The following is a 72,089-nucleotide window of genomic DNA, read 5'->3' on the forward strand; positions in this document are numbered from 1 at the left end:
AGGCTCTTTTTTGGCTCCATATGAAATTTAAAGTAGTTTTTCCAATTATGTGAAGAAAGTCAATGGTAGCTTGATTGGGATAGTACTGAATCTACAAATTACCTTGGGCAGTATGGCCATTTTGAGGATACTGATTCTTCCTATCCATGAGCATGGAATATTTTTCCATTTGTTTGTGTCTTCTCTTATTTCCTTGAGCGGTGGTTTGTAGTTCTCCTGGAAGAGGTGCTTCACATCCCTTGTAAGTCGTATTCCTAGGTATTTTATTCTCTTTGTAGCAATTGTGAATGGGAGTTCACTCATGATTTGGCTCTCTGTTTGTCTGTTATTGGTGTATAGGGATGCTTATGATTTTTGCACATTGATTTTGTATCCTGAGATTTTGCTGAAGTTGCTTATCAGCTTAAGGAGATTTTGGGCTGAGACGATGGGGTTTTCTAAATATACAATCATGTCATCGGCAACAAAGACAATTTGACTTCCTCTTTTCCTACTTGAATACCCTTTATTTCTTTCTCTTGCCTGATTGCCCTGGCCAGAACTTCCAACACTATGTTGAATAGGAGTGGTGAGAGAGGGCATCCTTGTCTTGCGCCGGTTTTCAAAGGGAATGCTTCCAGTTTTTGCCCATTCAGTATGATATTGGCTGTGGGTTTGTCCTAAATAGCTCTTATTATTTTGAGATATGTTCCATCAGTGCCTAGTTTATTAAGAGTTTTTAGCCTGAAGGGCTGCTTAATTTTGTCAAAGGCCTTTTCTGCATCTATTGAGATAATCATGTGGTTTTTGTCATTGGTTCTGTTTATGTGATGGATTACGTTTATTGATTTGTGTATGTTGAACCAGTCTTACATCCTAGGGATGAAGCCAACTTGATCGTGTCGGATAAGCTTTTTGATGTGCTGCTGGATTTTGTTTCTGTGTATTTTATTGAGGATTCTCGCATGATGTTCATCAGGGATATTGGCCTGAAATGTTCTGTTTTTGTTGTTGTTGTTGTTGTTGTTGTTGTTGTTGTTTTGTTTTGCTTTGTTTCTTTGTGATGTCTCTGTGAGGTTTCGGTATCAGGATGATGTTGGCCTCAGAAAATTAGTTAGGGAGGATTCCCTCTATTTCTATTGTTTGGAATAGTTTAAGAAGGAATGGTACCAGCTCCTCTTTGTACTTCTGGTAGAATTTGGCTGTGAATTTGTCTGGCCCTGGACTTTTTTTGATTGGTAGGCTATTAATTAAAAACAAAATCTTAAACACAAATAACAGAAGCCAGCACAGCACCGTCTTTATCAACTGCAGCCTGAATGCAGTGGTTCACCAGTTTTTCACGTCCCAAATCCCCTGAAACCTTTTACTGTACTATTCGCATCCATTTAATTTCACCCTCTTGCGGCCATGTGGTCTACCTCCTCTCCTGAAAAATACCATTCACCAAAGCAGAGTTTAAATCAAAGGACACAGAGTGTAATGCATTTGCCTAATACAATTACTTTCTAGGTCTGATGTAAGTTGTTTGAAACCCAGTTGTACCCAGTCACCTTTGGCCTAGTTAAAACTTTTCCTCTCCTTGTGATTGTTTGAGATAAAGCCTATTTGTTCCTCATCCCACGACCCAAAACTCTGCACAGCCCACAGCTGCTGACCATGATAAAACATAATGGTCAGCCCCGAGTCATGTAAATAAGCTCTTCCCCTTGCATGTGCAATCCACAACCCCCACAGGAAGACCCAAGGGATCACACCCACAGCTTAGTCCCACAGGTCCCCCACTTCTGTCTCTCACCCACCAACTATCACTTGAGTTCCCTGCCACCTGCAAACTTCCCGTTGGCCTCCTGCTGGCACCTCTAACCTCTCTGTACCTGTGAGGAATAAATTGTGTCTGTTTCGTGCATTCTGTTTGCACTTTCTCGTTGTGTCTCACCAGACCCACACACGCAATCCCCACATCAGGGTTCTCCTAAAAATGGCTGTCTTGGCTTAGGGCCACTCTCAAGAGAGACCTCAAGACCAAATTAGAAAGAAACTGTAAGAATCACAGCACTGGGGAACCTCAGAATTCTTTAAACCTGGAGCATCCTCAGGGAATCAGGAGAGCCTGGGTACATGCGGAGTATCCACTTTGCTCGGGTGATGCAAGAATCCAAGCAGGGAAGAGATGATGGGTCCTCCCAGCCCCCCAGTACACGGAAGACAGATGGAGAATCACAGGACCCCTCTTAGAACTGTGGTTCCTGGGTAGGGAACCTCAGGAGTGGGTTTTTGTTTGTTTGTTTGTTTGTTTTGTTCTGTTTTGTTTTTTAATGATACAGTTGCATCCTTGTGGCTAAAGGTCAAAATGAACCTGGGAATAAGGAGGTTTGACCCGCTCTGAGAATAAATTCATTTTTTGTTGAAAAGATGTTCCCTTGGTGCCGCTAAGGACCTCTGAATGTGTCCTCTGCCCCTCTGCGTGTTCAGTTCCAAGTAACCCTTCTTGCCATGTGCATTTGGGACAGGCACGGGCATGGAATCTGATATGCTCTTTTCCCTGTAAGTCTTAAAAAACATCTGCTGCTGTAATAACTAAGCCTGCAAGTTGCCAAAGCTAAATACAATACGAGGAAATAGAGCCCAGCATTTGCCCCAGATCTGCTTTCTCATTTCTGCAACAATGCCAGCCTTGTTTGATCAACATGGGAGAGCTGCCGTTGACTCACGCACCTGGCTCCTCCTTGTTTCTGCTTAGAAAGAGCTTCAAGGAAGTTGGCCAAATACCTTAAATCAGTGCCTTGCTGTTACGAACAGGAGAAGCAACAGTGGAGAGAAGAGGGTTCCGTATGTCACATAATCATAAATGTTGGAATAAAATTAATGCTTCTTTTCTCTCTCAGTGAAACTCTATTTACATTTGAGCCTAACTGAATATACGTCTATAGATGTGAAGTATTACACAGAAGAGATTTTTCTTTTTCCTTTTGTCTTCCGGGGAAGCGTGGCGGCATCAGTCCATAAAACGCAGTGATAGAGAAGGGAATCTGTTTATAATCGGTAAAGCTCAGGGAACAGGAATACAGCACAGATCCGTTCTAAGCCTGAGTAGTGAGAAAATGGAGACGCACAGAGCGAGCTTGCTTCTAATAGCTGGATTCTATCCACACTTAACTTTTTAAAGATGTTTTCCTTATTTATGAATTTTATAGGTGGGCCACATTGAAACTATAGAAACGACATGTACATCTAAAAGCGTTGTTAAGTATCGTCACCCTGTATCCATTATTGGTGAGCTGGGGGTTGGGCCTGTCACTTCGTAAGACTGTGTTTCCTCTCCCACTTCCAGCAGAGTCCCCACATTTCTATGAAAATGGACTTCAAAGGACTCGAGGCTGGTGTGGCCCACAAATTAATATGTTTCATGCCATACATTCGGTAAACTCACAATCGCATAATGGATATATTTAATTAGAATGTTATATCAACATGAGAACATAGCCATAAGGTTTCTACACATCTTACTGGCTTATGATGACTTAAGTCTTTTTTATAGGTGGTTTTTGTAGACACTCAGTAAGACATTCTAAAACGTGCCCAGTCCCACTGTCTCCACTGCACGGTGTCTGAGGAATGCGGAAGGTGCCCGTCGTTCAAGAGTACACAGTGCCAGGCGTCGATCTGTGGGCGGCCCAAAGACTTGGAGTATTCTCACAATGGGGAGAGGGAGAGAAGCAAACGATCGTGGGTTCTGGGGAAAGCAGGTGCAGCGGATGCCAGTAGCTGAAGACCAACTTGCCGAGCAGCCCAGGGGAGAGCTGCCCTGATACACCGCCCGCAGGAGCTCGGGCGTGTTTCCTTGTGATCACGTCTCGGGCGTGTCTGGGGGTGTTTCCTTGTGATCACGTCAGCCAGGGAACCAGGCTCTTCCTTGGACCTGCTTTCTATACCATGTGATGTCTCAAAACCAGAGCAAGACTGTCATGAGCCCTCTGGGGAACAGTGCCTGTGCTAACCACGCATTCGTGTTTCTAAGTGGCGGGCATAATGTTGAAAGCTCTCTGCGTTCATTCACTCCCTCCTGACCCTGTGCAATAGGACTTCTTAGTGGCTAACACTGACTGATGTTCTTTTAATCCCTTACTCTCACTTTCTTCTCCTAGAAGACTTCTTCAGTAAAGGTGTGACCAGATAACAAGTAGCAACAACCACATGTTTGAAAATGGAAAGCAACTCTGCATGAGGTAAATACATCCTATGTCAGTATCCAAGAGTTAATCCACCTTACTTAGGAACAGATGAAGGCTTACAGAGTAGAATAGACAGACATCCAGCTAACATTCCCAGAGGCAGTACCACATGCCTGGCACCGAGAAAAAATGGCCTTCCCTGCCTGGCCTCGTGGGGACATTCCCAAGACCGCTAGACGTACCACTCCGCACTGCAGTCCTGGATCCTCTCCTGGCCCCTGCGGCTAACAGGTGTGTTTCCTGACATCTCTGCAGATTTCCACCTCAGCTTCCACCTGGATACTTTGAGTCTCTCAACCTCTGGTCTCGGCTGCCCTCCTGGAGCCAGGTTCATCTCTCTTTCAGTCTCAGTAAACGTGAACAGTGCTCAAGGTGCCGGCTCAGTAGACCTCTCCTACCTACACCAGGAAAGCCCCCGTGGCAATCTGTCCGGGTGTCATTTTAAACTGGATACAAAAGGGCTACAGAGCCTTTGTCCCTGAGTTGGGAGGAGCCGCAGATCACCTTGTGTAGACTTTCATATGGTACAACAGCCACATCATAACAATGGTATGTTGCAAAAGTTATTAGACGGGTGAATGGATTCTTCCATCTCACAAAAGCAATAGTTGTTAAAGGTTTTCACCTTGTGCTAAGAATATCAAACAGGGATATAGTGGGCAGCCTCTGAGATGATTCCCAGTGATCCTTGGCCCCTGATATTCTCGCCGGGTGTAGTTTCCTCCCACATTGTACCAAAGGTGGTGACCAAAACACACAGCAGAAGAGATGCTATGTATATCTATCTAATTACATAATTTCCAAGATTATGTAATTAGAAAAGACTGTGACTTCTGTACTGGATTCTCTTTCTTTCTTTCCCTCCCCACTTGTTTGGAGGGAAGCCTGCTAATCTGCTGGGAGAGACCCATGTGGTGAGGAACTGAAATCTCCAGCCAACAGCCAGCAAGAATCCAAGGTCCTGCCAGCAAGCACGTGATTGAACTCAGAAGCCCAGTTGGGTCTTCGGATGTCACTGCAGCCTTGGCCAATGGCTTGATAGCAACTGCATGAGACACTTGAGCCAGAACCCCCCACTGAGATGCTCCCAACTTCCTGACCCGTGAAACTGGGAGATAACAAATGTTTGTTGTTTAAAACTGCTAAATTTAAGACAGCAATAATCTGTTATGTGGCAATAGATAACTAATACAATGAATTAATGTCAGCCTCCTAATTGTTTCAGGCAACTTATGACAATATCTTATCATTACTTAATGTTACTGTTAATAAAATTGTTCTTTCTCTCTTTATTTTATGTCTCATCTATCCAACCAGATTATTTGGACCTTCTGAGCAGACACGACTGCTTAACCCAAAATGAGATGGATACACAATGCAACAAGAATGCTGATAAATATTTGTCCATTGATTGCTTTGTAAAATCACATGTGAAACCACAGTGTCATCTGCAGAATGCCGAATGAGCCAGCATGACAGGGCCACACATGGCAGATGTCTGGGGGTGTTTCCCTGCCTCCTCCCTCTGACTCTGACCCACAGCACTCCCTTCCCCATCTCAGCCGTTTGTCATTGGTGAGCCCTAAGAAGCTTTAACCAGCCCCGGGCTGCAATGGGACATGCCCTTGACTTATTTGCAGAGGCTAAATTTAAGCTGGCGAGAGGCAGGACTTGTACAGGAGCTTCCGTGAAGATTCTTCTCATTTTCCCCAGAATTTTGGGGCAAGACTTTGAGACTCCTGGCTGCTGGGCAGCCATGAGTGGACCTAAGAGGGAAGTCAGTTGAGGAGACAGGGCAGCCAAAATGACAGCTTCTGAGGTGCTGGATTACACCTCATTTAAAGTCAGGACTGTCCATCTCAGCTCCTTCTGCCTATAAATGCTGATTTTCCTCTCTCTCTCTCTCTCTCTCTCTCTCTCTCACTGAATCCATTTCTGGCCAGGATTTTCTATAACTTGTTACTGAAGTGAACATAATTGATTTACATCACCTAAAGTGTTCTTGATGTGTGTAATGCTGTGTTATATATGAAATACCCATTCTAGAACTTTCTAAACCTTTTTACCTCAAGAAATTATGTGTGGGCTCAACATGATGGTGTCCTTTTACTCACTGATGATGAAGAAAATGACAGCAGTATTAAAGTTGTGTGTATTTTATTCATTACAGTAGAATCTTTAGCCAGGCAGAAAATAATAATGCATCCAAATGCAGGGTGATGGTTATTCAGCCTCTAGGCGGTACTCAGAGCTCATGAGATTTTCCGTATTTTCATTTTGTGGCCTCATCCCTCTAGAAATACAAGACAAGTAAAGTAAAATTTGGAGACTAGGCCAGAATCAGGGTAGAGGTAGGTTAAAACAGAGAGTTTCAGAAATAAAGATTTATCAAGATATCCCGTGCTGCTAACACACAACCACAGGTACTTTCCCAAAGGAACTGCAGGTCTGAGCCAGGCACAGAGCTGTCACATGAGACTTTGCCATTTTCCCTGGAAATACCTCTCTGTGCAGACAAGAGGGTGCAACACCTGAAGCTCAAGGGAGTGGAGCCAGAGCTAGAAGTTGGTGCTTCACCTTAAAAAAAATCACGTGAGTTTCTCATTGTCTCATATTATATTTAATTGGTATACACTTGGCATTAGAAATTTAAATCTTCTTGTCTTTTTTCTTAGTTGGCAAAATGCTAAGTGAAGAGAGCTAATGTCATATATCATGTCATTTAATTAGACATTTGTCTAAGAACACAAATATTTAAACCACCGTGTTCATAAAATTGCGTCCTTACCACTCCATTCACCTGTTGAAGGATATGTTGGGTTCTTCCAAGTGTTGGCAATTATGAATAAACCTGCTGTATGTGCAGGTTTTTGTGTGGATGTAAGTTCTCAACTCATTTGAAATCCCAAGGAGAGTGATTGCCAAATCGTATGTTATGAACTGAATTGGGTCCCCGCTCCCTGCCCAATTCGTCTGATGAAGTCATAACCCCTAAATGTGACTGTATTTGGAGATAGGGCCTTTAAGGAAGTAAGGTTAAATGAGGTCATTAGAGTGAGGCCCCAGGCCCATAGGATTGGTGTCCATACAAATAAGAAGAAACACCAGCTATCCCCCACTCCCAGACCCCCACCCACCCAGGCACACACAGAGGAAAGGCCACGTGAGGACACAGCAAGAAGGCACCGTCTGCAAGCTGAGGACAGAGGCCTCACCGGGAACCAGCCCTGCTGACACCCCCATCTTGGATTCCAGCCTTCAGAACTTGTAAGAACCTGTTTCTGTTGTTTAAGCCACTTAACCTGTGGTACATTTTTATGGCAGCTCAAGCAGACTAATCTAACACATGGGGTAAGACCATTTACTTACTGTAAATTCACACCAGCAATGAGAGTTCATACTATCTCATTGTCGTTTTGATTTGCAATTCCCTAATGTCATATGATGCTGACCATCTTTTCATATGCATACTTGCCATCTGTGTATATATAGGTATCTCTATATATGTATATATATGCCATCTATACATATACACATATATAGGTGTGTGTGTGTATATATGTGTGTGTGATGGTTTTTCAGATCTCTTTGGGTTGTTTCGCTTCTTTTGGTTGAGTTTTAAGAGTTATTTGTGTATTTTGGATACCAGCTCTTTAGCACATATGTCTTTTGCAGATATTTTCTCCTGGTCCGTGGCTTGTGGGCACTTTTAAAATGATTTTTCATTCCCTTCATACAGGTTTTTATAAAATTGAGATATAAATCACATATCATAAAATTCACCTTTATAAAATGTGTGATTTCAGAGGTTTTTAGTATATTCACGAAGCTGTGCAACCATCACCACAATCTAATTTCAGAACTTTTTGTTGTTGTTGTTGTTGAGACAGAGTCTCACTGTGTCGCCCAGGCTGGAGTGCAGTGGTCAGATCTCAGCTCACTGCAAGCTCCACTTCCCAGGTTCCCGCCATTCTCCTGCCTCAGCCTCCCGAGTAGCTGGGACTACAGGCGCCCGCCACCTCGCCCCGCTAATTATTTTGTATTTTTAGTACAGACGGGGTTTCACCGTGTTCGCCAGGATGGTCTCGATCTCCTGACCTCGTGATCCGCCCGCCTCGGCCTCCCAAAGTGCTGGGATTACAGGCGTGAGCCACCGCGCCCGGCCTAATTTCAGAACTTTTTTTATCACCCCCCAAACCAACCGCATGCCCAAGAACACTTGCTGCTATTGCACCTGCCCCTAAGCCGCGGACAACCCCCCAGTCACATGCTCCCTGACCTTGTGGATTTGCTTATTCTGGAGTTTACATGCTGGAATCGTGTAGTTTCTGCTCATCTGACTCACTGATTTCATGTCCCATTAGAACCATAGTTTTTAATCAAACAATTAGCTGCATCTTCAGTGAAAACAAATGGTTTTAGGCTATTTCCTTTTTTGACAAGAGTTAAAATTCCCCAGGCGCGGAGTAGCTCAGGTCCCTGCAGCTCGCCGCCAAGTCTGTGAGAAACTGTCCCCCTGTCAGTGGCGTTTTCGGGAGGAGGGGCGTGTTTCCTGCCTGGTGAACCTCTCATCGAGTTCCAGTCCAAATAAAGCTGAAAGAGTCTTCAGACGGGGAGGCTGGAGGGCGGGGGCTTCTGGTGAGAGCGACTCTGTCCATTTGTTGTTTCTAGCAGGGGGCTTGCCAATCAAGGGAGCGAGAAAGCCAGGCCTAGCCCTGCACAGACTAAACAGCCAAAGGGCTGAGGATGGGAATTTGCTTACACAGGGATTTGCTGCGTGGCTTAGAGGTCAGTGGCAGCGAGAAAAATTTAGTGGAGGGACTCACTCTATGACTCAACATGTGTTCACGAATGTAAAACCCTACGCTTGCGTGTGAAGCTGTAAGCAGGACCCCCAGGAGGGCAGACCCTTCGCTTCACTCCACTGGTAAAGGTGCCACCCCAGCCAAGCATCACACTGCGACGGGAAAGGGATCCCAGTTCAGACCCCAAGAGAGGATTCTCGGATCTCACGCAAGACAGCATTTGAGGCAAATCCGTAAAGTGAAAGCAAGTTTCTTAAGAGAATGAAGTATTAAGGGATGGCTACCCCATAGGGCGAATCTGTAAAATGAAAGCAAGTTTCTTAAGAGAATGAAGTGTTAAAGGATGGCTACCCCATAGGGCGAATCTATAAAATGAAAGCAAGTTTCTTAAGAGAATGAAGTGTTAAAGGATGGCTGCCCCATAGGCAGAGCAGTGGGAGGGTCTGCTCAGCTGCTTATACGGATCGTCACTTCTGGATTATACGCTAAACAAAGGGTGGATTATTCATGAGTTTTCCAGGAAAGGGAGGGGCAATTCCCAGAAATGAGAGCTCCTCCGTTTTCAGACCATACAGGGTGACTACCTGATGTTGCCATGGCATTTGCAAACTGTCGTGGTGCTGCTGGGAGTGTCTTTCACTAATAGCATGCGAACGCATTATAATTAACATATAATGAGTAATGAGGACAACCAGAGGTTACTGTGGGCACCATCTTGGGTTTGGTGGGTCTTGGCCGGCTTCTGTACTGCAGCTAGTTTTATCAGCAAGGTCTTTGTGACCTGTATCATGTGCCGACCTCCTATCTTATCCTGTGACTAAGAATGCCTGACCTCCTAAGAATGCAACCCAGTGTGTCTCAGCCTCGTTTCACACAGCCACTACTGAAGACGGAATCCCTCTGCTTCAAACGCCTCTGACAACACCACACGGGACACTGCACCTAGGTGTCCTGCAAAGCAACCAAACTAGATAGCATTCCCAACTGCTTGGGGCTATATCTTTTAAGTTAAAAGAAGGACACATACCACCGTATGTGTCAGAATTTGCCTATTCTTTTTGTCAGTTTGTTTTTAAGTCAAACTGATTACTAGCAGAACTGTTTGACTAGATTTTAGTTCTTATCAATGATCCAAAATTCATTTCTCCTAGAGCTGAAATAAATTGACACAGAAAATAGTCCAAAATCACCAAGTTATCCTATACATGTAAACACTGGGGTGGTAGACACTAAAAATCAGGACTTTGACTTTGGAAATTTTGAGATAAATGAGAAACTCCCATTAGTATGAGTTACTATCAGGAAAACTAATTAGAATACATAATTGTGCTTTTGCCAATACCTACAATCAAGGACAGTGATTCTTAAATAACCCTGGGACTTCCAAAGTATTATAAAACCAATATGCTACCATAAGAACCAACAGAGGCTTACAACAAGGAAAAATAAAAATTGGAGTTATATAGTAACTGTAATACATTTCAAAAGAAATGCCAGTAAAACATGTCATATGGGTTGGGGAGTTGGCCCATGAGTTGGGCATACTAGAATCTTCCCACGGCTGCCACTTACTTTCTCCCATAGACTCCACCTACCTGCCTGGGCAACATGGCAAGTCAATAAAACATCTTCCAGAGTGGTGCATTTGTTGCAATCCATAAGCCAACATCGACACATCATTGTTACCCAAAGTACATTGGATGTCACTCTTGGTGTTGTAATTTCTATGGATTTGGACGAATATATAATGAAGGTGTCCACAATTATATTAATGCGATCATACAGAACAGTTTCACCGCCCTGAAAATCTCCTGGGATCCTATTCACTCCTCCTTTCTACTCCCTCCCCAGCCCTGAGCAAACTACCAATCTTTTTACTCTCCCCATAGGTTTGCCTTTTCCAGAAAGTCACATGGCTGAAATCGTACGGTTTGGAGCATTTTCAGATTGGATTCTTTCACTTAGCAATGTGCTGATTCCTCCGTATCTTTTCATGACATGATAGTTAATGTTGATTTTAGTGCTGAATAATATTCCATTGTCTGGTTGTGCCACAGTTTATTAATCTGTTCACCTGCTGGAGGACATACTGACTGCTTCCACATTTTGAAAATTATGAAGAAAGGGCAGCTATAAACATCCATGTGTGGGTTTTTGCATGGACACAAGTTTTCAGCTCATGTGGGTAAACGACAAGGCACTGCTGGATCCAAACGACTGCTGGATCATATGGTCAGGGTACTTTCAGTTTTGTTAGAAACCACTAAACTGTTCTCCAGAGTGGTTGTACCATTTTGCATTCCCATGGGCCATAAGTGAGAGTTCCTCTTGCTCCACATCCTTGTCAACATTTGATATTGTCAGTGTTTTGGACTTTCTAACAGCTGTGTAGGTGTATCTCTTGTTGTTTTAAGTTAAAATTCCCTAATGACGTATGAAGCAGATCACCTTTTCATATACTTACTTGCCTTTTGTATATCTTCTTTGGTGAAGTTGCTGTTGAGATATTTTCCTATTTTTTTAATGGGAACTCTCCACACTTTCACTAAACTTTGCTGTAAAGTTAAAACAGCTGTTAAAAAAAAGCCTATTAAACATTTAAATAATTCTAAGAAGGACAAAAATTACATAATATAATAAAAGTTAACTGACTTTTCAACCAGACCAGTGCCTCACATCCAAATGAATATTGTGCCACCAATCCAGTACTGTGTCTTCAAACTGGAGAATTATGAAAACATCATGAATAACAATTTTTCAAGTTTCTATTTTTAGTAAACATTTGATTTACTTGTCAAAACATAATTTCCCCTGAAAGCCTTCTTGAACTCTTCTGAGCTGAGTGAGTGACTTTTCTCTCTGATCTGAGAGCATCCTGGGCATATGCATCACAGACGTTTCCCATGTGGAGCGATTGTGGGGGGTTCCTGTCTGGCTCTGCTAGATTCTCTCTGTCTCCCAGGGGCCTAGCAAAGAATCTAGTCAATAACTGCCTATTGGATTAATAACTGAGTAAATGCACTTACGTACATGCATAAATGCAGCTACAACTGTGACTATTGTAATCACATCTTTCCCTAATTAATCTAAAGAAGCCAAAGCTGCTTCACACATGACTGAAATGTGGTGCATATTTAGGAGGCAATCTCTTTTACTGAAGAGCTTAGCAGAACTATTCTACATTGAATTAATCAGAGAGAAATAAATGTAAGTCACAGTGAATACACCATAAAGTGTAATGTAATATGTTTAATAATTGCTTTCTTTAGTGTAAAAGTCATTTTAACGTATGTAGCATCAGCTGCCAAGCAGAGGCTCCGCAGGTCTTCACTAAAGCAATTTGTAATCAACTATTTGTGAAATTGTTCTCACAGGGTTAACAAGAATGACGTACTGTGTTCTGGACAGAAATGTAATTATAATTAAGCATCATCAGGCTGCACTTTGGTCCGCTTCGTTGCAGCTAAAGGTCACTCAATGCTGATCATTCACGTCCGCATTGTTCCTACATAGGAATCATATCTGACATTGAAATCATGAGGCTTTTGCTTAAGACTTTCTTAAGATGTTCTTCAGACCCTGAATTCCCGTGGGAATCGCTGATGCCAACCAGAGTGGAAGCCCCCATGAGGAACCAAATCGGCATGAGAATGCCATTTCTTCATCCCCTCATCCCATGACTTCACCCTGTTCTGTTTGACCAGTCAACAATTCCCCACACCTTGGTCCATTTCAAACTCCTTAAAATCCCTAGCCCCAAATTCCTTGGAGAAGTGGCCATCTCCTTGTTCAGCTGTCCTAGGATTATTAAACTCTTTCTCTGCTGCAGTCCCCATTGTCTCAGTGTATTGACTTTCCATGAAACTGGCCAATGATGTTTCCGCTTCTACGGAAGAAATTGAAAAAACAACAACAACAACAAATATATATATACACACACAAAAACCTTTTTGAAGCTTTTTTTGCTACCAATATGCTAAGCAAATTGTTTTTTGATAAATAATTCAAAGGCAAAATTTCAATTTGGTTCTGAAGAAATCATGAATTAAGGTAAATTAAATATTTGGTATTAATTAGCAAATATCAGAAAGAATGGGTTTGTAGAAAATAACTAGGGACAGAAACTAATTTGAATGACACAAATAATTCTCTAGTATATACTTTTGTGTGTTGATTTGTTTTACTTGTTCACTTTTGGTTTGCTTTATTTTGAAAAGAGACAAACACATTTACATAGCGTAGGTCTCTTAACTTTTTAAACAATATATAGCCTTCTTTGGAAAGAAAACTATTTTAACTGAGTTACCTATCTCTGAATTAATAAATTCAAATGGCAACAAACTAAATTTAGCTTGATTCGCTCTGAACAACTTTTTCCCCATATAATCACTACATTAAAAACCGTGTGTATCTGAACTAGTACAACCTAAAATAAAGTCCAATTTTAAAAAGTTGATTTTCCAAGTCCTAACATAAACCTCAATCAGATCTTACAATTTTAATGTCCATCATTTGGACTGTAATGTAACAGAACCCAGAGGCTCCGGATTCGATGACAGGTCATTTCATGACCAATAGTGTGCTCTTACGTGAGTCACTTGTCTTCGAGCTTTAGTTTCCTGACCTGCGAAATGTACATCATCAATGCCATCATGCATACTTCGGCTGGTGTAAGTAGACGTCTTTGTTTATTGCCTAATATCCAGTATAACACGGGGCTAAGTGCACTGTGTTTCCCAAACTAGCCTGACAATAAGAACTGCCCAGTGCACGTATTAAAAAATAAATAGAAGTTCCCAGGGCCCACCCCAGACCTATTAAATCAGAACTCCCAGCGGAAAGCCCTAGTCATCAGTCTAAGTAACAAGCATCCCAAGTGATTCTTCCGTTGCAAGTTCGGGAAACTGTGTTAAAGCATTTAAAAGAAGGTTATTTTTCTTTATAATGGTCATGAGCTGTTGAGGGAGTGAATACTGACCCTCAAGAAGATGCATAAAATGAATAGAATCTTACAGATCAGATTCTAAGTTTATCCCAGGAAAAGATCAGTGTCATTCTAACTCACTGATCAAACTACATTGCTTTAAAACAGTGATTTTCCTACAGTCGGATTTACTTAAGCACTGCAGCAGTAAAGCCAGCCAATCTAATCCTGGTGCTGTAACCAGGTAGCCTGGGGGCTTTTGCACCAGGAGAAAAGGCTCCTGAGACAGGAAGCCAAGGTCGTTTCGGCCCAAGGAGAGCTTATGGAGAGGACAGGACTGACACAAGGTAGTTCACCTGGGGCTAAGAGCAAAAGATCCTGGAAACCCCTTTTATCTCTGGTACGCGTCACCATGGAAACACCAAATCCCAAATCCCAAGCAACGGTAGGTGAACGCCCACCCAGTGGAGCTGCCATAGGCAGAATAGCTCATGCAGCAATTTGTAATCTTTTGTCCTTTCCTTCCTCTTAGCGCTTTGCACTTCCATGCCATTCTCTTGTCCAGAAACGCCCTTTCTTGGCTTTATTCGTAGAACTAATGCATCCTTCCAACTGCTACTCCAATGTCACCTCCTCCGGAAAGCTCTCCTGAGCTTTTCCCCACCCAGTGTGGGCCCCACCACAGCTTGAATTTCTCAGTGTGGCAATGCTCCCTTTCTCTTCCCATCACTTTTTCAAGGCCTGGGACTGTGTCTGTCCTTTTTGACTTTGTCTCCCCAGCACACAAATAAGCAGCCAGGGTGTAAAGGCAGGGAGGGGAGAACCAAAGGAGGGCCAAGCAAGGGGAGAGAGAGTACTGGGTGAGGCGCTATGAGCTAGCAATATTATTAGCAACTGGGGGAGTCCAGGTGGCGTTCACAAAACTTCCCTAAGTAGAGTCCATGCATGTGTTTCAGTGGGTTACGTCTCCGTGTTAAAAGCTTGCTCCAGCAATATTGATTGACCAAATATGAACTGGCTGGGCTTGGAGTGCAGGTTTTTACCTGAAGACATGTCCTAATAATATTGTTCGCTGACAAAGAAGTAAACAGTTACCATTTTGTAAAGCATTACTTCCCCTTTCATAAAATGGTTACTGGCTACCTCTTTGCCAGCGTGGAAAGTTACAGCTAGCAACTATAGCTGGTGATGTGGAATTCTTTCAGGTCATAGAAAACAGGAATTCATGTCTTTACAGTTTTAACAACGACTTAAGAAGGCACAGACAAGGAGCTGGTGGAGACGTTAGGCACAGAGAGGGTTTACAACCTAGTTTAATAGTTGAGGAGCCTAGACAAGTCATTGCTCAGGTCGTAGAGGTCAGTCCACACCGGGGTACAGGCAGAATCCTACAACGTGCCTGTCATTAGAAAACTGGGGTGAAACCAAAGTCCCAAGAATATGTGAGAATATTCACAAAATCAGCTCAAAAGGGAAGGACTTTTTAAAAACATTTTTGATTCGCCCAACTACAAGGGATCCTTGAAATGAAGCTGCAGTCGTCAAGCTTGACGTTTAAACAGGAAAGTTAAAAGACTTGTTTTAAGACATATAAACCACTAAAATAATCACTGAGACCAGGTCTAAACCTAGTCAATCGAATCTCAGAGATTAGTGTCTGTGGCCCGTCTGCGTGTGTCTAGTGGCCGCTGAGTGGTGGCCCTGGGCTCCTCGAATGCCAAGCATAGATTCGACTCATCTTGGTAACTCTTGTGTGTGTCTCTCTCTCCTCTTTTCTACAGTGCTTTTGTTTGGCCTTCCCACTATTCCTCCTGAATATTCCCATGGAATTTGGAATTGCTTTTCCTGTTTAGTAAATTTTCTAAATGCTGTTACGGGTCTTATTTGGTGCAATGAATTGGAAGTTCCCTACATTGTGTTATTTTCACCTGTTATCCCCACAGTCCATATCTCTATATGGATTTTATTTGTATTTACAACATTACTTAATGTAAGTTTTATTTCTCCTTACAATTTGACCTAGCGGTGGTGAAATGACAGTAAATACTGATATGGGGGGTTGTGGAGGCCCTCCATCACCCAGGCTACATGACACAGACCAGCATACAAGCTACAAGGAGATTTTCTCAGTTTGATCTTGCCCCCCCCCCCCAAAAAAAAGTCAGCTACGACCAATGATTTTCTTTTGAAGTCTTGCCTTACCAGTGGCTCACATTCAAATGTTTACTTGTCAGAAAATTTCCTCTGTGTGAGAGTCATCCTGGGATTTTGCAACAGATGAAAGATTTTGTAAATTTAGTAACATGCATAACCAAAAGCAACTGTAAAACCCTAAAATTAGGCCAGAATAGCCAGTGGAACATTCATCATGCATATGATATCCCTGCAAAATCCTTCAAATGAAACCTTATACCTAAAGATCTTGAGGTGATTAATAAATGGAGATTATTTCTGCTCTACAGTGTGGTCGGGAACAAAGCTTAGCCCCTTAGATAAGGGTTTTACTCAGACACCCAGGGCACAAATGTCTTTCAATAATAAAGTCTTCGAAGGAATGGGGGAGGTGGGAAATCTAGAATGAATTCCAAGTAAATCCCCATTAATATATTATCATGAAGACAAGTCAGTGAACTTTAAACTAATTCATTTTTTTAAAACGAGAACTATGGAGACCAATCTTTGTGGAGTCCCATGAGAACATAAGCCTCTCAAGTCCATCCAGAGTTATTCCTTCTCACTGCTGACAAACATCCAGAGCAGGTGTGTCATAGTGGCTGTCACCTTGCATAAGGCCTCACTTGCAGGGTTCCCTGTGTGATAAGAAAGATGGAAAATGAAAGGAAGGAAGGGAGGAAGGCAGGAAGAAGGAAGGAAGAAAGGAAAGAAGGAAGGAAGGAGGGAAGAAGGAAGGAAGAAAGGAAGGAAGGAAGGAAGGAAGGGAGGGAGGGAGGGAGGGAGGGAGGGAGGGAGGGAGGTGTATTAGTCTGTTCTCGTGCCTCTGTGAAGAAATGCCCAAGATGGAGTAATTTATAAAGAACGATGTTTAATTGACTCACCGTTTCAGAGGGCTGGGGAGGCCTCAAGTATCTTACAATCATGGCAGAAGGGGAAGCAAACACGTCCTTCTTCACATGGTGTCAGGAAGGAGAATTGCCGAGCAAAATGGGAAAAAAACATCAGATCTTGTGAGAATCACTATGACTCACTATCACGAGAACAGTGTGGGGGTAACCACCCCCATGATTCAATTACCTCCTACCTGTTCCCTCCCGTAACGTGGAGATTATGAGAACTACAATTTAAATGAGATTTGGGTAGGAACACAGCCAAACTATATCAGCAGGCTAAAAGACCAATTTGAATTCCAAATTTTCTGAGTTTAGATCTATTAAACTCTCAAGAGCTGTTGAGATCCTATCCCTATACAGTTTTGACAAATTCTAAATGTTTAGAAAAATTGTTTCCAGGTCTAGAGCATAAGTAATTGGGTTGAAAGCATCAAACTAAAACACAGGCTAAAAAAGGCATAAAACCCTCATGATTAGATATATTGGACTGAGGTTACTTAGGAACATTTTCATGTAAATGTGTGAAAAGAGAAGAGTTCATATTCAAATGATAATATATTTTCAAATTCGATTCCAACTCTTCCGTCTATCAGCCAACTGGTCTCCATTCATGAAATCAGTTCAAGAAATAACACTAAAAATTACTGGAAATGTACTGCATGGTAAGCATTGTGCTGATTACTTTGAATATGCTAAGTAATTTAATTTTCACAACAAACCTTATGAGGTCAGTCTTCTTCTTATCCTGATTTTATAAATGAGGTAACTGAAGCTCAAAGGTGTTAGGGAACTTATTCAAGGCATCCAACTAGAAAGGAGCAGAAACTTGAGTTGAACCCAGATAATGTGGTTCTAGAACTTATATTGTATCTTTTTTCCTAGTTTCTTATTTATTTATTTATTTTAAATTTAATTTTAAGTCCCAGGTTACACGTGCAGGACGTGCAAGTTTGTTACATAGGTAGATGTATGCCATCGTGGTTTCCTGCACCTATCAACCCATCACCTAGGTATTAAGCCAGCATCCATTAGCTATTTGTCCTGATGCTCTCCCTCCCCACACTTTGCCCCCAGCAGGCCCTAGTGTGTGTTGCCCCCTCCCTGTGTCCATGTGTTCTCAATGTTCAGCTCCCACTTATAAGTGAGAGCATGCAGTGTTTGGTTTTCTGTTCCTGTGTTGGTTTGCTGAGGATAAAGACTTCTAGCTCCATCCATGTCCCTGCAAAGGACATGATCTCCTTCCTTGTTTTTTATGGCTGTGTAGTATTCCATGATGTGTATGTACCACATTTCCTTTACCCAGTCTATCACTGATGGACATTTGGGTTGATTCTATGTCTTTGCTATTGTGAATAAGGCTGCAGTGAATATACGTGTCCATGTATCTTCATAATAGAATGATTTATATTCCTTTGGTTATATACCCAGTAATGGGATTGCTGGGCCAAATGGTATTTCTGATTCTAGGTCTTCGAGGAATTGCAACACTGCCTTCCACAATGGCTGAACTAATTTACACTCCCACCAACAATGTAAGAGTGTTCCTATTTCTCCACAGCTTTGCCAGCATCTGTTGTTTCTGGACTTTTTAATACTCACCATTCTGACTGGTGTAAGATAGTATCTTGTTGTGGTTTTGACTTGCATTTCTATAATAATCAGTGATGTTGAGGTTTTTTTTAATGTGTTTTTTGGCTGCATAAATGTCTTCTTTTGAGAAGTGCCTGTTCTTGTCTTTTCCCCCACTTTTTAATGGGATTGTTTGTGTTTTTCTTGTAAATTTGTTTAAGTTCCTTGTAGAGTCTGAATATTAGACCTTTGTTGGATAGATTGCAAAAACGTTCTGTCATTCTGTAGGTTATGAGTTTCTTTTGCTGTACAAAGGCTCTTTAGTTTAATTAGATTCCATTTGTAAATTTTTGCTTTTGTTGCAATTGCTTTTGACGTTAATTAATTTTTGTATAAGGTGTAAGAAAGTGGTCCAGTTTCAGTTTTCTGCATATGACTAGCCAGTCTTCCCAGCACCATTTATTAAATAGGGAACACTTTCCCCATTGCTTGTTTTTGTCAAGTTTGTTAAATATCAGATGGTTATATATGTTCAGTCTTATTTGTGAAATCTCTTTTCTATTCCACTGGTCTATGTGTCTGTTCTTGTACCAGTACCCTGCTGTTTTGGTTACTATAGCCTTGTAGTTTAGTTTGAAGTCAGGTAGTGTGATGCCTTCAGCTTTATAAAACTTATATTCTTAAATACTACTTATTTTGAGAAATTAAGTTACATTTTGCGAAATTATCACCATGGTACTGACTAAAATGGCATATATGAGCATGAACTAGAGGCTGCTTAGAGTCACCAGTATCCAGTGTCTCTGATTATACTTTCTCACCCACAGGCAGGAATGTGTAACCAGTTCAGGCCAAGAAGTTGTGAGTGGGAGTGATGTGTGCATCGAATTCTAGCATGAAACTTTCCACCATTCTCCTCCCCCGCTACAGTAGTTGAGGGGAAAACTTCATGCTAAAGTGAGGAAGCCACAGACAGAAGCCAGTGAGAACACCGATGTCTGAGAAGTGTCCCCCACACCTTCTCCCAGACCTACTTGCCCTACTCTTACAGTCCTGTTCTTTTCCAGTTCTTGACCAGCCTTTATCCAGTACACATGAATCAGCATAAATTTGAAACTCAAGTCAGTGGAAAACCAGACGTATCACCCCAAGTTTGTCCCACTCGACCAAATTCACAGTTTATTTTTGGGTTGATGGGTAGAGTCAGGATACAGTAGGTGTTGGCACTACTGCTTGCTGGTGTCGCACCAGGAAGACCTCTGCTGTGCATTTCCCTTTGCCTGTCCAGGTCCATGCCCACCTTCCTCTGTGTTCCAGGAGCCAGACCTTTATCCAGTGCATCAGACAGACAGACTCCCTTGCTCTCTGGCTGCCTGAAGGATTTGGCCAGCTGGAGGCAGCTATTGAAATGAGTCAATGATGGCCTCTGCAAATGGACTCCTGGATTGTTTATTTCTTCACTGCGGGCTGAGATCCATGACCTCAAAAGTCCACAGGTGTCAAATTCAAGTTGTTGCATATCCAATTATTTTAAAAATAGCCCAGCTGAGCAGATTTGGGGCTAGTTAGAGCCCAAGTGCTCTGTATACCCCATGACACCTCATCCTGCATCTGTTGGCCGTTATAAGATAGAGCCTCGTGGTCACAAGCTTCCCAAACCACTAAGGCCCTTCAGAGCTCTCCGACTTGAGCCCCCACTATCGTGATTCTGAGTGGCATCACCTGGACACGTAAGCCCCTTCTCTAATCCCCCTCTCCCCAGGAGTTCCCTTGCTCTTCTCCCCTTCTGGATGGTGTCCCTCCCATAAGCCACTGGCTAGTCTCCTGCTGTGAGGGATCTTTCATGTGACCCTATCCCAGTGCTGCCCAGTGAAGCTTGCTGGGTGTTACTGCCTCTTATGGTCAGGTCTTATTCTTTGGTCAGTTCCAAATCCCTTGAATCCCTTTCAGAGGCATCAGGAGAAAATTTGAGCTTGAGGGATGAGAGAAGTCAATGTATTCATCCTTTGAACTTCCTTTCTCCAAAATTACAACTTGGCCATCATGGTATACTTTTCCCAAATCCACAGATCTTTTGGAGGGAGGTAGCCTTCTCTGTCTAATGCAGACCTCCTCAGGTTCCCACAGCCGTCACCTTTTCTTGCTCTTTCAGGCCTAGCATGTTATCCGTTTCTCAGTGTTGTTAGCTCTGGGGTGCTCTTTCTTATTTCCCTTAACCCTGCCTACCCATATGTAAATACACACTATTTAGATGGTGTGTCTGTTTCATCCAAGACCGCACTTCATACCAAGGTCCTTACTTTTTCACAAGATACATCCATTAAGCAGGCCCACACTTTTCCCTATTCTGTTCATTTCATACAGGAAACTCCCAATGAGGCCACAAATTCAGCTTGAAGGAGAAGTTATGAAGCAGTAGGAAAAGGACCGTGGTGTCTGAATCCCTGTGCATGCATGCCACTGACCTGTGCCCCCTGGCACCTGCTTAGCTCCATCCCACACATACCGTTTTCTTTAATAATGGAATGCAATGTGGCACAACTTTATAATTCAATTAATTGTATAACACCCAGTTCACAATGGGCATCTACCATGTTGTCACTCGGTATCCCACGGTTAGACATCCCATCTCTGCAAGAGACAAGTAGCAAGCCAGGAGCTGCCCTCCGAGTAGAAAATAATTGTAACCACAAAAGGGCATAGCCTTCCTCTAAACCTCAGGCATCTGCTCTGCTGGTTTCCTATTGAGACTTGCCTGTCCTTCATAGCACAGCCTCACCTGCCACAGACACTCCCAGTGCCATTGTGCTTGCTGGTTTATTTGCTCAGAGATTAGAACAACTTGAAGAAGAGCTTAGTCATTACAGTCTTTTCTTATGCTGAGCTTACTCAGTAGGTTTACAGAGCAGCGTGCTCTAATGTGGTATGTGTTGCCTACAAAATTGAAAGAGATTTTTGCACATTGATTTTGTATCCTGAGACTTTGCTGAAGTTGCTTATCAGCTTAAGGAGATTTTGGGCTGGGGTTTTCTAAATATACAATCATGTCATCTGCAAACAGGGACAATTTGACTTCTTCTTTTCCTGACTGAATACCCTTTATTTCTTTCTCTTGCCTGATTGCTCTGGCCAGAACTTCCAAAACTATGTTGAATAGGAGTGGTGAGAGAGGGCATCCCTGTCTTGTGCCAGTTTTCAAAGGGAATGCTTCCAGTTTTTGCCCATTCAGTATGATATTGGCTGTGGGTTTGTCATAAATAGCTCTTATTGTTTTGAGATACGTTCCATCAATACTGAATTTATTGAGAGTTTTTAGCATGAAGGGCTGTTGAATTTTGTCAAAGGCCTTTTCTGCATCTATTGAGATAATCATGTGGTTTTTGTCTTTGGTTCTGTTTATATGCTGGATTACGTTTATTGATTTGCGTATGTTGAACCAGCCTTGCATCCCAGGGATGAGGCCCTCTTGATCATGGTGGATAAGCTTTTTGATGTGCTGCTGGATTTGGTTTGCCAGTATTTTATTGAGGATTTTTGCATCGATGTTCATCAGGGATATTGGTCTAAAATTCTCTTTTTTTGTTGTGTCTCTGCCAGGCTTTGGTATCAGGATGATGTTGGCCTCATAAAATGAGTTAGGGAGGATTCCCTCTTTTTCTATTAATTGGAATTGTTTCAGAAGGAATGGTACCAGCTCCTCCTTGTATCTCTGGTAGAATTTGACTGTGAATCCATCTGGTCCTGACTTTTTTTGGTTGGTAGGCTATTAATTATTGCCTCAATTTCAGAGCGTAACAGACACATGAAAAAATGCTCATCATCACTCGCCAGAGAAATGCAAATCAAAACCACAATGAGATACCATCTCACACCAGGTAGAATGGCAATCATTAACAAATCAGGAAACAACAGGTGCTGGAGAGGATGTGGAGAAATAGGAACACTTTACACTGTTGGTGGGACTGCAAACTAGTTCAACCATTGTAGGAAACAGTGTGGCGATTTCTCAAGGATCTAGAACTGGAAACACCATTTGACCCAGCCATCCCATTACTGGGTATATACCCAAATGATTATAAATCATGCTGCTATAAAGACAGATGCACATGTATGTTTATTGCAGCACTATTCACAATAGCAAAGACTTGGAACCAACCCAAATGTCCATCAATGACAGACTGGATTAAGAAAATGTGGCACATATACACCATGGAATACTATGCAGCCATAAAAAAGGATGAGTTCGTGTCCTTTGTAGGGACATGGATGCAGCTGGAAACCATCATTCTGAGCAAACTATTGCAAGGACAGAAAACCAAACCCCGCATGTTCTCACTCATAGGTGGGAATTGAACAATGAGAACACTTGGACACAGGAAGGGGAACATCACACACCAGGTCGTATTGTGGGATGAGGGGAGGGGGAGGGATAGCATTAGGAGAGATACCTAATGTAAATGACGAGTTAATGGGTGCAGCACACCAACATGGCACATGTATACATATGTAACAAACCTGCACGCTGTGCACATGTACCCTAGAACTTAAAGTATAATAATTAAAAAAAAATCTCACACACACACACACACACACAAAATTGAAAGAGAACCACTCAGCACTGTGCCTTTTTCTCCATGGTGGGCAGAAGAAGATTCAATGGTTTGTCGCTCACTTTACTTTTTGCCATTTTGCATTGGTTTTCTGTATGTCTCGTATCTTTTTTATTCTTTAATTCTTCCATGCTAGCTTCTTTGTGTTTGATTGATTTTCATAGTGTATGATTTTTATTTCTTATCATTTCCTTTTTAGTACATTTTTATTAATAGTTACTTTCTTAGTTGTTACTTTGGGTGTTACAATTAAGATCTTAAATTAGTAACAATGTAGTTTGAATTAATATCAATTTACAGACTCCGTACTATACAAAACCCTTTTATGCGGCTCCATTTCTCCCTTTTTAGATTGTCATCATCACAAATCACATCTTTATACTTTGTGTGCCCATTAACATAGATTTATAATTATTGTTTCATGCCTTTGTCTTTTAACTCATCAAGGAAAAAAAGAAGTTGTAAACCAAAAATACAGTAATACTGGTTTTAGTATTTACCTCTGTAGTTACCTTTACATTTGTATTTTATTTCTTCCTAGGCAGGTTATTGCCTCCGGTCTGAATCTGAAGGGTTCCCTTTAGCATTTCTTATAGGGTAAGCCTGTCAGGAATGAACTTCCTCAGGCTTTGTTCATCTGCGAATTCCTCAATCTGTCCTTCAGTCCTGAAGAATATTTTTGCTGATATGGAAAGCATTCAGCATTTTAAGTGTGTCATCCCCCTGCCGCTGGTCCCATGTTTCTGCTGTTTATATAACTGACGGTCCTTTGTATGTGCTGAGTCTATTTTCTTGCCGCTTTCAAGATTTGATTTTCGCTTTTGACTTTGACCATAAGGTGTCTTCTAGTGCATCTCTTTGAGTTTATTCTACCCGAAAAGAAGTTCATTGAGCTTCTTGAATGTAGAGGTTCATGTATTTTGTCAAACTGGGAAGTTTTAACTATTATCTCATCAAATATTCTCTCTGTCCCTTTCTCTCTCTCCTTGCCTCCGGGGCTTCCATTATGCCTTGGTTGATGCACTTGATGGTGTTGATTGAGTCTCTTAGGCCCTCTCATTTTTCTCCATTTCTTTCTCTTTTCTACTTCTCAGACTAGATTGTTTCATTTGACCTATTGACTCTTTTTTCTGTCAGCTAAAATCTGCTATTGGACCCCCTAATACATTTTTCACTTTAGCAATACTTTTCAATTCCAGAATTTACATTTGATTCATTTTCATAATTTCATTCTCTTCTTGTAATTTTTTACATATTGAGATATGATTCTTCTTGTGCCTTTCGTTCCTTGTCCATGGTGTTCTCTAGATCATTGAGCATATTTAAGATGGTAGACAGAGTTTTTATCTAGTAAATCCAATGTCTTTGCTTCCTTAGGGAGAGTTTCTGTTAATTTATAGTTTTTCCCTGTAAAGACATCATAATTTCTGGCTTCTGTGCATACTTCATAATATTTCTTATTGAAGTTGAGTATTTTTGAATTTTAAAATATCCATTGTCAAGTGATTTTTGAATGAATTTGTTGGAAATTTGATATTTTAATATTACAATATGAAAAAGGAGAAATAAAATAGAAAAGGAAGAAAAGGAAAGGAATGGAAGTGTTCCCAGGTATTTTCAGGTTGGCTCTGTGTTACGACACTCCCCTCAGCCAGGCCATTTACAACTCTGCCTTAGCCTTCGCTTCCTGTTTGTGGTTACCTAACGACCAGCCAAAGGTGAAAGTTTATGGTCTTCTCTGTTCCTTTCTGAGCATGTGTCCTTCCCTGAGTATGTCTGTGGCTTTTTAAGTCCCCCATACATGCAGTCTGTAAATTAATATCAATTCAAAACCTCTATTCATTTTCAAAACCTCTATTCCACCCCCAACAAATCCTATTTCCTAACTATTCCCACCCAGCTTTTTGCATGCCTATTGTTTGCCCAACTTTTGGCTTTTATTGTTTTTGAGAACCACGTAGCTGTTTCAGTCTGACAAGGTACAGATTAGGCTTAAAAAAGGAAGCCCTTGCCACAGTCCTCTGGAGGAAGCACAGTCAAATCAAAACAGGCAGACACATTCCTTGGGGAAAAGGCCCAATCTTCTCCCCTTGAATCAGGTAACCATGCTGGAAGTGCAGACTGCAGTCTTCACGAGGGCCACTGCAGCTGGGAAGGGGTTGTTGGGGTCAGAGTAAGTTAAAATGCCATGAAGCTCTCTTACCCTTTTTCAGGGGCCTTTCTCCTGGCTAAACATTTGCTTGGTTGGTGCAAATCTTTTTTTTTTTTCCCTAAGTGCCATGCGAGGGATAGCCCCTAGAGGTTCCTCTTCTTCCATTTTCACTGACATCATCTCTCACCAATCTTCTCTCCCACTTTAATAGAAATATCCCACGTGTTCCAGCCACTCTACTCCTAGAAACTTCACTCACGCCTAAGAACTTTCTCAGGGTTTTTTTCCATCCCTCCGTTTTACAAAAGCATCTAGGACACTTCATGTTTCTTGATTTCTACGCCCAGTAATCATACAGACAAATGTAATGCTCTATGGGAAATCAAGATAATTAATGAGACTTAAATGTAACAGAGAGCAGAACTGATAGAATCCTGATATGAGGCAGTGAGTGTGTACTGCTGCTCCATCCAAATGAAACTGTTCTGGGCCGGGCGTGGTGGCTCACGCCTGTAATCCCAGCACTTTGGGAGGCCGAGGTGAGCAGATCACAAGGTTAGGAGATGGAAACCATCCTGGCTAACATGGCGAAACCCCGTCTCTACTAAAAAAAATATATATATATATATTTATATATATATATAAATAGCTGGGTGTGGTAGCAGGCACCTGTAGTCCCAGCTACTCGGGAGGCTGAGGCAGGAGAATGGCATGAACCTGGGAGATGGAGCTTTCAGTGAGCTGAGTTCGCGCCACTGCACTCCAGTCTGGACGTCCAGCCTGGGCAACAGAGCGAGACTCTGTCAAAAAAAAAGAAAAAAAGTGATCTGTTTATCTTTACCTTTGCTCACTAAAGGATTATACATATCATTACAAAGAAATATTTCCTCTAGTAAAGACGCAACATCCAGAAAATTGTAGCTGTGGGCATTAAGTTTATGATAATCCAGAGTCATTCGGCAAGACCCATCTCATTTTGCATAAGGCTCACAGGTGAGTTCAGTGAAAATGCAATAAAAGTCATAAGAATCACTAGTCTGCATCTTTCACATCTTTTAAGGTGACATAAATCTCTGCAACTCCAGTAGTGAGCGTTGCTTTTGGTTTACTATTTTGGTGAGAGGTGACACTAACTGGGCAATTCTAGAGGCTTCCACTTGACCCTTTTTACTCCAAGAGCCATCACTGCATCGATCAGTAACCAGTGGTCTGCCAGTTAGAAAGGTAGCTGTTCTGTCTGTGCATTTTGGGACTGGAAATGACCAGGATTTGTGACCTGTGGTCATTCTGGATCCATTATAAGAAAGACTCAAGACTCGTTGCATCACCGGACTTTCATAAGGCCCCACTTTTAATTATAGAGGCATTTTTAGTTCCCTGGAATAGCAACAAATTCATAACTAGCATTAATAACCCCTGAAAACAGCTATTTTTGTTTCTCAGGAAACAGTCATGAAGGTTGAGGATAATCTGTGGATGGCTTAAAGAAAGTTTAACCACTTACATACGTGGAATAAATCCAGCGTCCTTACTTACGGAGAACTTCAAATAAGGAACTCTGGAGCTTTACCTGGATGAGAGAGAGCAAGTCCCCCACAGCAGTTTGAGTCAGGTTTCTGCCACCACCACACTTAGACATTCCCTGCTTACACAGGTCAAGAAGGAACTTAGTGTGCCTCTGATCACTTATTTAAGCATAGTCTGTGGATTCTGACATGTGATATTTTCGTTATCATTAATTTATTTAAAATTCTATAATTTCTATTTGTACTTCCCTTTGCCTAAGAGTTGTTTAATAGAATGCTTTCCATTTTTCATGTGGTAGGACATTTTTGTTTTGTTAATAATTTTTACTTTATTGCATTGTGCCTAGATAGTATAGTTTGAAATACTTCTTCTTTATGACATTATTGATGTTTTATTTGTGACCTAATATATGATCAAGTTTTATGAATAATGAGGTACCTGAGATAAAGTGAGGGTAATTATCACAGCATAAAATTGTGCACCCATAACATCTGTCTGAAAGACTATGCTGTTTGGATCTCGTTTCTCATTGTGTATTTTTGTTCACCTGTTCTCCCTCCTACTGAGAGTGGCATATTAAAATCCCCTCTTGTCAGGCTTTCCAGCTATGTCTCCTTTCATCTCCTGCTTTATGTGAATGTTTTCTTCCTTGTCTAACCTCTAATTCCATTTTCTTTTGGTTGTTGTTCGGTGCCTTAGGACTTAGGGAAACGGAGAGAGAGGAGGGATTCCAAAACTCACGCAGAGCTGTGGCCTAGGATAGGCAGGAGCTGGGAGCTGGGATCATATGTAAGGGGCACAGCCATTACGAACTAGTCGGGAAGTGGGATATGGGGGAAGACAGACCCAGCCCCTTCTCCAGCCTTCTGATTCCACGCCAATGAACCCATCGCCTGAACCCAACCTGAGGCCAGAGGGAGAGGGGACCAGCTAGATGCTGAAAGTAAAGGGGTCCAGAGCAGGGCAGAGCAGGGGGAGTGGACCTGGTGGGGCAAATGGAGAATAACAAGGTGAGGCTGTGAGTGTGTGCTGCTGGGGCACTGAGACGGCCTGATTCAGCATCGCACCCCAGTGTCCACAACGATTTTAGCTAACACGTCCCAAAAGTATCTGACTACAAAGCACTTTACAAATTATAACATAATTTTAAAGAAAATAAGAGCTCTTAAATTATAGTGCTGCTGAGATTAAAATAAACAGCAGAGAAAATATAATTTGAAATACAAAGTAATTGCTTCAAGATGTACTCAAAATTTTATTATTTTACATTACTTATATTTTATAACAAATGTAAGTATTACGTTATTTCTACTTTATTAAGAATTAACCATGTAAGAGTAAAGTGAGATTATTTCACTTTGAATTACTCCTAAAATATGTGGCATATGCAAATGCAAATATTCTTATGAGAAACATTACACAACTGCATTACCTTGGGCATGAGGTACTGAACCGGCTCCTCAGGTCAGGTGAAACAGCAAATGATCTGCATATTGTATTTTTGATGCGCTGTTTAACAAATATCTGGTTTTATACACACAGCGATGCAAAAAATTAAAGATTTTGTATGATTTGCATCAATTAAGTTATTCAGTTGTTGTTCTATCTTGAATATCTTCAAATGTTATGCAAGTTAGAGACTTTGGTTGTCCATCTTCTTTTGGAAATATTCAAAGCATGCTTACTTTCTCGTATGGACTTTTTCAGACACAGTCCGTGCACTTCAGGGCCCTCCTTTATATTGAAAGCTTCTCCCAGCAGCTTCAGATCCCGGATGAATGGCAGATTTTAACACGGTAAACGTTTAACCTGCAATGCTGAAGAATATGAATCCCGGATGAATGGCAGATTTTAACACGGTAAACGTTTAACCTGCAATGCTGAAGAATATGAATCCCGGATGAATGGCAGATTTTAACACGGTAAACGTTTAACCTGCAATGCTGAAGAATATGAACAGAACAGGGTGGAGAAAAATCAATTAAAATTTCTCTTAGGAAGAGTTGTGTTTTGTGTCTGTGCGTGTTACAAGGACTGCCTTGAGAAGTTCAGGGCATGATACAGAGAGAAATAGGCATTTGGAGCTTCTGGGAAAGAGGGGGTCGGCTCTCTGGGTTGGAGGGTATTCAAAGGAGATGCAGGAGGAGAAAGGAAGGAGAGTGATCCTAGGGAGATGGCAACTGGTTCTTCCCTGAAACACCCAGACCTTTATAAACCCTACAGAACTCAGGCATGGTTGGTGTGAAAGGATTTGGGGATAGAAACCCTAAAAAGGGATAGCTTTATCTACAGGGTGGGCCATTGCTGCTAGAGCCTCATAAGCCTCAGCAGACATCTGGGTTACAAAATTCAAGATCAAATACCTTCTGCTACCCAGAAACTCTAGGGAAGTCACAGCAGCAACTTTCACAGCTAGTTTCTAGGTGCTGCTGATGCACCAGGGGCACCAGGGCATGGAAGGAGCAGCATGCATTCCTCTGGCTTCTAGAAGGGATACTGCCACATTTTAGTAAGAAAAATCCCATAAATATATAGAGTTTTCCTAAGATAGATGGATGGATAGATAGATAGAAAATTGATACAGCGATGATGGAGAAATAGATTAGATAGATAGATAGATAGATAATTTTTGAAGAACAACTGTTACCTGGCATTATTGAGGAAGACATGGCTTCTTGGGAGGAATAGCTCTTAACACAGTCCTGCTGCTTCATCCTAAATGTCCAGCTTCCCATCAGGAATATTCCAGACATGGAAGAAGAGAGTTCTGGTAAAAGAATTGAAAGAATGATAAATATTAAGAAAAACAAAACATCGTGTTTCCTGCATGCTGAAGAAATCCACTTCAAAAAGGCAGCTATGATCCTGCATCATTGTTCTCACTTTTCCCAGCTGTGGAATTTTAAAAATGAAGCCTTAAAGAGTGAATAAAGAATAATTAGAAAACATGAGGACTTAACTGATCAAACACGCATTGTCCACTTGGAGTTGTCCAGACTATATGAGCAGACACTTGGAACCATTAAGTACTTCCTTTTGCCACTGGATTTATAAAGTAATTTATATTCGTATTGGGCAGTTCTATTCTCTTTAAGGCAATGCAAGTCAATATAATACAAAGTAGCATTCTTTTCTTGCTAACAGGCAACGTTATTCATGTACTTATTTGCTCAGAAATATATGGTTGGCACTTAAGAAGTTCAAGACTGGAAATGCTGGTGGTAAAATCACATGCAATTCAGCTTCATTGCAAATAAGCCACCCTGTTACAGCTGCATCCTGCTGGAAACGTGATTTTCAGTATTGCAGAAAATGCAAAAGTCTGGCAGCTTTACTTCCCTAAAAGTAAGGGAACTTCAAAAGTGGATTAAATTACCACGTTTGTCATTATGTGAGAAACTTCACCTTTACATTTACCTGCCATGTGATTTTTAGAAACAAACCAGGTGTATGGAACATGGCACCAAATAACAAACAGACTGGAGGGCCTTACACACTAGCATTACTTCTATTCCAAGATCCACAAAACTTTTCCTCTTTTATAACAGCACTCCCTTTCCTTGCTTTTATTTGCCTAGAAGTCAGCCCTCTACTAGTGTCATTCAAACCCGTTTGCTCTAGCCATTACTGCAAACGGCGGGTATCTTGCTCTGAAAATCTACGGGTAGTCTCCCTGTACTAAGTCCCCAGAGGGAAGCAAGCTGGTTACTCAGAGCTTCTGTGCTGTTTCGTGAGTGACAGATACTGCTTTCAGTTGGAGTATGTTATCTCATATTTGACACCCCAAGGTATGCACCGGCCTTGGACAGGACAGAGCATCAGCCCTTTGGAACATCCAGTTTGTAGGATTTTCTGTTTGTCAGTTGAATACACCTCCTAGTGACCTAAAAGAGCCCAACCATCCCCCATCAGAGGCTGAACAATTGCCAAGTTCACGTATGTTCTGCCTGGGAGCCAGCTGGGCCACGTAGTGCCTGTCCACTGAGGCATTCAACGTCTCGAACTGTGAGGACTCCAGCTCATCTCCAGACTCCTCAAAGCAATCTTAGTCTCTTTGCATCGTTTCCTGACCCTGCATATTTTAAGGAGGAGGCAAAGACTCGGAAGGGGCTTTCCTGCAGTGCCCCCAGGACAGAGTTCCCCTACCTGCATGATCATCATAATCAACGGGGAAACTTTCAAAATCATATTCCCACTACAACCCGGGCAGCAGGGTCCATCGTACTGGGTACAGAGACCCTGAGCCCAGCAGAAGGGATGCAATTGCCCTGAAGCTGTGGCTAAGGAACCACAGTGTTCAGACGGTAATAGTTCAGCTTGGGACATCCGGAGGTTAGTCTGGTGGAAATTCCAACACGTCTAAAATTCTGATAATTCTATGATGATGGCTATACATGCATAAGCATTCTTTTTCGGTATTGGATGAATAAAAATACGATGTGGTAAGCACAGAGTCCAGGATACAGGCAAAATTTTAGTCTGAAAAGAGAATTCATATGGCCTCTGCCTGGCCTTTATCAAGTCACCTTTTAAATTAATGTCTTAATTGAGTTACAAGTCCAATCCTAGGCAGGTCCAGTTAACTCCTTCTTAAGGAGCTGATAATGAATAATTGTCTGCCAACTTCAAGTGGTTTGTTCCTGGACAATGTCTAAGCCCTGGGCCCCTGGAAAGGCAGGATTCTGAGAACTAAGTGCTGCAGGGAACAGGGCCTGGCTGGGAAAAGGTGGCGTTCTGCTGATGGTGCTATTTGTGATGACCTATTGCTTTAGGTCTAGTTGAGGGAGAGCGGTGACTCACACATGCATAATCTGAATAATTTATACAACCCTTCTCAGGCTGTGTAAACACAAGTGATCACATTAACCTTTTCAACGTTAGAAATAGAAACACTTGCTACTTCCATATATAGATGGGGAAAATGAAGCAAAGAGAAAATGAGTAATTATCTCCAGGAATGAGGTGCACAGAGAATGACTAATTATCCTGAGGTTACAGAGAGGTTTGTCCTCTGATTTTAGAAAAAGATTCTCTTTGAATGTGACAGGAGAGCTTTGACAAGGGTGGGAAATGGGGGGATGTCACACGGCAGCCATGGGAGGTAAGAATATTTAAGTTACTGAATGTGGAGTCTGGGGACTGATAGAGGTGGCAAGTATATGATTTAAACAACCACATATTTGCTGTTATAGTGTCCTGTTATAGTGTCCAAACCCTGGCACGTCCACACCGTGGAACCCTACTCAGCAATGAAAGGGAATAATGTTCTGATATACACAGCACTTTGGAGGCATCTCAAGGGAAGCATCTTGCGTGGGGAAAAAACACCAAAAGGTGGCATATTGTACGATTCCACTTATATAACAGCTAATTTCACATGTCTGAATGAGAAAATTATGGAGATGGAGAACACATTAGTGGCTGCCAAGGACTAGGGAGGGTGGGATAGAAGTTGGTAGTGGCACATGGGATCCCTGTGGGGAGCTGCTCTCTGCCTTGCATCTGGACTATGGTGCCCACAGGATCTGCCCATGTGACGGACATAAACACACACACATACACACACACACACACGTAGAGCCTGGGAAATCTGAGTGAACCAATGTCATTTTCCTGGTTGTGATATTGAACTGTAGTTTTTCAAAATGTTACCACTTGTTTTTAAAAATACTTTATGTATTTAAAGACAAGATGTTAAAAGTGAGATGGAAAAGTCTATGAAAGAAAAGTAGATGGCCTAAAAATATCAAAGCTATCTAAAAAACACTTTACAATACCCCAAGCCTCACATTTAATACATTAGAAAGCTTGCTGTGAACTGAAATACACACACACAAGCACACACACACACACACACACACAAGCACACACACACACACACACACAGACTGTGTTTGAAGGCAGCAGGAAAAAGGTAGGTTTTAAAATGTAGGATTTATTCTTATTCAGGTATGGTGAGCCCAGCAGATCAGAAGATGACTAGATGGCTATCATTGAGAAGACAGTTTGTTATTCATAGTTCCAAAGGGGCGAGGGTAGCACACGTCACACGCCACATGCCACACGGGCTGCATGGGGAAGCCCAGGAGACAGAGGGAGTGAGGGGAAATTGGGGCAAGAGCCTTTATTGTGGTCTCAGCAGGAAGGAACAGAAGAGGCAGTGTAAGCAGCTTTAGGACTGGGCAGTATGTGTAATCTCAGTGGGCTCAGGCACACGGCTGTCTCTAGTTGCCTGTTACCTGGCCCCGGGATGATTAGGGCAGAGGGATAGTGGCCTCCTATAAAGGAGGTGACTGGAATGTGGACTCTGGGCTGGTTCGTTTGCAACTAAAAGGTGCACTCACTTTACTGTTTCTAGGAACTAGTGAACCCTGGGAGAGACCATCCCTTCCAGGGTCAGCAAGGCCCCGGATGTCAAAGCATCAGAATGAAAAGACATGCTTCATACGAAGCATTGTTGGCCCACACTGGTGAGAGCAGACCTCTTCTCATTGGTTAGCTTTCACACATGAACCAGGCAGGACAAAATGTTTGAATGAGAAACCTTCCTGAGGCTCCCAGTGAACATTTCTTCTTCTGCACTACAGAACTTACAGCTCGTAGCACCTGGTTTCTGTTAACGCTAAGATCTTACACACGTATTTCAATCTTTTATTTTAGACAGTCTTGCTCTGTCACCAGGCTGGAGTGCAGTGGCTTGATCTCGGCTCACTGCAGCCTCCACCTCCTGGGTTCAAGCGATTCTCCTGCCTCAGCTTCCCGAGTAGCTGGGACGATTATAGGGACGTGCCACCACGCCCAGCTAATTTTTGTATTTTTAGTAGAGACGAGGTTTCGCTATGTTGGTTACGATGGTCTCAATCTCTTGACCTAGTGATCCACCCGTCTCAACCTCCCAAAGCACTGGTATTACAGGTGTGAGCCACCACGCCCAGCCTAGATATTTAAGTCTGTGTGTGTGTGTGTGTGTGTGTGTGTGTGTGTGTGTGTGTGATCTTCCTGCTCAGCTAGTGTGTTTCATGGGCCCAAACTCTCTCCATTATTTTTATAAAGTGATTAGAACTGTACCAATCCCCACAATGATGTCTCACTAAGTAACTGTGGGATTATTGATGACCTACAGTCGTTAGGGTAGATCACTGAGTAACTGTGGGATTATTGATGACCTACAGTCATTAGGGCAGATCACTAAGTAACTGTGGGATTATCGATGACCTATAGTCGTTAGGGAAGATCACTGAGTAACTGTGGGATTATTGATGACCTACAGTCGTTAGGGTAGATCACTGAGTAACTGTGGGATTGTCGATGACCCACAGTCATTAGGGTAGATCACTAAGTAACTGTGGGATTGTCAATGACCTACAGTCATTAGGATAGATCACTAAGTGACTGTGGGATTATTTGGGATTATTGATGACCTACAGTTGTTAGGGAAGATCACTAAGTAACTGTGGGATTATTGATGACCTACAGTCGTTAGGGTAGATCACTAAGTAACTGTGGGATTATCGATGACCTACAGTCGTTAGGATAGATCACTAAGTGACTGTGGGATTATTTGGGATTATTGATGACCTACAGTTGTTAGGGAAGATCACTAAGTAACTGTGGGATTATTGATGACCTACAGTCGTTAGGGTAGATCACTAAGTAACTGTGGGATTATCGATGATCTATAGTCGTTAGGGAAGATCACTGAGTAACTGTGGGATTGTCGATGACCTACAGTCGTTAGGATAGATCACTAAGTAACTGTGGGATTGTCGATGACCTACAGTCGTTAGGGTAGATCACTGAGTAACTGTGGGATTATCGATGACCTACAGTCATTAGGGTAGATCACTGAGTAACTGTGGGATTATCGATGACCTACAGTCGTTAGGATAGATCACTAAGTAAATGTGGGATTATCGATGACCTACAGTCGTTAGGGTAGATCACTTAGTAACTGTGGGATTATCGATGACCTACAGTCATTAGGGTAGATCACTAAGTGACTGTGGGATTATCGATGACCTACAGTCATTAGGGTAGATCACTAAGTGACTGTGGGATTATTGATGACCTATGTTCGTTATGGTAGATCACTAAGTAACTGTGGGATTATTGATGACCTACAGTCGTTAGGATAGATCACTTGAAGGACTCTTCCTTTCCCTAGAAGTGGCAGTGAGTTCGCTCCAATCGACCAACACAAGTTCAAGCAATAATTGATTATCTTAGCAACTGGGAATAGGAGAGTAACTAGTGGGAGATTTATGCTCAGAGGAGAATGGCTCAAAGGTATGGACAAGAGACAAAATAGGGAGGGAAATGTTCTCTCCATCATCCATCCAAATTGCAGTCAAACTACGACAACATTGCTCCCTTTGCACACCAACATATCTGTCGTGTTCTACAAATACCCCTGCGGTAGCAAGTGCAGACTCTGGGGGTGCTGCTGGACACTCCCGCCTGGTCAGCACAGTGGCTCTGTGTGACCAGTGTGAACTGCGTCATTAAGACCTCAGGCCGCACGCATGCACAGAAATTACTGACCTGGTGGTTTAGGCTTAGTTTGTTCTGAGGATTGTTTCAAATCTTTACTATTCTGTAGGGATTTAGTCTTAGAAAATTTGGACACTCATTTACCTAAACAATGCCTGTATGAGGTATTCGCACATTTCCACAGGATTACTTCCCTTTAACAGCAAGACACGCTCATGGAACGTTTATTTACCCAATCCTGAGGAACACACCAGCACAGCCTCAAAAGATGGAGCCATCAGCATTTGCACTCTCTCCCAACACTGCCCGAGACAGCATCCAAAACCCCAGATCCGGTTCCCTCCAGGAAGCAGTGGCAGATGGAGGAAGCTCCCGCGTGGCCTCAGGTTTCCGTGTGGAGAATTCCCACTGCAGCTCGCGTTCTCAGCCTAGACTGGAAAGTGGTTCGCTTGGGCAGTTTTACAAATACGAATGCCTCCCCTTAAAAACCTCTGTGTAATTCCTTTAGGTGACCTGCACGTCAGGATTTGCCAGGCTTCTCAGCCGTTCTAATATCCAGCCAAGGCTGAGAACGGCAGCCTGCTCTCCACCTGCGGCCCTCACTCCTTCCTGCCTCGGGAGGGAAGCCGAATGGTCAGAGTGGTGACTTTGGGGAGGAGGAATGGAGCTGGCTCAGCTCGGTATTCCCCTCTGTTTTCAGACCTCTCTGCCTGGAGATCGGGGAAAGTGTTGACCACATGGCTGGTTGAGGAGGCCAGCGGTTGACCAGCAGCGCCTAGCCGTGGGTAGATACATTCACTATCAAGCCCATTTGGCCACAGATCAGTCTCTGTCCACTCCTTCAGTAACATTTCTGACATTTTAATTTCCACCTGGTGTCTCTGTGTCTTATTTCTCAGTTGGTTTCAAGCACAGGAAGGAAAATTATTTTTAAAAAGGGGCTTTTTCTTGGCCTTCCCCAAAAGTTCAATAGTTGTAGTCAAGTCAAGAAAAACATAGTCAATACCTTACTCTTGGCATTTTCCCTTTACAGGACTGAATGGCTACAGTAATAGCCACATTATCATATAATGCTTTCAAATAGGAATCTTAGGCCGTCTGATTTAAATAAATAGAAGTTAATTTTAGAAGCTGCCAGTTCTCCACCAGTTGAAATAGAGACAACTGGAGTAACGAAGTTACCTTTAAAGCCCCTATTTAAGCTTTTTAATTCCTACAAGTATAAAATATATTAGAATTTTTAAAACTAAGTGAAAGAAATTAAGTTATTGTGCCTAAAAATCCCCAGCTGAACCTGTTCCTATAATCCTTAAACACTGCAGGCTGCCGGCTCAAAGTCAACCGTGGCTGGTACCTGCATCTCACCCCAGCCCCTGCCTGTTTGCAAGAGATGAATCTTCATACAAAGCCGGAGACAGACAGCAAAATACACCTCTTTCAGACTCTTTCTTTTCTCACTGCAGAGGTTGCAGTGAGCCGAGATCACGCCACTGCACTCCAGCCTGGCAACACAGCAAGACTCCATCTTACAAACAAACAAACAAACAGCAACAGCAACAACAATGAAGATAGATAGGTAGAGAATAGGCTGATGGATAGACCCACTCCCTCTGTCGCCCAGGCTGGAGTGCAGTGGCGTGATCTTGGCTTACTGCGACCTTCACCTTCCCAGTTCAAGCTATTCTCTTGCCTCAGCCTCTGGAGTAGCTGGAACTACAGGCATGTGCCACCACGCCCAGCTAACTTTTTGTATCTTTAGTAGAGACAGGGTTTCACCATGTTGGCCAGGCGGGTCTCTAACTCCTGGCCTCAAGTGATCCACCCTCCCCGGCCCCCTAAAGTGCTGGGATTACAAGCGTGAGCCACTGCGCCTGGCCAAGTTTCTGCTTTTCATTTCACTTCATCAGAAATCACAATTCTCATCACCAATGAGTCACTAAGCCAAGTACCTTTCATTCAACAAAGCAGCCAAGAGCTCCAACACAGACCGACACGGACCAACACAGCAGCTCTCCAGGCTCCGGAAGGGCTACAAGTTGCTTGTTGAATAAAAGGTGATTGGCTTAGTGTGTCAAATTTAGGTGCGAGGAACAGAAACCTCATTCAGTGAGCTCAGATAAGTGGCAGTTTATTTTAGGTGCACAACTTCACATAACGTAAGGGGAACACGGAACTAAATCAGGATAGCCACAGGGATCTCAGATTTAGGAGTTCATGGATTTTAGGGGTTGAAGGCACCCAACAAATAAATCTGCTTGATAGTCTTTACGTAATGAAAAATTTCAACACATACCCAGGTTCAGAGCTAACCGGAAGAGATGCAGAGACAAAATGACTATTTTCATATTGGACAAAAGCTGGATCAGAGGCTACTGTTTGCATACTGTTTGCTAATATATTCATCATTACTCATTAAAGCATTTTACTTTTACCATTATAAATATACATTTACACCTCAGCGACTGTTACAAGTTCAACCCAGAGGGCGCATAAGGAGATTGCTTTACTTCAAGTTACCTGTCTGAATGGTACATATATATGAAAGTGAATATTCAGACAGTAACAATAAAGATGAATGGCTTGCCTTATTTTTAATACAGTCAAGCCTATTAGGTATGATGACCAGCTATATAATTGTTCACACAGGAGATCAGAAATGTCAGAAATGGCACTGAATAGGCACTGTCTATTTGGTGTTCCACCCAAACCAAACTTAAAGACAGATTTTATCTCAAGCTTGAGGCCTAAGCTCCCTAAATCAAAAGATAGACAAGGGCCAGGTGTGGTGGTTCATGCCTGTAATCCCAGCACTTTGGGAGGCCCAGGCAGGCAGATCACAAAGTCAAGAGATCAAGACTATCCTGGCCAACATGGTGAAACCCCATCTCTACTAAAAATACAAAAATTAGCTGGGTGTGGTGGCGTGTGCCTGTAGTCCCAGCTACTTGGGAGGCTGAGGCAAGAGAATCGCTTGAACCTGGGAGGCAGAGGTTGCAGTGAGCCGAGATCACGCCACTGCACTCCAGCCTGGCAACAGAGCAAGACTCTGTCTCACAAACAAACAAACAAACAACAACAGCAACAACAATGAAGACAGATAGGTAGAGAATAGGCTGACGGATAGACCCATAGATAAACACTTAGTAATGTAGAGCCTCTGAATTGTCTAGAGGCCTCCTCCTTCAGACCTCTGAAATTCAGTCATTTCATCATGGGCTGTAAATAGAAGGTATGTAGGGTCAAAGAAAAAAATATAAAATCCATCAAATTCTGGCTTACTGGTGTTCAGCACTTCTTGCAAAATATTGGAAGGCAAGATAATTAAATAAAAACTAAAATGAGAGATTTCATGGTCAATTATGGATTTCAGTGATTCTTATTTCCTTTCATTGTAATAAAAATGAAATTGGTTGTATAAGTGCACACCTGGGTTTGGTTATAAGATTTTAAATCTTCCCCACTTGGAAGTACTTCACAACAATCTTTTAAAAAATATTACTAATATGCTTTGCTTGAAACTCTTGGCATCCGTTCCTGGAGGATAAAAATTTAACAATTCTGGCTCATATGCTAAGAAGTAGCAGAGGACGTTCAGAGTGCCGCTGAGTAGTCTGGAGGACCCAAGAAGCACGAACTGAGAAGGTCTTCCTTATCTGCTGTCAATTCTAGATCGTGTCCAGGTTGCCACAGATTTAGGGGAGAGGAGAAATTCAATACAAACAGAAGAATTTCAATACAAACAATACAAACCATTGTTTTGATATATTTCAAATCACCTTAATAGGTGTTTTGAAATTCTTCCCGTAGGAGAAAATTGTGCTTTTTTATGCATCTCATCTTTTGGGTATCCTACCCCCTTAGGGCTTGAATCTTGACCCTAGCCTTAGATACTTGCCATCAACACCTGATCAAACAGGCTCTCACACCACCCAGACAGTGTATTCAAGTGCCGCCTTCCTCAGTTAAAGGTGAAAGTGGAATGAAAGGCATTTGGCAAGTGTCGTCCAATAGCCCAGCATGTGTGGTATACACATTCACACTTTTTCAGATTCAAAATCCATGACACACTCCAAGACCGTTTTATATTTAATGCTTATGTGAACAATCCTCAGATATACGGCGTATGCTTTAATCAAAATCACACGACGACTGCTTTCCAAAATAGCAATGAGATATCTGCAAGAAGTATTCCCATGTGGAATGGCTTAAAGTCATCATGAAGTTCCTCCCTTTCAAGAATTCAGGCCTTCATGGAGTGGAGACTTGGGAAGTTGGATAACATCAGAATATTTGCTGGAAGTAACACAACATCACCTGATACCTTCATATTGCATAGAGTAAGATTCACAAATTAGCCTACCAGTACTCTAAGGTTTTAAAGTCGCAGAGGCCATTGTTGAACTTCCTGGTAGCCAGAGAAAGTCTCTACCAATGTATGCTACACCCATGCTGCAGATTTCTTTATTAACCATCAATAAGCAAATGTATGCACAATAAAGATGAATGTTGGGTGATTTTATGTTCTCCAGCATGGACCAACACAATAAATTTGAAAGTTAGTCAATGCCCGACATGTAAAAGTCTAGAAGACCCAAAAAGCAGGAACTGAGAAGGTCTTCATTATCTGCTGTGCAATTCTAGATTGTGTCCAGGTTGCTACAGATTTAGGGGAGAGGAGGAGTTCAATACAAACAGAAGAATTTCAATACAAACAATACAAACCATTGTTTTGATATATTTCAAATCACCTTAATAGGTGTTTTGAAATTCTTCCCCTAGGAGAAAATTTTTTAAAAAAACATTTAAAACTCTTTCAACATAGAAAGAGTTACCTCATGCTTAAAACAAAAATGAAATGAAAATGAATTTCATTTTTCCAGAGTACTCAACAATGACTGATTATAGGGAAGAATGGCACGCTGAAAGTTGAATAGGCCCTAGAAGAATGCAATGATTTCTCTGCTTTGGGAATCGGCACATAAAAATTCTAAATAAATTTAGGCAATAACTACTATTACAATGGTGAAATTTTTGTATTTCTTTATCTTTTATATTTTCTTAAAAATTTGATGCATCAAAATCGTATTATATTTCCTGATGCATTTTTTGAGAAACATCTGTTGATTTGCTAATGGGAATAACATCAAACTATGGTAACATTCATCCACTCATTGCAAATACATATTGCTCCTTGACTCAAAGAGGATGGGGAGAAAAGTTGCTGCTTACTCTGGCTCTGATCTCATTTGTGAACGGTAACTGTGTGCAGTAATTCTGCAATCTCGAAAGATGTGATAGTTATACTTTGCACCCAATTATTTATGGTCCTCCTATTAGAGAATAATATATCCCTAGTGACTGTCATGTAACTTGTGATGCCTTCCTATGAGAGAAGGATGTCCCTGCAGCCTTCGATGCTTAGGCATGGCCCAGGAGTTGCTTTAGGCGACGCAGCATAGCATACATCTTACCCGAGGTCAACTCTAAGAACTGCTCTGTGATTCCCCTCTGCCTGTCTTTTCTTCTCTCATGAGAATGGTATGTTTCCAATGAAGCTGTTCCTCAAACTTACATTCTGGAGTGAAAACCTGCAGACTACATGTAATGTGAGTGAGAAATAAATCTTCGTTGTTTTAAGCCACTGAAATTTAGATATTATTGGTAACTGCGGAATAAACTAAAGACGCTGAAAATGGTAATCCGCTCTTATTCGAAGTTTTGCTTTTTGTTGCTTCAGTTACCCAAGATAAACAAAGAAGGGTAAGTACAGCAAAAGAAAGATATTTCGAGAGAGAGGGATGCAATATTCACACAACTTTTATTACAATGTACCAACCTAATTGTTCTACTTTATTTTTAGCTATTGTTGTTCATTGCTTACTGTACCTAATTTATAAACTAAACTTTATCATAGTATGTATGTACAGGAAAAAACATAGTCTACACAGGGTTTGATACTGTCGTTTGTCTCAGGCATTCACTGGGGGTCTTGGAATGTATCCCGCACGGATAAAGGGCGATGACTGGATACAAAGCAATGAGGTTGAAGATGAGGAGCCCACACCGTGAGGACAGAAGCTCAGAGGCAGAGGAAACGTGGCTCCCTGGTGACACTGCCAAGCTCCCATTCCAACCCTTGAACTACCTACCCCTAGAATTTGCAGCATATGAAACGATTGAATGTCATTAGTACGGAAGCCTTTCCCCTTCTTCCTTCACGTCTGCCACCCTGGCAGGGGAGTCTTGCCCCTGCTTCCCTGTGCTGGCCCCACCCTTCTTACCTTCTCGGGCCATTTCTCCATCAGTTGCCATCTCTCCCTGGACTGGTTCCTCCCCGCTTGCCTTGGAGTGTCATCAGGCACCATCTCTTCCCGAAAGGCTACACTGACTCGTCAACAGCTGCCCGATTCTCAGTCTGCATCTGGTTTCCTACAGAGGTGGGAAATCATCTACAGTATCCTATGCTTAACTTGTCTTAACACTTAGCCTACTTTGTCCTAATTGTCTGTCTTCTTGCTTGTGTTCAATATTACATATAGGTTTTAATCTGTTTTTTTCAAGATTACTTCATCAATACATGTTCAGAGAAAATTAAGAATATTTGGTGGAGAGTAAGCTCTGAACTGAAAGTATCTACCAAATTATCTAGAAAATGATAGGAGCTTAGTAAATGTTTTGCTCTGTTTTTCTGGAGTTTTTTGTTTGTTTGTTTATTTTTTGAGACGGAGTCTCACTCTGTCGCCAGGCTGGAGTGTAGTGGCGCGACCTCGGCTCACTGCAACCTCTGCCTCCCGGGTTCAAGCGATTCTCCTGCCTCAGCCTCCCAAGTAACTGGGACTACAGGCGCCCACCACCACACCCAGCTAATTTTTGTATTTTTAGTAGAGATGAGCTTTCTCCATGTTGGCCAAGATGGTCTTGATCTCCTGACCTGGTGATCTGCCCGCCTGGGCCTCCCAAAGTGCTGGGATTACAGGTGTGAGCCACGGCGCCCAGCCTAGGAGCTTAGGAAAAGTTTATTGCAAAATGCATGAATTCCTGAAGGACGAAGGGAAGGAAGTATCTAGTTCTAGTACAGGGAGGTTGTAGGATAGGAGAATAATGGAGGTTGAATTGAAATGAGAGGTCGTGGTCTGATCATAGACAGCAAAGAAAGTCCTAATAAGGTGTTTGTTCCTCCATCTTCAGGCAATGGGATACCATTCTAAGATTTTGAGCAAGGAAAATCGTGTTTCATCCTGCATCTTAGAAAGAGCGCTGATGACAATGAAGGACATGAACAGGGAAAGGAATTGGCTGAAGATTATGTTTCTATCATCAGGCTAAGGTATTCATTAAACTAGGCTGGTAGTATAGATTTTTAAAAAGAAGATATGATATAAGATACATTTAAGATACAGAATTGACATAGCTAAGGACGTCAGCTAGTTGTACAAAGACAGAGGGAAGAGTTGAAGATGAGGTAGGGGTTTCTTGCTTTGCCGGTGGTGGTGTTAATCAAGGCCAGAGAACAGAAGTCATCCTAAAGGAGAATGGCGTCACTCGCAGACGCACTGAGACCGAGGCTCGGGCAATGCTGGGGCTGGAAGTGCAGAGAGCTAGTAATTAGGAGATGGCAGTGAGTGCTCCCCTGAGGAGAAACTGGGGGAGCAGAAAGATAATCCACTCAAGGACACAAGGCTGGGCAGCGCCTGTGATTTCGAACAGCTCAGGCAGAGCCACCAACTGAAACACTTACAAGAAGTGGCCAGAAATGAAGAAGTGAGACCATGTGGCTTCACTGAACCCAAGGGCAAGAGAGCTTCAGGTAGGAAAGACAGCACTTCCAATGCTTCAAATAAAGGAAAACATTGACAGTGAGTCTCAGGACTCTCACACATATAGAATTATTTTAAAATTAATGTTCAGCACTCCTAGAATCAGATACGTGGATGCTGGGGTAATAGATAAGATGGGAAAAGTTAATTAATATAAAGTTATATTAATATAAGGTTATCTATAAGTAGAAGATCTTGACTTCTAGTAATAAATGTTTACATGAACTGGCTACATAACTTTACATAAATCACCTAATCGCTCTAGGGTCTCTGTTCATCATCTGAAAAATGAACTAAGTAGACGTGATAATCACCTGATCACCACCTCGGGCTCTCACAGTCTGTGTATGTCCCGTCAAACTAAAGTTCTCAGTGAATTCGTCCTTGTGACTTTAAAGCACCACATTTAACATGTGTGACTGTCCACTCTGACTCCTTCACAACTTTATTCCATAGAGCTGAAGAAGATGTTTTGGTATTAGTCACTAATTTTCTTACGAAAATTCCCAGCTCTCAAGCAACGGCCAAATCAAAGCTTAAAGTTTGAAAACCATAACAAGATACATCTGTGCTTTTAAAAACTGAGAGATGCTCATGAATGTCCTTTTAAAACCCCATTCCTAAATCACAAGTCTTTTTGCAAAGAAGGGTGTGGTGTGACATTTATTCACTACATTTAGATATTATTTCTTCCATACAAATAGCATTAATGTATCCAAAGGGCCCAATTATGGTAGGTAAATATTTCCATAAAGAACATCTGGCTTTTTGGTAAGAGCTTGGATGGTTTCACTGATAGTTATTCCACTTCTCTGAGATGCTTCATGCTCTGATGGGGCAAATACATCTATTCTTAGGCTGCTGGATGCTTTTCCCTTTCACCTAGAATGCAATTCTCTTTGCCTTGTTTTCTCTCATTCTTCTTCTGGTTCTGTTCCGGGCTTAGTGGCACTGCCAGACTTGAGAGGCAGCTGCTCACTCTCTCTCACTTGTCACACTTTCATCCATACATTTCCTTCATCTCTAAGTTTTATTTTATGCATGAATAAGTCCAAAACCATCATGTATCAATTAATGTCTGTTATTTCTAAGCCCTAGTTCTGCTCAACCCTTGTCTGTGGCTGTAGGCTGATTATGAATCTGGGTCTGGGCACCAAAAGGGCAGAGAGACCATATGTTGACATCCCCCTTACCCACTCTCAACAACAAACATGCCAGGTTGAGTATAAAAATCTTTAAGCCAATCTGTATCATGGGCACATCTGGGTTTGATGCAGGCTGAAAGTTGGGCCCGGGGTTTCTGCTCCATGTGTCTCCTGGTTCTGGGACACAGGCTGAAGGAGGTAGCACCAGTGGGACCTGTGGTTCTCTGTTGATCTCGAGAAGCTCAGCCCAGCAATGCAAGTGGTGGTAATGCCTCTGCTTGGACATGGCCAATGCCAGCCCACTCATGTTCCACTGGGTGGGGAGGAATCAATATTTGTTAACAATCATACATTCTATCACACCATTTACAATGGGAGTGGAGGAAACAAGACGGTCATCATATGCAGATGATATCATTCGTTTCACAGAAAAGCCAAAAGAACGTAAGTGAATACTAGCCAGATTCCTGGCTCTGAGATTGCTGTACAAAAAATCAACTACATTTCTGTACAACAACGACAATAACATTTTACAATAACCACCATCTTCATTAGCAGCAAAAACAACAAAAATGCACCAAGGTGTGGGAGTGATAATTCAAATCTATTAAACTTGTCATGACTCAAGTATGGACCAACAGAAGGGACAGCGTCTCAGTACTGGGAAGGACCCGTGCAGTGAAGGCCGTTATCCCTTTGGCTGCTGGATCATTGGGTGACACAAGAGAGCCTCAAGGAGGCGGCTTTGCGGGACACTCAGTAGCTCTGTGTAGTGGTTACCAGCATATTTTTAACTTAAAATCATCAATAGATAGTTTTCTAACAAAATCTACAGTTAATTTGTTTCCTTTCCTTTGCTAGAAAAATATACGTTGAAGACTGTTTAAGCTGTACAAGTGACCACTAAAAAATAACTTTCAAACATGTAAAGAAAAATTTTATATCTCCAAAATCCATGGAGAAGACTGACTGGTTTTGTCAATGTTTCTTTTAGAAAAGTCTCATTCTGAGGCTTACACTCTTCTAAAAGCAAACAGGTCAGCAAGGCGTTCCCTCCTCTTGCTCTCCAGATTCTTTCTCCGATTAAGAGAGAAAGAAAAAGTATCTTCCCAGTCCCTTCCTTCTGCAAGCTGTGCCCTTCCAAAATCTTAGGCAGTTTGTGTTGAATTGATAATGTGTTTGACTTTTGAACATCCTTTCTCCCGTACATAATCTAACTCAGTTTTGGTAATATTCTTCCTGTATTTCCACCTGGACTAATGAACGCATGGAAAAGTTTTGAGAGGGTCCTTCAGGGAAAGAGAAAGCAATGCGCCTTCTTAATATGAGCAGGGAGCCTTGTTGCCCAGTTGTGACTGGTGGCCTTGACGCCATGAGGGAAGCTAATCAGGGGAAAAGGTCGTGCGTGGATGGATGTGGCACAGAGCGGAACGTGTCATGGAGCACTCAGTGTGGGCAGACAGGAGGAGGTAAAGGGCTTCTTCTCATGCAGCTATGGGTCGCCAAGGAAAATCCGTCTCCAAGCCAACTTCTCCTAGAGCTGAGTGGCAGGACTGGGTTAATGCCCAGCCACGGCTGGCGAAGAGAAACTGGGTTGCCAGAATAGAGCAATCATAGCTTATGCCTTGGTGCCAGGCATGCTGCCTTCCCTGTAACACTTCACTTCTGTTAACAAACAAGGAGGAAGGCCAGCTGTGGGGTGGACGAACAGTCTCAGCCTCAGGAGACTGACCAGGCCCGGTTCTCTTAAGACTCCTCTCATCTGTCTTGGCATCATGGTGAGCGCCTCTCACCAACCCTCTCGCTGGGTCTCCAAGGATGCCTATACTAAAGTAAGCAAAAAGCTTAGTGAAAATAAAACACAAACTAGAGTTGGCTGAACCTGAGTGATTTAGCAATTCTTAGCTAGCAGCAGTTCAGCGCCATGCTGCCCAGAAGCTCTTCGTCTGCAGGCCATGCTCCTCCTTCCCCCGCAGAGGGCCGGCTGGAACACCTGGCATGCAGCAGCCCTTCCAGTGCGTGACGAATGTGAGGGCTAAGAATCACGATGGTATGAACCCTGGATCTCACACAAAGATACCTTGTCTGCAACACACTCACTAAAGAGCACTGAAGCATTTGGTCAGAAACGTGGAGGCACTGGTGGCTTTGGCCTACACAGTGCCCGGCACTGTAGTCTGTCCCTTCAGCAGTATTCTCAAGCCTCCAGTGTTTGCCATTCCTGAGCCATCTCAGCAGACCCTGAGAACAGCTCACAGGGTGTTTCTCTCACTGGCAGCATTAAACTTCCCATGAATTTCTCCAGATTCTGAACAGCAAGCTTCCTGTTCCAGTGGTGGCCACATCACTGCAGAAGTTAGCTCCATGTTAGAAGCACTGAATGTGGAATATGGACTGTTGAAAACAGAGTTTGTGATGTGTCAGCCTTGAGAAAAACTGCACAAAATTAAATTAAAAAAAAAAGTATGAGGTAAATGTGATGAAAACAAATAGAGCAAAAGAAACTCTCAACAGCTGATCAACACCTGGACATTTTTCTGGTGAAGTGTATCTTCAAAAGAAAGTAAAGAATCCTACGATGATTCAGGCATGAGTTAGCCTCGTGCAAGGGAGAAGATTCAGGTTGACTCTGCTTTTTCCATATCTACAGTCAGAGCCGGAAGACAACGAGGAGAAAGCTGTGCTGTGGTGCAGCGGGACGAGCGTGGAGCTCACCGAGTGTCCACCCAAGCCTAAGGTGCCATCTAACTGTAGCCACAGGAGCGAAGGCGAGTGCTGCAAGGGCCTCGACGTGGAGAACATAGTCATGTCACTAGCTAAGATTGGAAGCTGAAAACAAACCATGTGAAAGTGTAGAGTTGACCTAATTTCTCCATACTTCAAACTGGTTCTGTTGAATTATCAATAAACAGGGTTGAGAGGAAAGAAAGAGAGAGAGAGAGAGAGAAAGAAAGAAAGAAGAAAGGAAAGAAAGAGAAAGAAAGCAAAAAGAGGTAGAAGAAAAGGAGGGAAGAAGTTGGTCCATATCTACAGGCATGGAAGGACAACAATAAGAGATAGGTGATAGATAGATGATAGATAGATAGATAGATAGATAGATAGATAGATAGATAGATAGATAATAGATGATGGATGGATAGATACATAGATAATATATAGAAGATGGGGTGGATAGATGATAGATAAATAGACAGAAGACGTTAGGTGATAGATATGTAGCACTGGTACGTAGATGATAGAAGATGAATGCATAGATGACAGATGGATAGATAGATAATGGATAGATAGGTGGATAGATATGAAATTGTAAGTGAAAAAGGCAAAGTGCAGGGCAATAGGCATAGCATGACGTCATTTCTGTAAAACAAAATTAGACTTTCTGTGTGCACAGAAATGAGTCTGGAACGATATACAACAAATGGTTTCAAACTGCTAACAGTTGGTACCTCTAGAAATTGGAATTAGGCCAGTGTACAAAACATGTTCACGCTCAACTTTATATGCTCATGCCTTTATGTGTGTTTGAACTTTTTCAGCCCAAAGTTCCAAAAGTTAAGTGTCCTCCTGTAATAGCATGTGATGATACTGGTCCGTGTAAGGCTTATTTCTCACTTCATGGATGTATGGACCCATGATTGCCTTCTGTGTCCATTTGTCACCCCATTCACCTTTCCCTATAGCCAGCTTTTCTAATGTGTTTAGAATAGATGCATCCTTGTGCTGATTTTTTTTTTTTTTTTTTTAAGATAGAGTCTTGTTCTATTGCCAGGCTGGAGTGCAGTGGTGCAATTTCAGCTCACTGCAGTCTCTGCTCACTGCAATCTCCACCTCCCAGTTTCAAGTGATTCTCCTGCCTCAGCCTCTCAGGTAGCTGGGATTACAGGCATGCACCACCAAGCCTGGCTATTCTTTGTGTTTTTAGTATAGACGGGTTTTCACCATGTTGGCCAGGCTGGTCTCGATCTCCTGACCTCGTGATCCGCCCACCTTGGACTTCCAAAGTGCTGGGATTACAGACGTGAGCCACTGAACCGGCCGTGCTGATGTATTCTTAGTTTATGTAAATAGTACTGTGTTACACACTCCATTTCTGCCTTTCAAACTCAGCACTGTGCTTTCCTGCTGTCCACACTGCAATGCCTGCAGCTTGTGGATTACCTCTAACCGCCTGTGCGTTCCCTGCAGGTTACCCGTCCCCTCACCCAGGAATGGACGTCTGAGTCCCCACTCCCTACCTCCTCAAACAGTGTCACAAGAAGAAAAGCCTCACACCTGTTTCCGATGGAGGTAGGTGTGATTTCTTTGGTGTAGAAGCCCAGGAGCAGAACTGCTGTGTAAATGAGTACATGCATATTTAATTTAACTAGGCACTGGCAGACATTTCACATTTACAAGAAAATACTAAAAAGAGCATTAATATGTTTTTAAATTAAAGAAAACACTTTAAATTTCTGGCAAAAGAATAAAAGACTTGATTTATGGAAACTTTAAAAAAAATTAAGCTATCACTCATTCTTTACCACAAAACACTCTTGCCATATACTACAAAAATGAAACTGTTCTCTAGTGAATCACGATTTTATAAAGAGAGCGTATTTCTCTTTCTCAGGGCTTCCTGTTTCCTGGTGGGGAAGGTAGTGAGAATTTGAATTCAGGTTACACCCCATGTGACCCAGGAGAGCTCAGTTTTGATACCTGGGGCGCTACCTGAGGACGTCGACGGGGCCTAGAGGATGAGAGATTTATCCAGGTCATATGCAGCGGTGAAGAGTGCTGAATTAGAACATATTTGGCATCAGTATATGCACAGTTGTCTCAAATTGTTTTATAGTATAAAAGCTAAATACCAGACAGGCTGGTTCAAAACCGGACACCTGGCAGCTCCAAAAAATTCAATTTTCTTCCTTAAAAAAAAAAAGAAAAAGAAAAAGAAATCACATCTACGGGTATTGTATGTGCCACAGCTTCCAAGTTACATTATGGCAAGTTGTGGCACAAAGAATTGAAAAATAAAATAGAAAACAGATAATACCACCCTGGCTGAATGTCACTGTGAGAGGAACCTTATGAATGCTTAGACAGTGTTGAAAATCACAATTGTTTTACAATTTGTAACATAAACGTGCTGCATAACATCCTGTGAGAAGAAATTATTTCTGTAGTTCTATTTCATGAACTTATTCATAATTAAACTATTTCTGCTTCTGAATGGTTCTCCTAATCCTGGCTTCAAACTGTCGGGGTGTCTGTTCTTTTTGTTCTCTCTGAGCACAGATTCCGTCTCTGCCAAAGAGGACACCTCAGGCTGATGCCTAAAGAGGACAACTGACTCACCCTAATGCCTCAGTGCCTTCGTTTTTCCTAATGTCCTTTTCCATTAGGCTCCATGGGTGGAGCTTCTTTGTCTACTTCAGGCTCAAGACAAGCATGTTCCCCCAACTCTCACCACCTGGGCATGACGGGAGGTAGAACGTGTATGTGTGTACATGTGTCTGCCCACATTGATCTGCATGTGTACAGTCTACGTTTTCTTTCATTCATTCATTCGTTCATTCACTCATCGATTCGTTCTTTCCGTGGTTTAGGCTCCACTCACTTCACAAAACCTGGAAGGCAGAGTAAGAAGATAAAAGGATGCGGCCGGGCACGGTGACTCAGGCCTGTGATCCCAGCATTTTGAGAGGCCGAGGTGGGCAGATCACCTGGGGTCAGGAGCTTGAGACCAGTCTGGCCAACATGGTGAAACCCCATCTATACTAAAAGTACAAAAATTAGCCAGGCACAGTGGGAGCACCTGTAATCCCGGCTACTCGGGAGGCTGAGGCAGGAGAATCCCTTAAACCCGGGAGGCGGAGGTTGCGGTGAGCCAAGATCATGCCACTGCACTCCAGCCTGGACAACAAGAGTGAGATTCCATCTCAAAAAAAGAAAACAAAAGGATGCCACCAGCCATCGCCGCTCAGACTGCTTCATATGAAAGAAGAGCTTTACACAAACGCCTGTCCAACGAATCAGACACAACTTCAAGTTTTTATTTTGCCACCTCTGCATCATGATGATGGAATGCCAAGTCTCTTTTCTGTATGAACTGTTAGGAATCAGAGGTTAGAACTCAAATCTAAGCATATTCTTAATTCTTAACCCACAGAGCTTTTAACTGCTCACTGAGTGCATTTTGGCTACTTGTTCCTGACAAAGGCATCCTGGAATCCCAGGCAGCAAGTGCCTAATGCAGACATGCTTGGAAGCCTAAAGTAAGAGGATGTGTTTCACATGCCATCCTGTCGGCCTTATTACTAAAGGAAGCAGCCTCCTGTGGCTCTGTTCTTTGTACGAAAATGCGTCCGCCGTACAGCTCTGGAGGTGATGCCTCCTGATCTAGGACACCGGACTTCGCGTCTCCGGAGACACTGCTCTCCACGAGCCCACAAATATGGGTGCTTTGTCTCTAGACGAGACAGATGAGCAGTTTGTAGCCCGGACAGGGAACAAGTGCTGGGTGGTGACCTTCCCTTCCAGCCTAAGCCAGCACAGCCTGGCTCTGAGATGTGAGCCACTTGGTAAGGGAGTTAAATGGCCTGAGCTCTGGACGGGTGGCCCTGGACAACTAGAGAGGCACCCCTGTGTTGTAAGAGACATCAAGCCGGGACAACATGAAACGAATTCGCCACTGAAAAGCAGTATAGCAGCCATTCGTTCCTGGGAAAAGAAGACCATATCCTCCATGCAGAATAAGCATGAGAAAAGCACTTATCTTATTAGGGTGGGAAGATGACCAGATAATCTCAGATTACTTCACCAGTTCCAGGATTCTACCTACAGAGAGAGGCTGCCCCACACATTCAAGGAGCTGGAATGTTTAACACCAAAGAAATAAGCCTCAAGAGAGATGGGCAGACATGACCGCTGCAGTCAGACTCTAGGAATTAAAGAAAAGCAAACCAACACATACGCAAACACATGAGCAGGGAAGACTGTTTCCCCAAGGCTCTTGCATGTTTTCTACTTTGATACTTTCGGGGGTTTTCCACCCTCTTTTTGCACTTTTGGATGCCCATAGTGAGCAATACGACAGTGAAAAGAAAAGATCAGTGCTTCGTGGAGCTGAGTTAAAACTAGCGAAGTAAAAAGCATCAAGGCAAATTTCACCCACCAGCATGCTGTGAGGGCTAGATAGTATTGTGGGATTGTACAAGATTTGGGAGAAACAGACAGATGACTTTTTGTTTTGATGTCTTTAAAGTATTTATCTTGAAGAGGAAAAGAAAACAAATGTCCTAGCATGTTACAATTTTTGGCTGTACAAAGATCCAGCGAAATGAGAGAATTCAAGAGTGAACCACAAAAAAATCTTTCTTCATAAAGGGAGAGGTAAAAGAGTAGAAAGTTAATCAATTTGGAATTTTTCTCTAATTCAAAACACGTTTCTCTAAAAATATTCCTATGTCTGAAAAATACATATCACTACTTTTCTAAATTTAAAAATGCTGGTTTAAAAAGTAAAGGGGCATAGTTAAGCTATGCATTTATTAAATATATATGAATCTGACTGCTTGCTAGATCATTTATTACATATAAAGTTCCAATTTGGGAAATTCTTATAAGTTTAATTGGTCTTTTAAATAAAAAACTAATTTTATTAAAACCTTAACATATAAGTAATGTTTTATTCAGACTTTCACCAAATTCAAGTAATTTAGCAAAAGGTTCAAACATCTGCTTCCAAAGCAAGCTTAGCAAAAGTTAGACAATAAAATTGTTTCTCCATCCTCACTCAAATAACATGCAAATGTAGAGAGCTTGCTGGAAATGAACTGGAACGCTCCTAAGTTTCCAGTAGGTCACAAATAAGCAAACAGCCTGAGGAGAGTCAACGGAATTTGTAGAGCTAAAACAGCACCTTAGGGAGAAAGCTCGGCCCCGCATTTTACAAACAGGAAAAATGAGTGGAGAAAGGTGAAGCATCTCCCCAGTGGTGGCCAGCAGGCCCCCGGCAGAGTCCGGCTGGGAGCCCGGAGTTCACACCTTCTGAGGCCCCTCTCCCTCCCAGCTTCTCCTAGCTGACTGCTCTCCCTTCCAGAGCTCCCAATAAACTATTTGGGGTAAATTAATCTATCTTTATTTGAAGTGAAATCATTGACAAAAACGTAAATCGATAAGACATATTGTAATTTATGATCCCCAAACCCATCAACACTCGTAGGCAGATAAACCTGGAGATTTCCACACACAGATCCCTGAAGTGCCGTATGTGTGAAGTCATTGTTGAAACAGTTCTAGTGAGATGTCGTTCTTATAACACGAAATTCACTTAAAGCGTACAATTCAGTGACTTTTAGTATATTGACGGAGTTGTGCATCCATCACCACAATCAATTTCGGAATATTTGTTGCCCAAAAGAAGCCCTCACCGCCGTTCAAACCTCCTTTCCCACATAGCCCCCAGCCCTGGGAACCCACTGCCCCATCCCCATCGACTTGCCTCTTCAGGACATTTTGTATAAATGGGAACATGCAATATATGTGGTCCTTTGTAACTGATTCAAGTCATTTTTAAAGACCTAAAAAAAAAAAAATCCATATTCAGAAGCATTTATTCAAATCTATATTATTTTTTATTTTTCAGTAATCTAGCTGACTTTTCAATGAGTTCAAACTTCATGTTTCCCAGTTTTGAAGATGTGGTTGTAACGTTGTCCTCAGCAGCGGATGTTTGGCTGTACTGGAAGGTGCCCTCTCCGAAAAGAAGTGAACGGTTCCACAGCCATTGTGCATGCTTTTGTGACCCCTGCTGGCAGGATGTAAGAGCGCGTGTTCAAAACCAGTTCCTTGAAATTATTTTCCTATCTTAAATTTTCAAATAATGAACAGAGCACGTGACTATTAATGGGTATAAAATGTAATTAAAGTTGGTTGCTGTGTGTATGTATCCTGTTCTTTTCCTAGAAATTATAAAGCTGCAGGCTGCTCCTAAAGCTGTTATGAAAACCCTGTCCAAAGTGCTGCTTAATTAACACCTCCCATTTTTCACAAGGAAAATGCTTAATCTGATTGTATTTCATTTAAATCCTAACACAACCATAAAATCTGAAAGCCATTTTATTACTGTTTAGAAGAATAAAATACACAAGAGATAAAGATCTTATTAAAACAATGTGTGAAGACTACTAATAATAATAGAAAAAAGAAATATAAAAATACAAAACATGTATAAATAACAACAAAGTCCCTCTGAGGCTTAGAGGCTTGTGAAAATTATTTTTAGTACAATTATTTAACATATCTATTGATCTTTGAGTATTTCTCAATTTTAAAGTGGGTTTAAAATTGAAACTTTGATATTTACTAAATATTTTTCCTAATCTTAAATTTCCTATTTTTAATTTAAAATACAAGACACAGAAAAAGAAAATAAATTCATAAATAGTTTTCTATGCCCTTCATAATACAACAGATTAGTGCTTCCAGTTTTATAAACATTAAAATTATTTCTGCTTTGCTAATAAAACTCCATAAACCTAGAACTAGTGCTTTAAAAAATCTGTGCTTAAAATTCTCAGTAGAGATTTAACTATTTTTTAAAACCATTATCACCAGAAATGGTTTTTATCTTGCAGAAACTTTGAGAACTCTTCAAAAGTGAATGTTTGATTTAACACACATTACTCTCTATTTATTTCCTGGCTTAAAAAAGGAAAAAAGAAGAAATAACATTTACAGCAGATAAATGAGTTTATTTTATTAACCCTTCAGTTATTTTACAATTATTTGCATGTCCTGGGTAAGTTTACACAGAGTACCTTGTGCTATTTTATGGAGATTTTAAAACATATTCATGTACCACCTAAGGCCAAAAACGTTTTTAATCAGTTTATGTATAAATAAATAAACTTTTTGAGTTAAAGGATTGAAATTGGGTTACTGTACTCATTTTTATGTTTTTAATAAAATGTCAAAGCAGAAATGTATAGATAAGATATGGATAAAAAATAATTGCTTTCGGAAATGCAGAGCTCATATGTTTATGTGTGTATGTGGTTACAAATGCCGAGCTCATATGTTTATGTGTGTATGTGGTTATAAATGCAGAGCTCATATGTGTATGTGTGTATGTGGTTATAAATGCAGAGCTCATATGTGTATGTGTGTATGTGGTTATAAATGCAGAGCTCATATGTGTATGTGTGTATGTGGTTATAAATGCAGAGCTCATGTGTTTACATGTGTATGTGGTTATAAATGCAGAGCTCATATGTTTATGTGTGTATGTGGTTATAAATGCAGAGCTCTTGTGTTTATGTGTGTATGTGTTTATAAACATAGGCAAGAAGACACAGTGAGGAAAGAAACTTTTCCTTGGACCTGCATGTCAGTAAGGCTTTGGCTTTGAAGGCTGACAAAGAATAACCAGGATCAGAAAGCACATCTAGGGACTTCGAACCTGGGGATCTGATCCATCGTTAGAAGCAAGAAGGAAGGGATGAGGTAGTCTCCATCCAGCATTGGAGAACAGAGCTAATCGTTTTCAGGATTATCAGCAGAACTCACGTGGTCTCTGGAAAACTGAAATGAGGGAGGACTCATGTTGATTATTACTCCCATAGTTAGTATGTTTCAATACTAAAATTGCAGGTACCTCTGCAGAATGTACAGATTCACACATTTTAATATTAAAAAAAAAATCTGGGTAAGAGTCCCTCTCCTTTATCTTTGCCTGGAAGATTGATCCAAGCTTTGCTTCTTAAATAAAACAGCTTTAATTTCTCATATATTTCAAACCTATGTAGACTATTAGCTTCCCTCATTTTTTGTATTTTTTTAAACATTTACTTAATTGTAGGTGACCTTTCTCTTTGTGACATTGGATCCTACTCTTACCTTGTTGAAAAGTCAAAGAGAAACGTAAAGCATAGGCAAAATGTATCATAAGCATTTTACTTACTCGTTTTTTACAATTTGTAATTAGCTCAACCCACTTTTCCTATCCAAAGAAAAGGAATACAAAATTGGAGAATCGTTTACTCTCTTGGCCTGGTGAGGCTAAACGATGGTTTCTGGTTGTGAGGGGCTAATGAGAATGGAAGGCCTTGTCTTCAAGGAGTTCTACTTTTCTCAGAAAGTGGCCAGTTACCGTTTACGGCCCCAGCACTCTTTGATACTAATCAGTTAATTCAGTCTCCCGGCCCTCAGATGTATTGGTGTTTACTCTGTTAAGCAGTGCACATTTCAATACGGCGAAACACATGTTTGGCTGAAATCAGATCCTTCTGCTCACCAGCTCCCCTCTGCAGAGGTTAGGAAGACAAGACAAAAGACCGTTGGCAACAAGCACAGCCAAATTAAGAGCGGTTTCCAAGCGCATTTCCTTAAAGCAATGGGGATGTTAGAAATCGGTAGGGGAGGGTTTTTGGTGAAGCAAGTTTAAAAGAGACAGACTCCAGTAGAACATCTGGCAGCACGGGCCCCCCTTCAAGCCCCCACCCTCCTGTGACTGGCCTGCCCTGTGCTCCAGCGATAGCCCCAATATAATTTCATTGCAGCAGGAAATCTGGAGCCACATCCTGACACTGACAAGGTAACGAGGCACTGCCAGACGCAGTGAGAGTCTCTTGTATCTGCACTGGGGTTTTATGGTTGCAGCTTCCATTTATTATCAGTCTAGATTTGTTACCTGCTTCTATGTCTTGAACAGGAATCCATCACTAGGAGCATTGAAATGGGGACGCTGAAACAGATGGCAGTCTAAGCCTGCCTCCACTCTGGGGCTCTGTGTTCCCAGGGGCCACTGGGAAGATCCCTAACATGGTCGTGATTAAATCTCCCATTTTATACAATAGACATTTCTGCATTTTGTACTGAACTGATGAAATATGTGAATATGATATTTCATGAAAACCCTGTAAGAATGTTTAAAATTTATCTTATATGCACATGAATTTAAAAGCCTTGTTTGCCATTACAATCACATATATTAAGAAACCTATTTTTTCCTACCAGACACAAAGTTCGAACCTCAAAGTTGCATTATCTTACTCTTTCCTCTCTATAGCACCAGAGGATTGGGGACTGACAATGCTTCAGGCAATAGGTCCCATGCAGGGCTTAGAGAGTTCTCCTCCCTGCTGTCCCCTAAACAGACAAATAACATGTGGAGGAAAGGACCTTTGAAAAAGAAAACTCCTCGAGGATGGTGCAGAGGCTCCCGTGAAGACGTCATCCTCAGGCAGATTTAACCGTCATCTCCTGAAACGGGATCTACCCACTCTGAGACTTGCTGGACTTGCAGGGTCATCTCAGCACCGCCCCAAACCCGCGCCTGTCCAGTGGATCACCTGCCCCCAATTCTACACAGTTTGCCAAAGAAAGGAGGGTTATGATACAGGAACACAAATAAAGTCACCATCCCAAAAACCATTTGGCGACTGCCTGCATTCAGTGGGCATCTAATCAAATCTGCTACTAATTTGTGAAAAAGTCCAGTTATTGGGGCGTAGAAACCCAGAGCCTTATCATTACATTCTGTTTACACATTCCAGGTCATGAATGAACCTCACAAATGTATGAGAAATGCCTTCCACGCATATGATAAATAATCCTCTAACTATGTGTATTGATATGCATATATATGCAAAAACTGATGCAATTAATTCATTTCAGTTTTGTTAAAAGTAACAAAATAATTTATAAATACCATTTTAAAAGAAAATAAGCAGCATATGACTAGATATAAGGGTCCTGAGATATTCCAAAGTAAACTATGGGAGGTAAACATTGAATAAACTCTTTCTATTAAATAATCTAAATACATGAACAAAAAATGGAATATGAGTAATGGGCAAAATATTTAAGTAAATGTTACCCGTAAAAAGGCTTTCAAACTTCATATTAACTCCTAGATGCTATGATCTACAAATGCCTCATTTTTAAGTGGTTAAAACTTACAAATGAAAAAAAAAAAAACCTAAGGTGAGAAACAAATGACATCAGCTGCCATTAATGCCAGTTTAAAAGCTGAGTTGAAATTGAATGTCAAAGAGCCACCATTTATTGTACACGTGTTGGCGCCCATTAAAGTCTGGGTGGAGAGCTAAAGTGCCCCCCAGGGTTGCTCGCGTCGGGATGTGGTGGTCAGAAAATAAAACCCCTGTTTCCAGCCGTCGACCGTCCTGTGGCATGAAATTCCTGGAGCGAATCTCGCTTTTGCGTTTTCATTCACGTCGTTCCCTTGGTTTGCATTCGTTGTTTGCATCTCACAGTCGGTTTATTCTTCTGTTTCTCCTCTGAAGCAGAGTTGGGACATTTGCGAGAGGAGAGCGTGAGGTCAAGCGCTCCTGCTTGCTTGGCTTGGGTCTGGAAGGAGATGCCTGCTGCTGGCTTGGGGCTGGCAGCCTTTGGAAGGAGCCTTTGGAAGGAGCCTTTGGAAGGAGCCTTTGGAAGGAGCCTTTGGAAGGAGCCTTTGGAAAGAGGCAGGATGGAGGAGTCTGAGGGCTTCTCGGCTTCTCCTGTTCTTGCCTGGCTTCCTGGTGAGCCTTCTTTATTTGGTAAGAAGTGAAATTTCAGACAGAACTTCAGGCACATATTAAGATGCACGTACAAAAACAAATCCCAAAGCCAAATACAAGTACGTTTGGGATGATAATTATTTTGGATTGTTACCGTGATTTCTTTTTTTGTCTTGGTTAAGAAAGAAAGAGATAATGTGCTTCAATGGATGACAACAGACAGATTTTTCTCCTAACTCATTTTTCTTCCCAAGAAAATAAAATATCATAAGTGGGCACATTGTTCAGGAACTTCCTTCCCGAAATGAAAACAAATGACCGTCTCCTCATTGTACCGTTATGAAGCCTGTCAAGAGCTTTCAGAATGTGTCTTATTTCCAAAGCCTGGTGGCGAAATCCACACTGCTTCAAATACTGCAGTATTTCTGGTAGTTCTGAGAGAGGCTGTGACCATTTCCATGGTAACCCTCAGCCTTTCTGTTCCCACCAATTTGCTGAAACTGAAATGAGCTGAAACCTCGCGTCAGCCCTCAGCGAACGCCAATCAGTGCACCTGCCTGAACCGGAGAAGGACAAAGCACGACAAGGGCCGGGAGGAGCTGCATGACCGTATTTTTGGCAATCGTGTCATTCTCAAGGAAATAGTGCAAAACTGGAAGGAAAAGCAGGTCTCATCAGTCGATCCAATTCAAAGGAAGACCTTGAGCAGAAAATGGAGTCAGTGGAATATAGTGCAATCTTGTGAAGAATTAGGCCAAGACTTTCTGGACCAGGGGGTTAACAGCTCGCCTATGGATTTCCGCCACACACACAATCTGCATCTTTTTATGCCGACTCTGTATTCCTCTATGCATAGCAGCAACCGATACTAGGTCTTAAAGTTTTACAGTAAGCAAGATGTCATTGTCCCATTTTACAGACGAGATAGTCGCCTTCTCAATTGCACACAATCGTGCCAGTTCTGGCTCACCCCAGCCTGTCCATGGTAGCAACGTTGCATCGTCCAGTGGTGAAATTATAAGCAGTAGCCCAGATCACCAGCATAAAGTATCTTCAGATCCACAGCACGCAAACCCTGACCAGAGGGTCTAGCACACCCATGACCGCGAAACCTGTTGTGGGTGAGCAGGAGTCGTTTTTAATGTTGAAGGAATGCTCCCCTTAGACTGTTGTCTGTCAAATGCTTGCACATCTGCTAAATAGTATACACGCTCAGGGTGTTGAGAAGATTAAGTAAGACAATGCACGTGTCCTCCTGACATCGTGAGGACCCAGAAGAGCCACCCTCTGGCCTGCGAGGGCCTACTTTAAGGCTACGTTAATGATAAGGAAGTCAATGAAAAAATGCATGAAGATGCCCATAGGGTTCTCTTAGAAGACCTGCCTGAGAAGCCTCTTCCATGGGTATAGGGACATTCTAGAATTAGCAAGCAGCGCAAACTGTCTGTCTTCCTTCCTTCCTTCCTTCCTTCCTTCCTTCTTTCCTTCCTTCCTTCCTTCCTTCCTTCCTTCCTTCCTTCCTTCCTTCCTTCCTTCTTTCCTTCCTTCCTTCTTTCCTTCCTTCCTTCCTTCCTTCCTTCTTTCCTTCCTTCCTTCCTTCCTTCCTTCCTTCTTTCCTTCCTTCCTTCCTTCCTTCCTTCCTTCCTCTCTTTCTCTCTTTCTTTTGTTCTTTCTTTCACTTTCCTGAGTTTCTCTCTTGTTGCCCAGGCTGCTGGAGTGCAGTGGCATGATCTCGGCTCACCAAAACCTCCGCCTCCTGGGTTCAAGTGATTCTCCTACCTCAGCCTCCTGAGTAGCTGGGATTACACGCATGTGCCACCACACCTGGCTAATTTTTTTTTGTATTTTTGGCACAGACGGGGTTTCTCCATGTTGATCAGGCTGGTCTCCAACTCCCGACCTCAGGTGATCTGCCTGCCTCGGCCTCCCAAAGTGCTGGGATTACAGGTGTGAGCCACCGCGCCCGGCTGCACAAACTCTTTTTCTAGCATTGAGTATTCAGCCACTTTCCACACAAATAACTGTTTTTCAGCCCCAAGAGCATTTTGCAGGCCATCCATGACATCCAGAAAAGTTTTGCTCTGTTAACCATTTAATCATCTAATACTTGCTTGGAAAAAGATATTTCATATCCAAGAACTTCTTTCTGCTGTTTTATGAAACTTCTTTTAGAACTGAGGTTCTGAGAGGTGAAGCCAGCTGGACTTCCTGGGTGGAGTGGGGACTTGGAGAACTTTTCCATCTTGCAAGAGGATTGTAAAATGCACCAATCAGCACTCTGTAGCTAGGACTGTAAAACACACCAATCAGCGTTCTGTGACTAGCAAGGGGATTGTAAAATGCACCAATCAGCACTCTGTAAAATGCAACAATCAGTGCTCTGTAAAATGCACCAATCAGCAGGAGTCTAAAAGTAGCCAATCACTGGGAGGATTGAAAAAAGGGCACTCTGATAGGACAAAAATGGAACGTGGGCGGGGACAAATAAAGGTATAAAAGCCGGCCTCCCCAGCCAACAGCTCCAGCTCCCTCCTCCCCTTCCACTGTGTGGAAGCTTTGTTCTTTTCGCTCTTCACAGTAACTCTTGTTGCTGCTCACTCTTTGGGTATGTGCCATCTTTAAGAGCTGTAACACTCACCGCCAGAAGGTCTGGGGCTCCATTCTTGAAGTCAGTGAGACCACGAACCCATTGGAATGGAACCAGTTCTATTAGACAACAGACAGAATAAAGCATTTTTTTCAGTTTTACCTCCATCTTAAAATGGTTATAAAAAGCATGATCTTGAAACTGCCTGAATATTAAAATCACGGGCTCTGGTTCAAATTGATTGAAGAACAGCCGAATTAATGAGGGGATGGAAGAAAAGGGGGCAGATGGAATTAGGTCTTGCTCACTCCCACCTTAGCTGTGTGTCCCAAAAACATTTTCTTCTACTCTCCTGCCCTTAGCGTCCTCATCTGTAAAATGAAGGTGGTTTGCTACGTGATCCGAAGACTTGAATTTCCAAATCCTATGATTTCCAATGAACAACATCTCAGGCCCAACTTTGACACCCACATGGTGCTGCCAGCAGCTCCGGAGGAAACCCAAAGTGGAGCCAGTGAGTTGCAAAATGGGCTGGATCCAAACGCTTGGATCGGATGTGAAGCACATCCGCGTCTCAGCTGCTCCCAGGCCTCGCTCGTCCACTTGCGGATTTTCTCCCAGTGATCTGTGAAGTTAAAGCGGACAGGACATGAGTGACAGTTTCAAACATAACCGTCAGTCTGCGGCACTTCCGTCAATATTTGGAAGCTGTAAATGCATCAAGGTCTGTTCCCCTTCCACCTTTTCCCTCTCCGATTGAAACAGGTTAGCAGGGGAAAAATACGAAAAAGACTTTGACTCTACCAATAACGCTTTATTTATTTTATGTAAAGAATGATCTGAAGAAAACATTTTTAACACATTCACATTTGTTAATCTTGAAAGGTGAGCACTTGAGTTTTGGGTTTTATTGTTTTCAGTATTTGTATTCTTTAAAATTTTTCCAGTGGAAAAGACAGCAATATTCATATAGGCAGCGTCTTGCTCTGTCACCCAGACATGAGCTCACTGCAGCCTGCGCCTCCCAGTCTCAAGCAATCCTCCCACCTCAGCTTTCCAAGTAGCTGAGAACACAAGTGCGCATCACCACGTCTGGCTAATTTTTGGTATTTTCATAGAGATGGGGTTTTGCCATGTTGCCCAGTCTGGTCTCAAACTCCTGAGCTCAAGTGATCTGCCCACCTCGGCCTCTCAAAGTGCTGGGATTACAGGCATGAGCCCCCGCACCCGGCCAGTGAGAGATCTGAAACGCACAATATTAAAACAAGAAATTTAAGATTTCCTGAGAAACTTAACAAGCTTAGAAAATTTGAAATCAGTTAGGTGTTTTATTTTCTCCATTTCTAAATTTGTCAATAAAGTGAATACTTCCCTGAAAAAAGAAGGAAGAATTCAGAAATCCCAAGGTAGTGTTCCTAAATTAATATTTTGGTTTTTCATATCAGCCATAATAGATACAAAATGTCTATAATCCCTCAAATTCTCCATTGTCAATCTCATTATTGCCAAACCAACTACATCAAGATAATGCCACATTGAGGTAAATATAATTCAATGTATTTATGCTTGCACTAGTTAGGTAATTTCAAGTTGCAGGGAAATCAATACTCAGAGCTAAACAATGTTTGCTATAAGCATCATATTAACTTTTATACAAAATGTGCAGACATATTCAAATGCCCTTCAATTGTACAAGGAAGTTTTTTTGAAAACATTCAACCTGTATTGAAAGTGATTTTAAAGTTCTGCACATGCGATATAATTTATTAACTCTAAAAGGAAAATGTCAAATCACAAAGCTAAAGAAAAAGTATAGTGGTTAATACTGGCATGTACCAAGTAACAAAACAGAGCGTGTTTGCGGGAAAATTAGGTCTCATGCTAGGCATAGACACTGCGAGAGCAAATAATACCATCGTATCTACCAAATACTGGGAACTAAAAAGCCATATTATAAAATAACTTAGACTCTTTTAGTGTGAAACATGAAAGGCAAATATAACAGTAAAACTTTTAAAAATAAGCACCAAAATAAAATTTTGAATGAACCAGTTCCTGGACAAGATTCAATATATGTAAAGCAAAAAAAAAAAAAAAAAAAAAAAAAAATTATTTACAAAAAACAGCCAAAGGAAAAAAACAGTTTTGAAGGAAGTATAATGTCATGCTTCTGCATGATTGAAAGCAAATGCAACCCTAAAATCAATACAAATGGGGAAATAAAATAAAAAATACTATATTCCAATAGAAACTGGTATTTCAATTGTGATCACAGCTACGTATGTAATATGCAGAATAAATGTGTTTTTTAAAGTTATACAAGTTTCTATCTTTATGCCAAAAGAATGGAAAACAGTCCTCTTCAAAAGCAGGGGGCCCACCCTCCTGGAAATCCGCTCTTGCTGTGAGACTCCAGATGACTCCCTTTCATCATCATAGGCTTCTCTTGATTGTGTCCTTAGCCATCGCTACCTTCACACAAGAAATCTCTCTCCGTAGAGCTGGGGGCGTTGCTAATTCCACATGGTGAAGGGATTTCACCACTACCTCTAGATCCTCAGCATTCCCTGACATGGTAACCCCTCATCCACATGCCTGACAAAGACGGCCACTTCCTTTCTCCTGTAGGGGGCACCCCACAAGCCCAGGCTTGCACCCACCTGTTCCACTCCTTCTTCCCGAGTCCCTTAAATCGCATTTGGGAGTCACATCTGATGCTTACAACTGGCTTCAGCTTGTCCTGAATCACCGTGTATCCGCCACACACTTGGCACAGACTACCAGAGCAGAGATCTTAGAAAACCCAACAGGTTGCCTGGGCCTGTCTTAGTCTATTAAATATTTCACTCCATCCTCATTCTCCCCCCACTTCACATGCACGTGAGCATACATTTCATTCGAGGTTCTTTTTTGGTGCAATATTTCTTGTCATAATTAGAAATGAAAGTCTTTCAAGAAATCAGAACGACACACCAACACACCTCTGCAGCCTGCGTCCTCACGCCCTGCGGTTTTTAATGGCACAGACTGGGGTCTGTTGGAGTTCACTTTTTTTATTTTCTTCCTTTTAGAATGTAAATAAGTAGCAAAAGAACTTTGGCCATTATCTGTGAAAGGCAAAAATGCAGGTCCTAGCATCATATATTTTTGTTGTTAAAGTTGTTAATTTACTTTACTATGTACCTGGTGTATTTTGTGCTCAGGATAACTCAATTCTCCTTACTAATCTGTGGCAACAAAAGGGTGGCTCCATCTGTAAATTGCTACCAATTGTTTCCAACACATTTTCGTTTCAACAGTTACTAAATTCTCCAAGTTTCTCTTATCTCATATTCACATGTGTAGAATGCTGTGTTTGTGGTCAACGTGAAGATTCTTTGTCCTGTTGGATTATACCTCCCAGCATTTTGCTTCTCTTTTTGATTTCCAGAATCTTTACTGTGTATTCAGGTGGGAGGGGACACAATCCCACTCAGCGGCCTGGTTGCTGATTTCCTTTACTGAATCATTAACAGGGGGCATCTGCCTAATATAAAACCAATATCTCCATTGATTTCGAGCCATAGGTTAGGTTAACAATAAACTTAAAACTAAAATATAATGTTCCACCTATCAACAAGTGGTTTGCTCTTTTTCTAAAAAAAAAAAAAAAAAAAAAAAGCCACAACAAATATGAGGCCCCATCTTTGTTAAACTGTGTGTGATACTTCACCCCACCGCTGGGAGGCAGCAGTATGGCCGCGCCGATAACCCACTCTTGCCAGTGGTAGACTTAGGGACCTGCCTTATTCTTCCTCTTCTTCTTCTTCTTCTTCTTATTATTATTATTATTATTATTATTTTTCAATAGTTCTTGGGAAACGGGTGGTTTGTTGTTACACGGATAAATTTTTTAGTGGTAAGTTCCGAGATTTTGGTGCACTCATCACTCAAGCAATGTACATGTACCCGATGCGTGGTCTTTTCTACCAGCATTTCCTTACCCTTGTGAGTGTCTTCCTTACCACACTGTGCGTAAGTGTGGCTTAGCATTAACAAAGGAAATCATTCGAAAACCTATTCTGATGCGAGTTATGCATGCCGTTAAGTAGCAACCAACAGTGGGAGGATGTGAAATTCCATCTGCCTTTCAGTCAGTCCATTCTTTACTGCCTTCAGTTTTTAACATTCCACCCATCACACAGGCCCTGGTGGCAGAGTCATTCTCTGTTACAATTCTTTCTGGGAAAAATAATGCATCTTTTGTTCTATCAAATGTAGTAGATGTAGGAAAGCAAGAGAGAGAAGAAGAATCTCAGCAGTCAGAGAGGCTGAAATGTCATTCACATACATTGTTGCCCTTGTACTGGCTTCAGCACTTCCCTCCCCATGTCTAGACGACACCCCACCCGCCTCCCTACACATCTTCAGCACCCTGCATCCCGTGTCTAAAGGACAACCTGCCTCCCTGAAGTCCTGGGGCTTCTGCAGTCGTCTGCCCCTCAGGTGGCCCAGGGGCTCCCTGCCTGCATCCGCTGCCAACTCTTGTCCCTCTGTCTGTCTGAACTGGAAGGTGCCTACAGCACTGCAGAGACTTTTCTTGCCATTTCATCTCTGGTGGTCTCTTTATTTTAGCACATTTCTGTCATTCATCCATTTTCTCCAAAATCCTTTGTTTGAGCACCTAATACAGAGCAGGCACCTTCCAGGCACTGAGCAAACAGCATTAAACAAACTACGGCCTACATTTCAGTGGGGGAAATAAAATGAATAAGTACAAGAAAAAAGGGCGTAAATGTGGAACATAGTTAGGGAAAAAAGGCAAGGCAGTAAGAAGGTGAGAACGTCCAGGATGGGAGGTCTCTGCATTTTCAGGAAGGCCATCAAGAACGGCCTCACTGACAAGGTGATCCTGGAGCGAAGTTTGGGTGGAGCTAAGGGAGTGGGCTGGGTGAGGCTGGCTGGGGTCCTCCGGAGAGCCGCAGTCATACATCTAAGCAAGACCCGCCCACTGGCTGAGTGTCCTCCAGCTATCTTCAGCTGGATGGTACACATCAGGCTGGAGTTGGCTTAAGCCAAGTGATTCTGACAAGAGGAGGGGAGTGGAACTGAGGGTGTGCGAACGATTAGTCATCATGCTGGAGCACAGACTTCACGCTGTTGAGAGGCTCAGCAGCCTCCAGCACCCACACAGCTGCCCCCCTTTGTGTGCCCTGGAAGAAAAACGGCCTGGCCTCGGTGGGCACGTGTGAACACGAGGGGCCCGTAGCCGGAGCTTCCTCCGTGATGTGGCAGATCCACCTGTGCTTTCGGGAGCAGAGCAGGGAAGGGGAAAGCCATGTGGGAAGGGGGGTGGTGCCCGAAGCCCTGGGCTTCTTGTGGAGATGGAGGTGAGCCAGGATGCAGAGCCTAGGGGTCTCCGGCAAGCATCAGGATAGGACTTGGGCCATGGGAAGTTGTCAACAGAGGGACGGTACTCAGAGCCCGGCCACCTTTTTGTTCCAGAAGTAGTGAGGGGAGGCTTTAGCTGCAGCGTCCAGGTTGTCAGGACTCCACCTTAAGCCTTGAAACACCTGAATACCTCTGGCTCCGTGTTAACTCCTGTTGCCAAGGGAAGTGGAGAGGCCCAGGATGAGGGTGACCTTACCTGCAGTAAGACCTGTCTGTGTGAACTGGAGATGGGCACACCACCTGGCCAGAGGGTGGGACAGGGTGAGCTTAGCACAGCAGGTTCTATCCAGTCCAGAAAATGATGACATCATGCACTTAGAAACCCCCATAGCATTCCCCAGGAGAGACCTGGCCAGTGCCTTCCTCTAGTGTCCACTGTCCTCGGGTTAAAAATGAAGTCTGGGAAATGACAGGGAGAATCCAGAAGCTTCAGGCAGCTGGAACAAGGGGTTGTTGGGTGACACCCTGGGGCACCCCCGTCCCCAGAGGCTGTAGCCTTTTGCATTCAAACTCCGCCCGAGAATACCTTATGGCATTAGCCAAACGCGGCTCACAGGGCTGTGCAGAGACCACGAGGAGAGTGTGAGAGCGAACCCCTTGTTGGCTGAGTGTGCACCGCACTATTCAGTTATTATCTTCACCACTGGAGACATTCTAACCAATACCACAGGGTCACTCATAAGAAATGATACAGAGAAGATTCATGAATTAAAAGGGAGTCGGAGAGGACGATTTCTAAGGGTTTGGAACTGTGATTCTGTCATTCTTTCAGCCTTCCATGAACTTGTACTGCATTCAGGTCTCCGCGTACTTGCTGTCGGTGCCCTGTGAGTCGGTCCAGAGGCCTCTGCAGAGACGGTCAGTGCCCTGTGAGTCGGTCCAGAGGCCTCTGCAGAGACGGTCGGTGCCTCCCGAGAACAGGGCCTGGCTCTATTTTTTGTATCCCCAGAATCTTGAACACAGCGTGGGAACTGGCTCTGTATGGTAAGTTCTCACTTAACGTCAGCAAGAGGTGCTTGGAAACTGACTTTAAGTGAAACAAATGCAGAAACCAACTTTACCATAAGCCAATTGATATAAACAAGAGAAGCTCCTAACAACGTGTTTCTGGTCGCAAAAACATCACCAGTCTTCTAAATATAGACCCAAAACATTTCTAATATTAAACACTGAAATAAATGTGAACTGTACATACATTTAAGAAAGATTGATTAAAACAAGTGAGATTATTGTTTATCCAATTTCTGGTGAATCAGTGAGTGACAGCAGTCATTGTGGTGGTGGGGTGGGGGCAAAATCAAAGCAAAAATTGTAAAGAGCACTTCCTACTCCCACAAAGTTAAAAAACAAACAGGATGGGCTCCCTGAGCCCTCTCCAACCACTCGGGTCATTGCCATACGTTTGTAGGGTGACAGTAGACTTTACCAATTGTTATTTTACTATAGTTTGTTTTTATGCATTCATTTTCCAACCCACTTATTCCAGTTCAGGGTCAGAGGTGATCAGAGCCCATCCTGGCAGCAGCTCCGGGCACAAGGCAGGAAGCAGCCCTCAGACCATGGCAGGGCCACTCATTCTCACACCCATGCTCACTCCCACGACGCCCTGTACACACACCCGTTCATGAACAGGCGCATCTCTGAGATGGGGGAGAAAACCGGAGCACCCGGAGAAAACCCAGAGAGACATGGGGAGACGGTACCAGCCCCACACAAATGGTGGCCCTTGACGGGAATCAGCTTTCCCCTCGCCAGCACCGTGATGAAATGATACTGAACAGGCGGGTGCAATGGCTCGCACCTATAATCCCAGCACTTTAGGAGGCCAAGGCAGGTGGATCACCTGAGGTCAGGAGTTCGAGACCAGCCTGGCCAACATGATGAAACCCCTTCTCTACTAAAAATACAAAAAATTAACTGGGCATGGTGGCGGGCGCCTATAGTCCCTGCTACTCAGGAGGCTGAGGCAGGAGGATTGCTTGAACTCGGGGGCAGAGGTTGCCGTGAGCCACTGCACTCCAGCCTCGGCAACAGAGTGAGACTTCGTCTCAAAAACAAAAACAAAACAAAAAAGAAATGACATTGAACAAAGTGGCACCATTTGAGGACCTGCCATGTTGAGTGACTGATGGCGGATTGGTAGATTGATGTTGCTATTGGGGTTACCTAGCATAGAAATTACAATGGGTTATGTCCCAATCGACTCATTGTAAGTTTAAAATATCATTTTGCAGACATGATGGGATGCGAAAACACAAAATATCCAGCAAACGCTGGCAACAGGGCACAGCGTCGAGTGTGGGTGGTCTGCCCTTCTGACTCTGCAGCTGCCTGGCGGCCCTGCCCACATGCAGGGGGCACCTCGCACCGCACATGGCTTCCCCAGGAAAAGATCAAAATTCAGAACGTGGAGTACTGGTTTCTAGTGGATGCGTATCACTTTCGCACCATCATAAAGTTGAAGAATTAAGTTGAACCATCGTAAGTTGGAAACCATCTGTACTATGACCTTTTCTTTCAAAAATGCCATAATGTATAATTATGAAGTAAATAGGACAGAATGATAAGAAATGTGAAGCCTAGTTGTAGGGTAAAGGAATTGGTTATGCAATTTTTGCTTTTCTTTCCCCCAAATAAAAATGTTCTAAAGACTAATAAAACTCACTTTTAAAACAAAAATAGCTGCTACCAATGACAGTGTGTGACCACCGGCGTTTGACTAAATCAGTGTAGTGCAGTCATAGGATGGACGTGATGGAAGACCATGCTGAAAAGCAGTGCATAGCTAAGGACATAAGGAAGTCGTCAGGAAACGTGGCTTTAAAAAAGACTGAAAACAAAAAAGCATTTTATCACTTTCCCTGCAGCAACCTGCCTGCCCTCTCCTCTGCAAACACCCGGCGGCTCCTTTCTGCTCCCCATCCTTTCCACTGTTCGGTCAAAACAGTGCGAAGGATCTCATGCTCATCCCATTCCCATCTCAAACTTCTGACACCCTCAGAATAACGTCCTTCCAATGGGGAAAGATTAGAAACATGTTTCTTCTCATCCCCTCTAGCTAACTTGCTTCTTTACAACTCCTCGTTTGGAGCTTGTAATTAAAACTGCCCAAATATTGCATATTGTGAAAAGAGGCAAAGGGAGATGTGGACCTGACCCGACCAGTGTCCACTCAGGACCAGCCGTGCCTCTACTATGCTAATCATTTCAGCACTCACTCCTCACACAAGGCTGCAGGGTTCAGGGAGACACCTTCATTCTCATTCCTCAGATCTGTCCACCTTCCTCTATCCTTATGATCAAACAAGAAGCCTCTATTTCTATCTTCTCCTTCCCACAGGTACCTTGTGATCTGCTGAGAGCTCTCGGCCCCGTGTGCTCCAGCTCACCTGTGGCAGACAACGAGCGCTCACTGGAGTCACAAGACATGTTCGGGCCAATGGTGACATAAGTGGTGTGTGACCCTTGCAGGCTGAGGCAATTAAGATAAGCTCCATCTGCACTCCTCACTTGCCCCACCAGAGTGACCTGGGAGGCCACAGCTCTGATGACATGAAGGTAGTCAGAATCCCTGAGTCACTGCCGGAATGTGAACCCTGGGCAGCCCAGGTAGGATTTGGAGTGAGGGAGAAAGCTTTGCTGTGTGAAGCGGCTGAGATTTCAGGGGGTTTGTGTACCAGCGGCAGTAATTGCCCTAATGCAGAAATGAGACGTAAAAGAGGGGAGCTGCCCTAACCTAGATCTAAAAGATGTGGCTCTGAGTAGCCCATGGCAAGGAATCTGTTAGAGGAGGCAGGAAAGGCAAACGTCTACCCTACTCCACAGCAAAAGGTCTGGGAAAGCTACTGCTATACTACACGGAGGCCGGCCAAGTGCCACCTGTCCTCATAGCTCTGGGGCGGGACAGGAGAACTGGGTGCCACTGGATGTCCTGTCCTCATAGCTCTGGGGCAGGACACAGGAGAACTGGGTGCCACTGGATGTCCTGTCCTCATAGCTCTGGGGCGGGACAGGAGAACTGGGTGCCACTGGATGTCCTGTCCTCATAGCTCTGGGGCAGGACATGGGAGAACTGGGTGCCACTGGATGTCCTGTCCTCATAGCTCTGGGGCGGGACAGGAGAACTGGGTGCCACTGGATGTCCTGTCCTCATAGCTCTGGGGCAGGACATGGGAGAACTGGGTGCCACTGGATGTCCTGTCCTCATAGCTCTGGGGCGGGACAGGAGAACTGGGTGCCACTGGATGTCCTGTCCTCATAGCTCTGGGGCGGGACAGGAGAACTGGGTGCCACTGGATGTCCTGTCCTCATAGCTCTGGGGCAGGACATGGGAGAACTGGGTGCCACTGGATGTCCTGTCCTCATAGCTCTGGAGTGGGACAGGAGAACTGGGTGCCACTGGATGTCCTGTCCTCATAGCTCTGGGGCAGGACACAGGAGAACTGGGTGCCACTGGATGTTACTTGGATGTGTTGGCTGCACTGGTCAAGGTATTTCAAGGAAGAAATGGTGTCAGGAAAGAGGCATTCAGTATGAAACAAGCAGACATAAAAATGAACAGAGAAAGTCCAAAAATTCCAAGTCTTGAAGTACTGGAAACATGAACTGTTTCTAGAATCCAAGGCTTAACAGATGGGACTAAAAGAGGCTTTGTGAGCAAAAGCACATAAAACCTCTCACTTTGGTGAAATCACTGAGGGCAAAGAACAGATGGGAGGTATGTGGCTTTCCCAGTTATTGCCAGCGATGAAACAGAGAGTGAGAGCCAGAGCCAGAGCAAGGAGAGACAGACAGACAGACAGACAGACAGACAGACAGACAGACAGACAAGGGAAGCTAGGGGCAATGGGACAAGAAAGTAGAGAAATGAAACAACTTGAGGAATTTTCTTGAAATAACCTTTGGAGGTAGTTAATGGCACATGGAAATGACTGGAAACAAATAGACCAGAAGTCTCCTTTAAAGTTTTCAACAGCTTTATTGAGATACAATCCATGTGCCATAAAGTTCACCCATTTAGTGTATACAATTCAGTGAGAAAGTTCACCCGTTTAGTGTATATAATTCAATGAGAAAGTTCACCCATTTACTGTATATAATTCAATGACAAAGTTCACCCATTTAGTGTATACAATTCAGTGAGAAAGTTCACCCATTTAGTGTATACAGTTCATTGAGAAAGTTCACCCATTTAGTGCATATAATTCAATGAGAAAGTTCACCCGTTTAGTGTATACAATTCAGTGAGAAAGTTCACCCATTTAGTGTATATAATTCAATGAGAAAGTTCAGCCGTTTAGTGCATATAATTTAATGAGAAAGTTCACCCATTTAGTGTATACAATTCATGGAGAAAGTTCACCCATTTAGTGTATACAATTCATGGAGAAAGTTCACCCATTTAGTGCATATAATTCAATGAATTTTAGTATATTCTCAAAGTTGTGCAACCACCATCACAAGCAATATTCAGAGACCTTTCTCACCTCTGAGAAATGCCCTCTCCCCATAGCAGTCACTCCCCACTTGCCCCTAGTCGCCCCCGCCCCCAGCCCTAGGCAACCAGGAATCCATGTACTGTGTCCATAGCTCTGCCTGTCGCGGAAACTTCATATGCGTGGAGTGACCCATGTGGCCTTTGCGTCTGGCTTCTTTCACACAGCCTACCAGAACGTCATTCCTCCTTACAGCTGATGACACTCCGTCATGTGGATATGGGTATGCCACACGTTGTTTATCGTTTTGTCAGTGCATGGACATTTGGATTGTCTCCACTTTTTGACTATTGTGAGTATTGCTGCTGTGATCATTCCTGTACATGTTTTTGCAGGGACATATGTTTCGATGTTCCTGGGTATGTACCTAGGAGTAGAATTTGCCAGGTCATATCATAATTCTGTGTTTAACTTTGAAGACCTGCCAGACTGTTTGCCAAAGTGGCTGCACCATTTCACATTCCCCTCAGCAGTCTATGAGGGCTCCAATCTCTCCACATCCTCACTGGCACTTGTTTTTGTCCATCTTTTTTATAACAACCATCCTAGCGGGTGTGAAATTCTATCTTACTGTAGTTACGATTGCATTTCCCAGATGGCTAATGAGGTAAAGCATCTTTTTATGTACCTTCTGGCCATTGGTATACCTTCTTAGAAGAAATTTCTATTCAAATTATTTGCCCATTTTTAAATTGGGTCATGTTTTTATTGTTGAATTGCAAGAGGGATATATCCTGAATTAGACCCTTATCAG

This window comes from Macaca nemestrina, chromosome 5 (genome assembly GCF_043159975.1).
Source record: "Macaca nemestrina isolate mMacNem1 chromosome 5, mMacNem.hap1, whole genome shotgun sequence".
Lineage (NCBI taxonomy): Eukaryota > Metazoa > Chordata > Mammalia > Primates > Cercopithecidae > Macaca > Macaca nemestrina.